The following is a 72,089-nucleotide window of genomic DNA, read 5'->3' as shown; positions in this document are numbered from 1 at the left end:
CCGGTTGATGTAGATTACATCTTGATAACTCATACACACTGAAAGCTTATTCAAGATTTTACAGACTCTATTAATTAAATCTCACACCACTAATTAAAACATTGAGTTGTCTATTTTATAGAGAATCTATAAAACCATGTAAACCATGTAACATCCCGCCTTTTTCCGTTTACTTATTTAAAGTTCGTTATATGTTTATAACATCTCCCGTTGATACGCGTTTTAAATTATCTCGTTTAGGTAATTCACGCACCCGAATGAAAGTTGAGGGACCAAACTCACCAAAGGATCAAACCTTTGACTAGGTCAAAGGGTCAAACCCCTCCCATCCATTCATTATCATCTCTCATTTTACTACTTCCTCCATTTTCTCTCAACACCCAATTTCAAAGAATCATCATCCAAATCCGAGCTAGCGGGTGTTTTGCAAAACAAATTATATTTTTGGAATCCTTGCAACTTCCTCTTCGATTCCATACCGATTTCATTACATTTGGGTAACTTTCTAAAATCACTAGATTTTTGTGTTCTTGATGTTTTTAACTTATAAAGTTGTTAATTAGTGTCTATGGCTCAAGTCTAACATGAATATATGATTTATATGCTCGATCTCGTTGTTTTAGTGTAACTAGCATGAACATGAAAAGTGTGTGCTTGATTTTGAGTTTTGGATGATTTAATGTTGTTGTTATGATAAAGTGCAAGTATTAAATGTGTTCCTAGTATCACTAGCTTCAAGTTGATGTGTAGGTTGCTTTAGAAAACTTCATGAACTTGATTATTGATTTTGGTGAATTTAGGCTAGGGTTTGATGAACTTGAAATGGACTTTTGATGCTTTGAATGACATGAGATGTTATTAGTAAGTGTTAGGTTGTATTGTATGCTTGATTACCTACGAAATGGCGTATTGTATGTAGGTAGTAAGTTTTCGAATCATTGATTTGCATTTATGTGTAACATCCCGCCTCTTTCCGTCTACTTTTCCGTTTAACTATTTGAGTTTCGTTATATGTTTATAACATCTCCCGTTAATACGCGTTTCGATTTATATTGATTAGGTAATTTAACGCACCCGATAGGAAGTAGAGGGACTTGTTTCGCCAACATGCCAAAATGGTGACTAGCCATTTGACTAGTCAACCCCCTTATCCTCCCCATTTTCATTTTCTTTCTTCTTTTCTTTTCATACTTCTCCATTTTTCTCAAATTCTCCAAAAAGCAAATCATCATCTAAAATCATTCAAGAAGGATTCATTCCAAACCGTTTACATATTTGAACTCCTCGTGATCTCCTCTTCGATTCCATACCAACCTCATCAAATTTGGGTAACTTTCTAAAATCACTAATCTTTGTGTTCTTGAGATTTTTAAGTTATAAGTTTGTTAATTAGTGTCTATGGCTCAAGTTTAGTTTGTTTATGTGATTTGTATGCGTGATTTCGATATTTTGAAGTAACTAGTTCATATGGAAAGTTAACATGTTTAATCTTGAATATTAAGTGTTCATATGATGTTAGATGCTAAGACTTCATGTTTTAATCTTGTTCCTAGTGTTACTAGCTTCATTATGATGTAAAGATTGACCAAGGAAACCCCTTAAACTTGATTATGAAATTTGGTGATTTTTGGTTGGGGTTTCATGAACTAAGAATGAATCTTTGATGCATTAAATGACATGAATGTTAATTGTAAGTGTTAGGTTGTGTTGTATGCTTAATTACCTACGAAACGGCATATCGTTCATGTAATTTGGTTACCGAATCATTTAATTTCAATATTGACTTGAATGCATTGATTATGGAACATTAAATGCGATTTTAGGTTGTTATAAGTGCAAGTTTGATTGATGATATGTGTTTAGTTGCTTTCCTCGTCAAATTACCTTTCCAACGATGTATGATAGGCGTTATAAGTGTTTGCGGGTCAAGAATTGTGTTAGAAAAGGTTTTGGTTCGTGCACACTTTGAAAAACTGGCCAGGATTCTCTGCCCAGGAAGTGGCGCGGCGCGCCCCCTTTCTGCGCGGCGCGCAGAATAACCTGGACAGATTCTGTCCAACTTGGTCAATTTTCGAATAATGTTTGCTATGCTACGCACCTCCGATTAACATGTAACTTGGCCAACATGCTCATATATGACTTCTAAGCTTAGAAAAATAGTTTGGGACCCGACCCGAACGTGTTGACTTTCGTTGACTTTGACCGACCAAAGTTTGACTTTTAATCAAACTTAACCAAATATTTGTGCAATCGTTCTAACATGTTTTTATACTTGTACTTTGCATGAAACATGACAATTTGATTCACATGCTATTATGATCGAGTCTTAACGAGCCATAGGACTAATTGAACATCTTTGACCTATCGTGGTTACCGTTATTAATACAACCTAATTGTTTAGGTCAAGACTAGCATTGTTCTTTGCACACGTTACTTGTCGAAGTACTTTTTGGTTCGTGCATACAAGGTGAGATCATAGTCCCACTTTTACTCTTTTAAACTTACTTTTGGGATGAGAAAACATAAACGATTCTTTTGAACTAAGTGAACACAAGAACGGGAAAACAAACATTCTACATACGAGTTTAGAACGAAAATCCTCAATCCGATTATCATTAGTTACATCAGATGGTGTAAGCGAGAACTTATGTTATATGGCCATATGGGTTTGACAAACCCTCATTCAAACGGTTCGCTACCGTTTACGAATGAAATATATTTTCGGGAACAGTGTTGTTCTAGCACTAATTGATGGGGTATTCAACGGACGGAACGTTAAGCTTTGATAATTGGGTGCTCGTGAATATTAACTTTTAGAATGTACTATGGCTTTATTGATGTTGCAAATCTTGTGGTTCAACTTACTATTACTCATTTACTTGTTTAAACCTATGATTTCACCAACGTTTTCGTTGACAGATTCTCTATGTTTTTCTCAGGTCCTTGAACTTAGGTGATACATGCTTCCGCTCATACTATTTGATACTTGCATTGGATGTCGAGTATACTTGCATACGTGGAGCGTCTTTTGACTACTTTTAATCGTGTCGCATGTGTTTCATACAAACTTTAAACATTGTTATGTACTTGTTATGGAAACTACTTTTGTAAACTTTGAAACACCCTTATTTATGAAATGAATGCGACATATTTTTCGGTCAAACTTTGTTATAAAGACTTACGACCATGTAATGGGACCATACGTAGATGACGCCGTCATTTGACGATTTGTCGGGGTCGCTACAAGTGGTATCAGAGCCTTGGTTGTAGGGATTTAGAGTTCATTGGTGTCAACCCCGAGTCATAGGGTACATTGGTGAGTCTAGACTACAACCGGCATATAGACTTGACGTAGGAATTACTTGACTATTTGTGCATTATACTCGAACTCTCTTACTCATACCTACTCTTATCCTATCTAAATCTTGCGTTGTATAATTTAATTGACACGCCACCTTGACTATATGATGTAATGTCGAATGCACATATGAATTAGGGTAATATAATTCCCGGAAATTATATTACGGTGACTCATATGAACATACCGACATTATGACATAAAGAATTTAAGGCGGGTCAAGGATAATTTTTCTCTCTATCTTTATCCCATATCACGGTTAGTATCATTTAGAATACTAACCAACGGTATTATTTTGTTTTGAAGGAACAATGGCTCCTCGTCGTGTACGCCGCAATGAAACTCCCGAACAAGCTCTCGAACGGATGATAGCTACCGCCGTAGATGCGGCCATGGCCGGTCACTCTTCCAACAACAATAACAATAACAACAACCACAACAACAACAACAACAACAATGGGGCCGGTAACTCAAACGAGGGATGCTCCTACAAAGCTTTCATGGGGTACAAACCTCACACTTATGATGGAACCGGTGGACCGGTTGTGCTTACTCGTTGGTTTGAACAAACCGAGGCCGTCTTTAGCATAAGCGGTTGTCGGGATCAAGACAAGGTCAAATACTCCACCCACACGTTCTCCGGTGTTGCTCTCACTTGGTGGAACACCTATGTTCAATCGGTGGGTACCGATGAAGCTCATGCCCTCTCTTGGGCCGATTTGAAGGAAAAGATGGTTGTCGAATACTTTCCGCGCGAAGAAACCCGAAAGCTCGAGGAAGAACTAAGAGCTTTGAAGGCGGTCGGAAACGATCTTAAGGCTTATAATCAACGCTTCGCCGAACTATCCTTGATGTGTCCTAATCTTGTTAACCCCGAATCTCAAAGGATTGAGCTCTACATGCTCGGTCTTCCAAAAAGCATCAAACAAGGGGTGATGTCATCCAAACCCACTACTCATCAAGCCGCTATGAACATGGCTCGCCAATTAATTGAAACGGTTGACGAAATCGTAGTACCGGCTCCTAAGGCCGAGGACAAGTCGGGTGGCAACAAAAGGAAATGGGAAGCCACTCCATCAACTAACTACAACAACAACACCTTCACCAAAAAGCCCTTCAACAACGACGGCAAGAAGGGTTATGTCGGAAACTTACCTTTGTGCGACAAGTGCCACAAACATCATTACGGCGAATGTAACAAACTAATTTGTCACCGTTGCCAAGGAGTTGGTCATAGGGCCAACAATTGCACAAGCACCGCCCCCGTCGCTCGAAAGGGGCCCAATCCTCCAAAAACGGTCACTTGTTACGAATGTGGCCAAACGGGCCATTATAAGAACGAATGCCCGAAAAAGAAAGCCAACCCCAACAACCGAGGCCGAGCCTTTAACATCAACACCGAGGAAGCCCGAGATGACAATGAACTAGTCACGGGTACGTTTCTTCTCAACAACTCTTATGTTACTTGCTTATTCGATTCGGGTGCCGACAAATGTTTTGTGTCCAAGACTTTAGCTCCTACCCTTTGCACTCCACCACACCCTTTAGATACTACTTATTCCATCGAAGTGGCCGACGGAAAACTCTTAAGTGCCGACACATATTACCGGGGGTGTACTTTGAACATTTTGGGTAAGGAATTTGAAATCGACTTAATACCCATGGAACTAGGAAGCTTTGATGTAATAATCGGTATGAATTGGTTAGTCAAAACGAAAACTCACATTCTTTGTGATCTTAACGCAATCCGAATTCCTATCGAGAATGGTGAACCTTTGATCGTCTATGGCGATAAGACTTGCACCAGACTCAACCTCGTTTCGTGCCTTAAAGTTAGAAAACTGCTCCGTAAGGGTTGTTTTGCGATCCTTGCTCACGTTAAGAAAGTCGAGTCCGATGAGAAGCACATCGATGATGTGCCAATTGTTAGTGACTATTCCGATGTATTTCCCGACGAATTGCCGGGTCTTCCGCCTCATCGACCGGTCGAATTCCAAATCGATCTTATTCCGGGAGCCGCACCCGTAGCACGTGCACCATATAGACTCGCCCCATCCGAAATGCAAGAATTGCAAAGTCAAATCCAAGAACTACTTGATCGTGGTTTTATCCAACCTAGCCATTCACCTTGGGGCGCTCCGATTTTGTTTGTTAAAAAGAAAGACGGATCCCTACGAATGTGCATTGATTATCGTGAACTAAATAAACTGACGGTTAAGAACCGATATCCTCTTCCTCGCATCGATGACCTCTTTGATCAACTACAAGGGTCTTGTGTATATTCGAAAATCGATCTCCGCTCGGGTTATCATCAATTGAGGGTTAAGGGGGAAGATGTCTCCAAAACCGCTTTCCGAACTCGTTATGGTAGTTATGAATTCCTTGTCATGCCATTTGGTCTCACTAACGCACCGGCGGTGTTCATGGATCTTATGAACCGCGTGTGCAAACCGTATCTCGATAAATTCGTTATTGTGTTCATTGATGACATATTGATCTATTCTAAAAATGAAGAAGAGCACGAACAACATCTCCGACTTGTGCTTGAACTTTTAAGACAAGAACAACTCTATGCCAAATTCTCCAAGTGTGAATTTTGGTTAAAGGAAGTTCAATTTCTTGGTCATGTTGTAAGTGACCAAGGTATTAAAGTCGATCCAACGAAAATCGAAGCCATTAGCAAATGGGAGACTCCTACTACTCCTACTCACATTCGTCAATTTTTGGGTCTCGCCGGGTACTATCGTAGATTCATCGAAAATTTCTCTTTGGTTGCACGTCCTCTAACCGCATTGACTCACAAGGGAAAGAAATTCATTTGGGCGACCGAACATGAATCCGCATTCCAAATCTTGAAAACGAAGCTAACCACCGCTCCTATCTTGTCACTTCCCGAAGGCAATGATGACTTTGTTGTATATTGTGATGCCTCGAAACATGGTTTTGGGTGTGTATTGATGCAACGAACGAAAGTCATTGCTTATGCTTCTCGACAACTCAAAATTCATGAACGAAACTATACGACACATGATCTCGAACTCGGAGCCGTTGTCTTTGCACTTAAAATGTGGAGACACTATCTTTATGGGACCAAGAGTACTATCTTTACCGACCACAAAAGCCTCCAACACATTTTCGATCAAAAGCAACTAAACATGAGACAACGAAGGTGGATTGAAACCTTAAACGATTACGATTGCGAGCTTCGTTACCATCCCGGGAAGGCAAATGTAGTAGCCGATGCTTTAAGTCGAAAAGAAAGAGCGGTGCCTCTTCGTGTCCGAGCCTTAAACATCACCATCCACACAAACCTTAATAGCCAAATTCGGGTAGCCCAAGATGAGGCTCTCAAGGATGAAAACCTTTCGCACGAGCTCTTGAACATTCTCGTCTCTCGATTCGAAATTAGGGAGACCGGACTCCGATATTACGCCGGAAGGATTTGGGTGCCTAGTTATGGGGACCTACGAAGCCTTATTTTAGATGAAGCCCATAAGTCACGATACTCGATTCACCCCGGTGCCAATAAGATGTACCACGACCTTAAACAACTATATTGGTGGCCGAACATCAAGAGGGACGTAGCTACTTATGTTTCCAAGTGTTTGACATGTTCCAAAGTCAAAGCCGAACACCAAAGACCGTCCGGACTACTTCAACAACCCGAGATCCCGCAATGGAAGTGGGAAAGGATAACGATGGATTTTATCACCAAGCTACCAAAAACGACGGGCGGTTATGATACCATTTGGGTTATTGTTGACCGTCTCACCAAATCCGCACACTTCCTTGCCATGAAAGAAACGGACAAAATGGAGAAACTTGCACAACTTTACATTAAGGAGATCGTAGCCCGACACGGTATACCTTTATCGATTATCTCCGACCGAGATGGCCGTTTCGTTTCTAGATTTTGGCGTACATTGCAAGAAGCGTTGGGAACGCGTTTAGACATGAGCACCGCATATCATCCTCAAACCGATGGACAAAGCGAACGTACAATTCAAACCTTAGAAGACATGTTACGAGCTTGCGTGGTTGATTTCGGAAAAGCTTGGGACAAGCACTTACCTCTCGCCGAGTTCTCTTACAACAATAGTTATCACGCGAGTATTAAAGCCGCACCTTTTGAAGCGCTATATGGCCGCAAATGTCGTTCACCTCTTTGTTGGGCCGAGGTAGGTGACGTGCAAATCACCGGACCCGAACTCATTCACGAAACCACCGAGAAAATCGTTCAAATCCGAGATAGGCTTAGGACGGCCCGAAGTCGTCAAAAGAGCTATACCGACAAACGACGCAACGATCTTGAATTTCAAGTCGGTGACCGAGTAATGTTAAAAGTCGCGCCTTGGAAAGGTGTAATCCGTTTTGGGAAACGCGGGAAGCTAAATCCGCGGTATATTGGTCCTTTCGAAATCTTGGAGCGTATTGGGACCGTTGCTTATCGTTTAGATCTTCCGCCTCAATTGAACTCCGTTCATCCTACTTTCCATGTATCCAACTTGAAAAAGTGTCTTGCCGAACCCGATATCGTCATTCCTCTCGAGGAGCTTACCATTGATGACAAACTTCATTTCGTGGAGGAACCGGTTGAAATTGTGGACACCTCCGTCAAGACATTGAAACAAAGCCGAATCCCGATTGTTAAAGTCCGTTGGAACGCCAAAAGGGGACCCGAGTTTACTTGGGAAAGACAAGATCAAATGCAAAGGAAGTATCCTCATCTATTCGTGAATTCGGAAACGCAAGATCTCGAGGAAGAAACAACGACTACTACGCCTACTTAAATTTCGGGACGAAATTTCTTTTAAGGTGTAGGTAATGTAACATCCCGCCTCTTTCCGTCTACTTTTCCGTTTAACTATTTGAGTTCCGTTATATGTTTATAACATCTCCCGTTAATACGCGTTTCGATTTATATTGATTAGGTAATTTAACGCACCCGATAGGAAGTAGAGGGACTTGTTTCGCCAACATGCCAAAATGGTGACTAGCCATTTGACTAGTCAACCCCCTTATCCTCCCCATTTTCATTTTCTTTCTTCTTTTCTTTTCATACTTCTCCATTTTTCTCAAATTCTCCAAAAAGCAAATCATCATCTAAAATCATTCAAGAAGGATTCATTCCAAACCGTTTACATATTTGAACTCCTCGTGATCTCCTCTTCGATTCCATACCAACCTCATCAAATTTGGGTAACTTTCTAAAATCACTAATCTTTGTGTTCTTGAGATTTTTAAGTTATAAGTTTGTTAATTAGTGTCTATGGCTCAAGTTTAGTTTGTTTATGTGATTTGTATGCGTGATTTCGATATTTTGAAGTAACTAGTTCATATGGAAAGTTAACATGTTTAATCTTGAATATTAAGTGTTCATATGATGTTAGATGCTAAGACTTCATGTTTTAATCTTGTTCCTAGTGTTACTAGCTTCATTATGATGTAAAGATTGACCAAGGAAACCCCTTAAACTTGATTATGAAATTTGGTGATTTTTGGTTGGGGTTTCATGAACTAAGAATGAATCTTTGATGCATTAAATGACATGAATGTTAATTGTAAGTGTTAGGTTGTGTTGTATGCTTAATTACCTACGAAACGGCATATCGTTCATGTAATTTGGTTACCGAATCATTTAATTTCAATATTGACTTGAATGCATTGATTATGGAACATTAAATGCGATTTTAGGTTGTTATAAGTGCAAGTTTGATTGATGATATGTGTTTAGTTGCTTTCCTCGTCAAATTACCTTTCCAACGATGTATGATAGGCGTTATAAGTGTTTGCGGGTCAAGAATTGTGTTAGAAAAGGTTTTGGTTCGTGCACACTTTGAAAAACTGGCCAGGATTCTCTGCCCAGGAAGTGGCGCGGCGCGCCCCCTTTCTGCGCGGCGCGCAGAATAACCTGGACAGATTCTGTCCAACTTGGTCAATTTTCGAATAATGTTTGCTATGCTACGCACCTCCGATTAACATGTAACTTGGCCAACATGCTCATATATGACTTCTAAGCTTAGAAAAATAGTTTGGGACCCGACCCGAACGTGTTGACTTTCGTTGACTTTGACCGACCAAAGTTTGACTTTTAATCAAACTTAACCAAATATTTGTGCAATCGTTCTAACATGTTTTTATACTTGTACTTTGCATGAAACATGACAATTTGATTCACATGCTATTATGATCGAGTCTTAACGAGCCATAGGACTAATTGAACATCTTTGACCTATCGTGGTTACCGTTATTAATACAACCTAATTGTTTAGGTCAAGACTAGCATTGTTCTTTGCACACGTTACTTGTCGAAGTACTTTTTGGTTCGTGCATACAAGGTGAGATCATAGTCCCACTTTTACTCTTTTAAACTTACTTTTGGGATGAGAAAACATAAACGATTCTTTTGAACTAAGTGAACACAAGAACGGGAAAACAAACATTCTACATACGAGTTTAGAACGAAAATCCTCAATCCGATTATCATTAGTTACATCAGATGGTGTAAGCGAGAACTTATGTTATATGGCCATATGGGTTTGACAAACCCTCATTCAAACGGTTCGCTACCGTTTACGAATGAAATATATTTTCGGGAACAGTGTTGTTCTAGCACTAATTGATGGGGTATTCAACGGACGGAACGTTAAGCTTTGATAATTGGGTGCTCGTGAATATTAACTTTTAGAATGTACTATGGCTTTATTGATGTTGCAAATCTTGTGGTTCAACTTACTATTACTCATTTACTTGTTTAAACCTATGATTTCACCAACGTTTTCGTTGACAGATTCTCTATGTTTTTCTCAGGTCCTTGAACTTAGGTGATACATGCTTCCGCTCATACTATTTGATACTTGCATTGGATGTCGAGTATACTTGCATACGTGGAGCGTCTTTTGACTACTTTTAATCGTGTCGCATGTGTTTCATACAAACTTTAAACATTGTTATGTACTTGTTATGGAAACTACTTTTGTAAACTTTGAAACACCCTTATTTATGAAATGAATGCGACATATTTTTCGGTCAAACTTTGTTATAAAGACTTACGACCATGTAATGGGACCATACGTAGATGACGCCGTCATTTGACGATTTGTCGGGGTCGCTACATTATGAACTTGAATGTCATTAATGTTGAGCATTCAATGTGATTTTGGTTGTTGTAAGTGGTAGATTGATTGATGAAATGTGCTTGGTTGTTTTCATTGTCAAAATACCTTTTCGATGATATAAAATACATGTTATAAGTGTTTGCGGATCATAAATTGTGTTTGGTTGCGTTTTGGTTCGTGCACTTGTGTGTTTTCAGCATAACAGACCTGTGTACCAATCTGGACGCCGTCTAGATTATTAGACGCCGTCCAGGCCTTCAATATTGGATGCCGTCCAGCCATTTTGGACGCCGTCCAGTTTGCCTATCAGGGGACTGTCCAACTTGGTCATTTTATGAAAAATGTTTGCCATGCTATTGACATCCGATTCACATGTAACTTATTCTAACATGCTCATATATGATTAAAAACCTCATAAAAATAGTTCGGGACCCGACCCGAACGTGTTGACTTTTTCATTGACTTTGACCCGACCAAAGTTTACTTTTAATCAAACTTAACCAAATGCTTGTGCAATCGTTCTAACATACTTTTATACTTGTACCTTGCATGAAACATGACAATTCGATTCACATGCTATATTAATCGAGTCTTAACAAGCCATAGGACTAATTGAACACTTTGACCGACCGTGTTTACCGATATTGATACAAACCTATTTGTTTAGGTCAAGACTAGCACTCGTTCTTGCACACGTTTACTTGTTGAAGTACCTTTTACATACGTGCACTCGAGGTGAGATCATAGTCCCACTTTTACTCTTTTGAACTTACATTTGGGATGAGAAAACATAAACATTTCTTTTTACTAAGTGAACACAAGTACAGGAAAACAAACATTCTACATACGAGTTTGAACAAAAATCCTCAATTCGATTATCATTAGTAACACTTGCCAGGTGTAAGCGAGAACTTATGTTATATGTCCATATGGGTTTGACAAACCCTCATTCAAACGGTTCGCTACCATTTACGAATAGAATATATTTTCGAGAAATTGTGTATGTTCTAACACTATTGTGATGGGGTTCTATAGAAGGAATGTTAAGCATTGATAATTGGGTGCTCGTGAATCAAACTTTTGGAATGTATTACTATTATATCAATGTTACAAATCTTGTGGTTCACTTGTACTTACTTACTTAAACCTATGATTTCACCAACGTTTTTGTTGACAGATTTCTATGTTTTTCTCAGGTCCTTGAACGTTTTGTGATACATGCTTCTGCTCATTACTTTTGATACTTGCTTGGATGTCGAGTATACATGCATACATGGAGCGTCTTTTGGCTACTTTCAAATTGTATCGCATAAGTTTCAATTGTACTTTAACCTTTGTTATGTAACTAGTTGTCGAACTACTTTGTAAACCTTGAAACATCTTTACTTTTGAAATGAATGCGACATACTTTTGGTCAAACGTTGTCTTAAAGACTTATGACCACGTAACGGGACCTAAGTAGATGGCGCCGTCAATGACGATTTTGTCAGGTCGCTACAGATGGTATCAGAGCGTTGGTTGTAGGGATTTAGAGTTCATTGGTGTCAACCCCGAGTCATAGGGTACATTAGTGAGTCTAGACTACAACCGGCATATAGACTTGAAGTAGGAATTACTTGACTACTTGTGCATTTATACTCGAACATTTCTACTCATATCTACTCTTATTTCATCTTAATCTCATGTTGTTTAATTTGATTGACACGCCACCTTGACTTAGTGAAATAATGTCGAATGCACATATGAATTAGGGTAATATAATTTCCGGGATTATATTACGGTGATTCATATGAACGTTCCGACATTATGGCATAAACAATTTAAGGCGAGTCAAGGAAAATTTTTCTCTCTATCCTAATTCCATATCATGATTAGTATTATTGAAAATACTAATCAACGGTATTCTTGTGTTTTGAAGGAACAATGCCTCCTCGTCGCGTGCCACGCCATGAGACTCCCGAACAAGCTCTACAACGAATGATAGCCACCGCCGTGGATGCGGCCATGGCCGGTCACTCCTCCAACAACAACAATAACAACAACCACAACAACAACAATCAAGAAGCCGGTAACTCAAGCGAAGGGTGCTCCTACAAAGCCTTCATGGGGTGCAAACCTCACACTTTCGATGGAACCGGAGGACCGGTTGTGCTCACCTGATGGTTTGAGAAAACGGAAGCCATTTTTAGCATAAGCGGTTGTCGGGACCAAGATAAGGTCAAATACTCTACTCACACTTTCGCCGGTGTCGCCCTCACATGGTGGAACACCTATGTACAATCGGTGGGTACCGATGAAGCTCACGCCCTCTCTTGAGCAGACTTAAGGGAAAAGATGATCGTCGAATATTTCCCTCGTGAAGAAACCCGAAGGCTCGAACAAGAGCTAAGAACTTTGAAGGCGGTCGGAAACGATCTCAAGGCTTATAATCAACGATTTTACGAACTAGCCTTGATGTGCCCAAACCTTGTGAACCCCGAAGCTTTAAGGGTTGAACTTTACATGGATGGTCTCCCAAAGAGCATCAAACACGGGGTAATGTCATCCAAACCCACTAATCATCAAGAAGCTTTGAACATGGCCCGCAAGTTGATAGAAACAGTGGACGAAATTATAGTGCCGGCACCTAAAGCCGAGGATAATTCGGGTAACAAAAAAAAAAAATGGGAAGCCCCCCAATCAAGCAACAACAACTTTTCCAAGAAGCCTTACACCTCTGACGACAAGAAAGGTTATGCCGGAAACCTACCTCTTTGCAACAAATGCAACAAGCACCACTTTGGTGAATGTGGCAAGCTAATTTGCCATCGGTGCCAAGGAGTTGGTCATAAGGCCAACGAATGTAAAAGTGTCACCCCCATCGCTCGAAAGGGGCCCAATGCACCAAAAACGGGCACTTGTTACGAATGTGGCCAAACGGGCCATTATAGAAATGCATGCCCGAAGAAGAAAGATAACCCCAATACACGCGGCCAATTAGTCACGGGTACGTTTCTTCTCAACAACACTTATGTTACTTGTTTATTTGATTCGGGTGCCGATAAATGCTTTGTATCCAAGACTTTGATTCATTCTTTTAGCACTCCACCACTCCCACTAGATACCACTTATACCATTGAAGTGGCCAACGGGAAACTATTGAGTGCCGATACATTTTACCGGGGGTGTACGTTAAATATTTTGGGTAATGAGTTTGAAATTGACTTGATACCCATGGAACTAGGAAGCTTCGATGTAATAATCGATATGAATTGGTTAGCCAAAACGAAATCTCACATCCTTTGTGATCTTAACGCAATTCGAATTCCTATCGAGAATGGTGAACCCTTGATTGTTTATGGCGATAAGAGTTGCACCGGACTCAACCTTGTTTCGTGCCTTAAAGTTAGAAAACTACTCCGTAAGGGTTGTTTTGCAATCCTTACCCATGTTAAGAAAGTCGAGTCCGATGAGAAGCATATCGATGATGTGCCAATTGTTAGTGACTTTTCCGATGTATTTCCTGACGAATTTCCGGGTTTTCCACCTCATCGACCGGTAGAATTCCAAATCGATCTTATTCTGGGAGCCGCACCCGTAGCACGTGCACCATATAGACTTGCTCCATCCGAAATGCAAAAATTGCAACGTCAAATCCAAGAACTACTTGACCGTGATTTTATCCAACCTAGCCATTCACCATGGGGCGCTCCGATTTTGTTTGTTAAAAAGAAAGACGGATCCCTACGAATGTGCATTGATTATCGTGAGCTAAACAAATTGACGGTTAAGAACCGATATCCTCTTCCTCTCATCGATGACCTCTTTGATCAACTACAAGGGTCTTGTGTATATTCAAAAATCGATCTCCGCTCGGGTTATCATCAATTAAGGGTTAAGGGGAAAGATGTCTCCAAAACTGCTTTCCGGACTCGTTATGGTAGTTATGAATTCCTTTTCATGCCATTTGGTCTCACTAACGCACCGGCGGTGTTCATGGACCTTATGAACCACGTGTGCAAACCGTATCTCGATAAATTCATCATTGTGTTCATCGATGACATCTTGGTCTATTCTAAAATCGAAGAAGAGCACGAACAACATCTCCGACTTGTGCTTGAACTCTTGAGACAAGAACGACTCTATGCCAAATTCTCCAAGTGTGAATTTTGGTTGAAGGAAGTTCAATTTCTTAGTCATGTTGTAAGTGATCAAGGTATTAAAGTCGATCCATCAAAAATCGAAGCCATTAGTAAATGGGAGACTCCTACTACTCCTACTCACATCCGTCAATTTTTGGGTCTCACCGGATAGTATCGTAGATTCATCAAGGATTTCTCTTTGGTTGCTCGTCCTTTAACCGCGTTGCCTCACAAGGGAAAGAAATTCGTTTGGGCAACCGAACAAGAATCCGCATTTCAAATCTTGAAGACAAAGCTAACCACTGCTTCTATATTGTCACTTCTCGAAGGCAATGATGATTTTTTTGTATATTGCGATGCCTCGAAACATGGTTTTGGGTGTGTATTGATGCAACAAAAGAAAGTCATTGTTTATGCCTCTCGACAATTGAAAATCCATGAACGGAACCATACGACCCATGATCTCGAATTCGGAGCCGTTGTCTTCGCACTTAAAATATGGAGACATTATCTTTATGGAACCGAAAGTGCCATCTTCACCGATCACAAAAGCCTTCAACACATCTTCGATCAAAAACAAATAAACATGAGACAACGACGGTGGATTGAAACTTTAAACGATTATGATTGTGAGCTTCGTTACCATCCCGGGAAGTCAAACGTAGTAGCCGATGCCTTGAGTCGAAAAGAAAGAGCGGTGCCTCTTCGTGTCCGAGCTTTAAACATCACCATTCACACCAACCTCAATAGTCAAAATTCGTGTAGCCCAAGACGAGGCTCTTAAGGATGAAAACATCTCTCTCGAACACTTGAACGTCCTCACCTCTCGATTCGAAGTTAAAAAAACCGGACTCCGATATTTCGCCGGAAGAATTTGGGTACCTAGTTATGGGGACCTACGGAGCCTTATTTTAGACGAAGCCCATAAGTCAAGATATTCGATTCACCCGGGTGCCAATAAGATGTACCACGACCTCAAAGAACAATATTGGTGGCCGAACATTAAAAGGGACGTTGCTACTTATGTTGGAAAATGCCTAACTTGCTCCAAAGTCAAAGCCGAACATCAAAGACCGTCCGGACTACTTCAACAACCCGAAATCCCGCAATGGAAGTGGGAAAGGATAACGATGGATTTTATCACCAAAATACCAAATACGGTTGGCGGTTATGATACTATTTGGGTTATTGTTGACCGTCTCACCAAATCCGCGCACTTCCTAGCCATGAAGGAAACCGACAACATGGAGAAACTCGCACAACTTTACATTAAAGAAATCGTAGCCCGACACGGTATACCCTTATCGATTATCTCCGACCGAGATGGCCGTTTTGTTTCTAGATTTTGGCGTACTTTACAAGAAGCGTTGAGAACACGTTTAGACATGAGCATCGCATACCATCCGCAAACCGACGGACAAAGCGAACGCACAATTCAAACCTTGGAAGACATGCTACGAGCTTGCATTGTCGACTTTGGAAAAGCTTGGGATAAGCACTTGCCTCTCGCCGAATTCTCCTACAATAATAGTTATCACGCGAGTATTAACGCCGCACCATTCGAAGCGTTATATGGTCGAAAATGTCGTTCACCTCTTTGTTGGTCTGAAGCAGGCGACACACAAATCTCCGGACCCGAACTCATTCATGAAACAACTGAGAAAATCGTTCAAATCCGAGATAGGCTTAGGACGGCCCGAAGTCGTCAAAAGAGCTATACCGACAAACGACGCAACAACCTCGAATTTCAAGTCGGTGATCGCGTAATATTAAAAGTCGCACCTTGGAAAGGTGTAATCCGTTTTGGGAAACGCGGGAAGTTAAATCCGCGGTATATTGGTCCTTTCGAAATCTTGGACCGTGTTGGAACCGTTGCTTATCGTTTAGATCTTCCGCCTCAATTGAGCTCCGTTCATCCTACTTTCCATGTATCTAACTTGAAAAAGTGCCTTGTCGAACTCGATATCGTCATCCCTCTTGAAGAGTTTACTATTGATGACAAACTTCATTTTGTGGAAGAACCGGTTGAAATTGTGGATACCTCCGTCAAGACGCTAAAACAAAGCCGAATTCCAATTGTTAAGGTCCGTTGAAATGCCAAAAGGGGACCCGAGTTTACTTGGGAGAGACAAGATCAAATGCAAAGGAAGTATCCTCATCTATTCGCTAATTCGGAAACGCAAGATCTCGAGGAAGAAACAACGACTACTACGCCTACTTAAATTTCGGGACGAAATTTCTTTTAAGGAGTAGGTAATGTAACATCCCGCCTTTTTCCATTTACTTTTCCGTTTACTTATTTAAAGTCCGTTATATGTTTATAACATCTCCCGTTGATACGCGTTTTAAATTATCTCGTTTAGGTAATTCACGCACCCGAATGAAAGTTGAGGGACCAAACTCGCCAAAGGATCAAACCTTTGACTTCCAATTTCAAAGAATCATCATCCAAATCCGAGCTAGCGGGTGTTTTGCAAAACAAATTATATTTTTGGAATCCTTGCAACTTCCTCTTCGATTCCATACCGATTTCATTACATTTGGGTAACTTTCTAAAATCACTAGATTTTTGTGTTCTTGATGTTTTTAACTTATAAAGTTGTTAATTAGTGTCTATGGCTCAAGTATAACATGAATATATGATTTATATGCTCGATCTCGTTGTTTTAGTGTAACTAGCATGAACATGAAAAGTGTGTGCTTGATTTTGAGTTTTGGATGATTTAATGTTGTTGTTATGATAAAGTGCAAGTATTAAATGTGTTCCTAGTATCACTAGCTTCAAGTTGATGTGTAGGTTGCTTTAGAAAACTTCATGAACTTGATTATTGATTTTGGTGAATTTGGGCTAGGGTTTGATGAACTTGAAATGGACTTTTGATGCTTTGAATGACATGAGATGTTATTAGTAAGTGTTAGGTTGTATTGTATGCTTGATTACCTACGAAATGGCGTATTGTATGTAGGTAGTAAGTTTCTGAATCATTGATTTGCATTTATGAGCTTGAACGTCATTAATGTTGAGCATTCAATGTGATTTTGGTTGTTGTAAGTGGTAGATTGATTGATGAAATGTGCTTGGTTGTTTTCATTTTCAAAATACCTTTCCGATGATATAAAATACATGTTATAAGTGTTTGCGGATCATAAATTGTGTTTGGTTGCGTTTTGGTTCGTGCAATTGTGTGTTTTCAGCATAGCAGACCTGTGTACCAATCTGGACGCCGCCCAGATTATTGGACGCCGTCCAGGCCTTCAATACTGGACGCCGTCCAGCCATTTTGGACGCCGTCCAGTTTGCCTATCAGGGGACTGTCCAACTTGGTCATTTTATGAAAAATGTTTGTCATGCTATGGACCTCCGATTCACATGTAACTTGTTCTAATATACTCATATATGATTAAAAACCTCAGAAAAATAGTTCGGGACCCGACCCGAACGTGTTGACTTTTTTGTTGACTTTGGCCCGACCAAAGTTTACTTTTAATCAAACTTAACCAAATGCGTGTGCAATCGTTATAACATGCTTTTATACTTGTACCTTGCATGAAACATGACAATTCGATTCACATGCTATATTAATCGAGTCTTAACGAGCCATAGGACTAATTGAACACTTTGACCAACCGTGTTTACCGATATTGATACAAACCTATTTGTTTAGGTCAAGACTAGCACTCGTTCTTGCACACGTTTACTTGTTGAAGTACCTTTTACATACGTGCACTCAAGGTGAGATCATAGTCCCACTTTTACTCTTTTGAACTTACATTTGGGATGAGAAAACATAAACGTTTCTTTTTACTAATTGAACACAAGTACAGGAAAACAAACATTCTACATACGAGTTTGAACAAAAATCCTCAATTCGATTATCATTAGTTACACTTGCCGGGTGTAAGCGAGAACTTATGTTATATGGCCATATGGGTTTGACAAACCCTCATTCAAACGGTTCGCTACCGTTTACGAATGAAATATATTTTTGAGAAACAGTGTATGTTCTAACACTATTGTGATGGAGTTCTATGGAAGGAATGTTAAGCATTGATAATTGGGTGCTCGTGAATCAAACTTTTGGAATGTATTACTATTATATCAATGTTACAAATTTTGTGGTTCACTTGTACTTACTTACTTAAACCTATGATTTCACCAACGTTTTCGTTGACAGATTTCTATGTTTTTCTCAGGTCCTTGAACGTTTTGTGATACATGCTTCCGCTCATTACTTTTGATACTTGCTTGGATGTCTAGTATATATGCATACATGGAGTGTCTTTTGGCTACTTTCAAATTGTGTCGCATATGTTTCAATTGTACTTTAAACTTTGTTATGTAACTAGTTGTCGAACTACTTTGTAAACCTTGAAACATCTTTACTTTTGAAATGAATGCGACATACTTTTGGTCAAACGTTGTTTTAAAGACTTATGACCACGTAACGGGACCTAAGTAGACGGCGCCGTCAATGACGATATTGTCGGGTCGCTACAAACCCTCTATTGACTGATAGTTAATAATCACGTTTGTGCTTTGGCCGACATGGTTGGTAGAAAGCACATGGCTCTCTTTCTTGTACTGAAGCTCATTTTAGAACACCCTATAAAGTATGGACATTCTGTTTGAATACACAAATAGAATGTTGGGTTTCAAAGACGTTGACAAAGTACATCCACGAACTGCGTGTGATATACTTCTGCATTCCATTTGTCTTATAAGGTCACTAGTCAATCGCTGAATTGTGTCCTTCTTTCTTCAACTTAGTATTCGATGTCAGTTGAATGAGCACGCTTGATGTAGACAACACGGGGAACAAAAAATGCCTTTGAAAGATAGACATAATCTGTCTAGGTGTTTGTTGTCGCTGTTCTTCTGATGGTTCTTCTGTGATCTTCTGCTGATTGTTCAGATAGAACCTAAATGCAAGTATCTTGTGCTGATAGTGCAATCAGCACAACTAAACACTTAGACTTAGCACTAAATGGCGTTTCTATACTTGGAACACTTTTAGTACACCTTGCTGGTCGCACGTAAACACAATTAGTGTTACATACCATGTTTTGTCATAATTAAATCCTTAATTACATGATTTTAGTGTTACATACCATGTTTTGTCATAATTAAATCCTTAATTACATGATTGACTCACAATAAACTACTATTAAATAATGCAACATATAAATGTAAACATCGCTTACTACACTGCACGCTATCGGATCCATAGCCATGACTACAATTGTGGCAACTGTAAAAGGCTGATTAACCACCTACCAACAGTAACCTCGGCTACCATATTGGCCTGGCCAATCTACATTACCAAGTGGGACCCATCCCAAAAATAATATGTCACCACTTTCTTGAATGCAAGTCAATGACGTACGATCCATTTACTCACTCATGTACTCACCTTGCTAAATGTCCACCAATGAAGACACAAAAGCAAGCAACTTCCTTAGTAACCTACAATCATAACCATAAAATAACAATTACTCACTAATCATCCACTAACCTCTTTGTTTTACTTTCAAATTAGATGTGTTTTGTTACACTTCTAACACAAACTTTCATTCTACAATTTGCATTCCTTAAAATTTTTAACATACCTTTTAAAAAATCTTCACTAACAAGATGTTCATCAATTTACTACAAGTGACCAAGACACATTTACATACCTTTTAAGCCACACTTACCAATTTCTATTTTACAAGATGTTCTAGACATCCATTTTCAAATTTTACATCAAAACATATAGCCTACAAGTTTATATAACTTGTTTATCACAAGATCACAGACTTTATATCATCCTTGGACACATCATTTCACCAAAGTACCATTTAACTCAAACCCACAATTGATACTTGAATTGCACTAAATTTAGGGTTTATAAACACCAAGAACCCTAGATTTCATCCCAAATCAAGAATCAAAAACACAAAATTCAGATTTAAGGTTTGCTAGAGAAGGATGGAAACCCTAGCTTGTAGGAACCACAAACACATAAAATGGGTCAAGGTTGTACTCTTTCTTCACAAGTTCTTGCACCTTCTCTCACTAGACTCTCACACTAGAGTGAGAGAGTTCTATGGAAGCTTCAAGGGTGAAATGGGTTTTCTAACCATGTTTTAGGCTTAAAACACGCTGCTAACAAATTTACACCTTCAGTCCTACTATTAACAAAAAACTGTCAAAACAATTCACTAGACATAGATGCGGCGCATATGCACGATGCGGTGCATCTGGTTAATTCCAGTTCATTTAATATTCACAACATCATCTGGGCTCGAGTTACGGTCGTCTAGACTTTTGAATCCCCTAAATTCAAGTTCGTGTGAGTGAGATATGGTCAAAACAGTGCAGGGGCTTAAACATACTTCCAACTTTTCACGTTACAATTAGATAACGAAATTTGGGATGTTACACAGCTTGAAACAAACGACATTAACGAACGATATGAATATCAATACCCGGGCACTTGAAAAAATATATACCCGTCCGCAAAAAAAATAGCATATAAAATTGATAAAAATGAAACACAAATAAAAATTATACCTATATATCTAAAAGATATACAACAAATGAATAGGAAACTCTAGGAGTTTCACACATCCACCACAAAAGTTTAACTTTTACAAATTGGCCACACTTTTTACCACCCTTATCTTTATAGTTTTCACAAACTTACCAAACACTTCTCACTTCTTATAATTTAACCACAAAACTTCTCATCCATTATAAATCCACCACATATTCTTTTTCAATTTACTAACTCCTCATTATTATTATTATTATTATTATTATTATTATTATTATTATTATTATTATTATTATTATTATTATTATTATTATTATTATTATTATTATTATTACTCACTATACTAAAACAACTACCAAAGTGAACAGTAAACCACAAGTGATTCGTCAGGTTATACCTCACGCTTAAACAGTTGTACCCACAAGGGGTACTATTGTCCTACAATAACTTCTTTTTTTTTTGTCACCAACAATAAAGAAGCAACTTTCATAAAAAGAATAACCATATATATTAACTAACTTTTTTTTTGTTTGACCTCAACGATAAAAGAAGCAACTTTCATAAAAGGAACAACACTTCAATGTTACCAAAAGATGTCGGATTTTTTTTTTTTTTTACAAAATAGATCAACCAATTTTTTTAAAAAAACTAGAACGCTAAAAGAAGCAGCTTTCACAAAAGGAACAACCCTTCAACGTTAGATGTCGAATTTTGTTTTTTTTTACAAAATAGATCAACACTTTTTTTTCAAACTCGCATTCAAAATGGAGCCTCCGGCGCAAAACGAGGGCTCCACAACTAGTTTAATCTAAAAGTAAAAGAAGAGATAATATGTAAATAAAAAAACTGTGTTTACAGAAAAACAGAAAACACTTGTATGAACAAACATAAAATGCAAACGGCATTTAGTAAACTTTACCGGATCAGAATGCTTCATTTGAATAAAAAATATCTTAACATGGCAGGACATCGTAACTAATCAATATAAATATACTGGTGGCGATCGGATAGTAGAAAAGAAATTTGTGTAGTGGTAAATGAATACAACAACAATACTCAATCCCACAATAGTGAAGTATGTGGGAGGTAAGATGTAGATGTAGACAATCCTTTCATAATCTTAGAATAAAGAGATTTCATTTCTCTATTTAGAGTGAAACATCCTAAGAGTAGAGAAAGTCCTTATTCTCAATGTTTATGGATAGGGAGATTGCTTCCGAATGAACTTTCGGTAAATATGTAGGTAAAAAAAGTGTGAGACGCCATGAAAATGGTATAATCAAATTTCCATGGATCTTAAATCTGTCAGAAATTCAATTTAAGCTCTAAGCAGCAGACAAATAGTTAATAAATCAATGTTTGCTGTTAACTCGATTAATAGAGCCGTAGTAAATGATTAATAGTATTAAATTGATTTAAGTGGATACATAGTTGGTGAATGTGGACCAAATAATTTGGTTGAGGTTGTAGTCAAACCTTTGATCAAGTTTTCAAGAAAAAAGGAAATACAATTGGAGAAACCATTTCACTTATAATCATCATTTATATAATATAAATATAAAAATATTTTTTTTTTGAAAGATCACTTGTCGACATCACCCAGAGGGGTATTAACTACATTTGCGATCATTTTCCACGCATACACGCGCATTCGAACGGAAATTTGAACTGTATTACTGGGATCCGAACCTTAAACCATCTCGAGGGTTACACGGGTCAGACTTGGATCCTGAATATGGGTCAGTAAAACCTCCTTTGAGACTTCTTAGGAGACTTGAATCGAACCACTGACCTCTACCCTCCTAATAGGTAAGCCTATTAATAGGTTTGCTCCTAATATATATATATATATATATATATATATATATATATATATATATATATATATATATATATATATATATATATATATATATATATATATATATATATATAATACAAGTTGTAATATATTACACAGAGTATGGGATTACTTAAAATGTGCTCTAATTCTTTTTACATTAAATTAATTTTTAACAATTCAAAATAAAAAGTAAATATGAAAAAAAAACTTCGTATTCATTAATATTATTATTGAGATCTAAATTTTAATGTAATAATAATGATGTTTTTCTAAAAAGGGGATCACCGGATAAATATATTGATCTCAACAAAATGATTCAAATAAGAATTGAGTTATAGGACAGACCTTATAACCTCTCAAACAGCCACACTTTAAATACAAATAGAAAAGGTATACAAGAGCTAAACAGCTCTAACAAAGCCAAAACATAATCAAGAACTTTTCTAATCTGATTTGAGTCTAAGAGTAATCGCAATAGACTTCCAACAAAGTAGAATAAATAACCTAATACACTAGCTTTGGAGACCGTCTTCCCTTATTTAACAACCTTCTATTTCGCTTTTGTCAAGCGAAATAAACTAAAGCAGCAAAAAGCACTATGATGATAACAATTCTAGTCACATTCCTCGAAGCAAAAGGAGAAAACGGAAACATAAAATCCTTACAATTATAACTAGAAATCGAAAACTCGAAATTTTAAGACCAAAGACCATACTTGGGAAGTAAAACTACAGGGAAAAAACAAATGTTCAAGTGAATCCAGAGTCGTATCACAAAGTGCACAAGAAATGGTGTCACCGTGGCTAATTTCCCAAGCTTGAAGTCTATATTGCATCTTCAGTCTCTCCCTCGTAAGGATCCAGAACATAAACGCATGTCTAGGGATACAATGAGAATGCCGGACAACAGAAAACCATGGAACTTGAGTAGAATGAGGGCTAAGGGATTCCCATAATTACATTATCGAGTAATCAAATTTATTTCCATCTAAATCTTTCAATTTCACAACATCATTGCCATTCAATAACACTGGAGGGGTTAAATTTAATAACACCGTAAACCTGTCGACCAAATCAGCAGGCTAACGCCGTGACCCATCTTGAATAAATTTCGCTACAGAGTTAGACATACTTAGACTCGCATGCAAAACACCTCGATGCCTAACAATAAAAATTAGAGGGCTTGCTTTGTTCCATTCATCGAACCATGCAGAAGTTCGAGTACCATCTCCTAGCTCACGCACAAATTTGCCACGGAAAACATCTCTCATGTTAAAAAGTTTACGCCTTTCCCAACTAGCATTTGTGAGAATGAGAATATCTCAAAGATTACGATCCCTCAAGTGATATGAGTGAATCCACCTCACCCAAATAGAATTTTTGTTTGCTAGAATTCTCCATATATGTGTGACGACCCGGAAATTTCCGACCAAATTTAAACTTAATTTTTATATAAGTTCGACACGATAAGCGAAGTCTGTAAAGTTGAGTCTCAACAATTTCTGAATTATTCTTATGGATTCAGCTAACCTTTGACTACTCCCGACGATTCACGAACAATTAATTATAAATAAATGTGTGTGTATATATATATATATATATATATATATATATATATATATATATATATATATAATAATTTGAAATTTATAAAATATAATTTAAACATTAGAATTAACTATGTAAAATAATATACAAAAATAGTTAAGTATAATTTAAAATGAACCTGTATATAAATATATATGATTTCTATGACTGATTATTATTATATGTATATTGTAATATATATATATATATATATATATATATATATATATATATATATATATATATATAAAACTAATAAATATTAAAGATTTAATAAATTATATAATTAGTAGATATTATATAATGGATGGTAATATATTAAATTTAATTATAAGTTTGAATATAAATGCTATATTAATATTATTATCATTACCAATATTGTATTAAGTAGTATTATTATTATTATTAATAAGATTGTTATTATTATTAGTATATATATAGTAATGTATAAATAATAAATATAAAAAACAAAAAAATATATATTATATAATTATTAAATATTACATAATTAATAAGTTATAATATTAAATGTAATTACAAGTTAAAATATAATTATTATATTAATAATGTTAGTATTATTATTACTATTATTAGAAAAAAATACAATTTATTATCATTAATAATATATTTATCATCTTTATGATTTTTAGTATCATTATTAATTATTATTATATAATTATTGATATTATTATTATTATTATTATTATTATTATTATTAATATATTTAATAATTATTAATATTAATTTAATTACATAAACTATAAAAAAAAGAGCTAGTACGATTCTGTTTCCTTTCACGATCATACTGTGTTAGATTGTTCTTCTGCTTTTAAATTAGTACAAATCACGAATCCAATCACCGGATCAATCCAAAATCAATTACAAATCAATATCAAACTTTATTTATTTTTTATTATTTGATTTTGTCGTGATTAAATTTCTTTCGATTTCAATTGTACTATAAACGATCAACTCTAGTTGTAAAGGATACCCAAAGACGTTACATTATCACTTATCAATTTCAAACACCCTTAGCAGCTCCCATTTACTCGAATTTTAACCAAAAAAAAATAATTGAAGAACACAGGTATTACTCTGTATAAACTTTATTTTTTTAAAAACCTTGAATTCCAATATAATTGAAAAATGTATAAATTCAATGTCGTTAGGAATCATGTATGTAAACTATCTGTAAAGTTTGAACCTTCAATTTTCTATATTGATTTTGGAATTTTTGAGTCAAACTTGAAATTCAAAAAGTCAAATAATCTGTTTTTCATTAAATTCGAGTTAACGGTGATATTTTAGGATAAATTAATGATTCAAATAGTTTCTAGGAGGCATTTACAACTTATTTTATGTTGTAACTGTTAGCTAAAACGGTTTAGATTTTAAAAACGTGAATCGAGTTCATCATGTTCAAAACGGGCTGCTGCAACTTTATTATTATTATTTTTTTTTCTTTTCTGTTATATGAATTAATCCAGATACAACATGATCGTTTATACTTCAATTAAAGGTCCTAAAGCCAATTAAATGTTTTATTGATTGTGGAAGTTATCTAGGATCGAATTCGTGAAGAAGAAGAAACTGGAAGATAAGATAAAAGAAATTAAATCGATTATAATAATAGAAAAACAAATTTTCTTCAATCGTTAAGGATGTTAGCGTGTGGGTGAGAGGTCTTGGGTTCGAGCCCGGCTTTGGGCAAATTTTTTTAAAAAGGGCTTATAAGGTAGTCTTCAATTTTTTTTAATTATTATTATTATTTTCATTATTATTAATGTTATTATTAAGTATTAATATTATTACTATTATTGTTAGTATAATTATTATTATAGTTTTGGGAGTATTATAAATTTTGGTATTATTATTATTATAATTACTAGTATTATAATTATTATTTGTATTATAATTATTATTATAAGTATTATAATTGTTATTATTATTACTATCATAATTATAAGTATTATATCTATTATTATTATTATTATTATTATTATTATTATTATTATTATTATTATTATTATTATTATTATTATTATTATTATTATTATTATTATTATTATTATTATTATTATTATGATTATAAGTATTACTTATGATATTATTATTAATTTTATAACTTTAATATTATTATCATTATGATGAATGGGTTTATTATTATCATGAAAATAAAACAAATTATTATTATTTTCGTAAATATTAGTATTAGCATCTTTTTATAAATAATAGAATTGTTAATATTAACATAAGTATTATTATTTATATTATCACGAATATTATTATGTAATTACTAAAATCAGTATCATAACTATCATTAACGATAAAAATTAATATTTTTACAAGTATTATTATTAATATCACTATTATTATCATTAATAGAGTTATTATTAACATTATTACCTTTATTAGTAATATAAAGTATTAATATTATTATTATTTTTGTCATTACTAATATTATGATAGTATTATTATAATTACTACTTTTAACAAACAAATGATGTATATATATACATATATATATAAGAATATAATTATTACATATAACATAATAAAATTTAATATTTTTAATTAAAATGAATATAAGTTATGAATATAAAAGTATTAATACTAATAATAACATATATATATATATATATATATTTGTTCGATTACCAGTATATGTTTTAATATATATATGAATAATTTAGGTTCGTGAATCCGAGACCAACCTTGCACTTGTTCAATGCCATCATATGCTTAATTACTACGAAATACAATATTGTGAGTTTCATTTGCTCCCTTTTTAAATGCTTTTGCAATATATATTTTTGGGACTGAGAATACATGCAATGCTTTTATAAATGTTTGACGAAATAGACACAGATATTCAAAAATTACATTCTATGGTTGGATTATCGAAATCGAATATGCCCCTTTTTAGCTTGGTAGCCTAAGAATTAGGGAAATGGCCCCAAATTGACGCGAATCCTAAAGATAGATCTATGGACCTTGACATGTCCCATTCGGGTTACGAATGCTTTAGTACTGCGATTATCATGTCCGATGAGAGTCCCGGAATGATGGGGATATTCTATATGCATCCTGTTAGTTCGGTTGTCAAGCGTTCACCATATGAATGATTTTTATCTCTATGCCGTGCGAAATGCCTGATATTGTAGCGACCCGACAAAATCGTCATTGACGGCGCTGTCTACTTAGGTCCCATTGCGTGGTCATAAGTCTTTAAAATAAGGTTTGACCAAAGATATGTCGCATTCATTTCAAATGTAAGGATTGTTTCAAAGTTTACAAGAATTGTTCAACTAAAAGTTATGTTACAAGTTATAAGTACAAATGGAACCTATGCGACACAGTTTTAAATAAAGTCAAAAGACGCTCCATGTATGCATGTATACTCGACATCCAACGCAAGTATCAAAGTAATGAGTGGAAGCATGTATCACATATCGTTCAAAGGCCTGAGAAAAACATAGAAATCTGTCAACGAAAACGTTGGTGAAATCATAGGTTTAAGTAAGTAAGTGAGTAAATAAGTAAATTGAACTACAAGATTTGCAACATTGAAATAATAGTTAACCATTCCAAAATTTGTTTCACGAGCACCCAATTATCAATGCTTAACATTCCTTCTATAGAACCCCATCACAATAGTGTTAGAACATACACTGTTTCTCAAAAATACATTCCATCCGATTTGACGGTGGAGAACCGTCCGAATGAGGGTTTGTCAAACCCATATGGATCCATACAACATAAGTTCTCGCTTACACCTGGCAAGTGTAACTAATGATAATTGAATTGAGGATTTTGTTCTAAACTCGTATGTAGAATGTTTGTTTTCCTGTACTTGTGTTCACTTAGTTAAAAAGAAGCGTTTATATTTTCTCATCCCAAATGTAAGTTCAAAAGAGTAAAAGTGGGACTATGATCTCACCTCGAGTACAAGAGTAAAAAGATACTTCAACAGGTAACGTGCAAAGAACAAATGCTAGTCTTGACCTAAACAAGTAAGTTGTATCAATAACGGTAAACACGGTTGGTCAAAGTTGTTCAATTAGTCCTATGGCTCGTTACAACTCGATTATGTAGCATGTGAATCAAATTGTCAAGTTTCATGCAAGATATAAGTATAGAAGCAATTTAGAAAGATTGCATAAGTATTCGGTTAAGTTTGGCTAAAAGTCAAACTTGGTCGGGTCAAAGTCAACGAAAAAGTCAACATGTTCGGGTGGGGTCTCGAACTATTTTTCTGAGGTTTTTAATCATATATGAGCATGTTAGAATAAGTTACATGTGAATCGGAGGTGCGTAGCATAGCAAACATTTTTCGTAAAATGGAAAACCAAAACAGTCACTGGCAGTGCATCTGGACGGCGTCCAACATTGAAGTCCTGGACGGCGTCCAATAATCTGGATGGCGTCCAGATCTGTAGGCAGACCCTGTTTTGCTGTAACAAACAAATGCACGAACCAAAACTCAAACAATCCCAATTTATGACCCGCAAACAACCAAAACATGTATCTTATATCATCGGGAAGGTATTTTGACGAGGAAAATAACTAAGCATATTTCATCAATCAATCTACCACTTACAACAATCAAAACTGCATTTAATGTTCATCATTTATCACATTCAAGTTCATAAATCTCATTTCATATTTCAGTGATCCAAGTTACAAATATGCTATGCCGTTTCGAAGATAATTAAACATGCAATACAACTAAACACTTACTAACAACATCTCATATCATTTAAGGCATCAAAAGTTCATTTCAAGTTCATCAAAGCCTAACCCAAAGTTTACAAAATCAATAATCAAGTTTATGAAGTTTTCTAAAGCAACCTACACATCAAATTGAAGCTAGTGATACTAGTAACACAATTAAAACCTGAACTTTAATAATTTAACAACATTAACTCATCCAAAATCAAAGATTAAGCACACCCATTTCAATTGTTCATACTAGTTACTCAAAACAACAAATCGAGCAAGTAAATCATATATTCATGCTAGACACGAGCCATAGGCACTAACTAACACCATTTCAAGTCAAAAACATGAATTTATAGAAATCTAGCGTTTTTAGAAACCTTACCCCAAGTAGTGAAATTGGTACCAAATCGAAGAGGATGAAGAGAGGATCACGAAAATGTAATTTGTTTTGATGTTTGCTTCCTAGATCGAATTTAGATGATGATTTTGTGTTGAGAAGATTAGAGATAAAAGTGGAAGTATGAAGATGGTGGTGGTGGTGAATGAATGGTGGGGAGGATACCTTGACTAGTTGACCTAGTCAAGAGTTTAGTCTCTTGGCAAGTTTAGTCCCTCAAGTTTGTTGTCGGGCGCAGGAATTAACCGAACGAATTATTTTGAATTACACGAGAGTACGGGAGACGTTATAATCCGATAACGAAAATATTAAGAATGCTAGCTAACGAAGGATACGAATCTAGATATGAAGGATATTATTAAAATAAAAAGACGGGCGTTAAAATAATTTAACGGAAAAATGCGGGATGTTACATTACCCACACCTTAAAAGAAATTTTGTCCCGAAATTTAATGGGAAGTAATAGTCGATGTCTCTTACTCGGGACCTTGTGTTGTCTAATCTACAAAAAAGTGAAGATACGTCCTTGGGCATTTCCACGATTCTGGATAGTCAGGGTTTACATTGTATTAAGGCTTGGTTTTACGATCCACAATTTCAACCGGTCTTCCTATGAAGAGGAGTTTGTCATCAATAGTAAGTTTATCTAGAATGGTAGCACGTTCCTGTTCCGCAGGACACGTTTCTAAGTTTGTTACATGGAACGTAGGGTAAACGGAAACTTAATTGAGTCGGAAGTTCTAAACGGTAGGAAGCGGTTCCAATACGCCCCAAGATTTCAAAAGAATCAATATTGCGAATATAACTTTCCTCGATTTTTCGAAATGGATTACACCTTTCCAAGGTACGGTTTTTCAATATTACACGGTTACTGACTTGGATTTCGGAAGGTTTACGCCTAACATCGGCATAGTCCTTTTGGCGAAAATGGGCCTTCTTGAGCGCTTCTCAGACTGGAACTATCTCAACGGTTATTTCTTGAATGATTTCAGATCTGATAATTTGCTTGTCACCTACTCCGGTCCAATGAAATAGGAGAACGACATTTGCGGTCATATAAGGTTTCGAAAAGTGCGGTGTTAATATACGAGTGGTAACTACCGTTGTAAGAGCAATCAACTAAGGACAACAATACAAGCTTGTAACACGTCTTTCCAAGATTTGATTCGCGCGTTTGGTTGGTCCGTCGGGTTGTGGATGATACGCGGTACTCACATCTAAACGTGTTCCTAGATGTGTAACGAGTATTTCGATCCAGGATAATTGATAAATGTATACCGGGTTGGAATAGAATCCTTTAAGATATGTTTGAACAAATTAGTTAGGGCTCGAAAGCATTTTTTGGTACAAGTTTCTTATCGGCTACCGAAAACATTATTCAGGGATATTTGCCCTCGTGGCGAGCACTAGTAATACGTGAAGAGTCTCTCTCTCAATTGAGAAATTATATAAAAGATTTCCTTATACGGAAGTACGAGCGAAAAGATAGAAGTGAATTGAGAACTTAGAATAGGACGAGTTTTATACCTTGAGGTAGCCATATCGCGCATCTAGTAGTCAAATGTTGAGACTTGGTGGGAGACGAGACAACACACATAGTCTTATAGTTTGGGGTTGAGTGGTGGATGGCTAATTATCAGAAGCATAAGGACGATAAGTCAAGGAAGAAAGAGGTATCCTTGGATTGTGTGTTATCTTGGGTCCCAGTAATATCAAACGGTAAAAGTGAAAAGCAGAGTTATGTAATGTGGTACATGATGACGAGGAGATTGATGGGGTTCAAAATTAAGTATTCAAATTCTTCGTGCAACTAACGAATCTCAGTTTCCTTGATTTCGAGTCGAGAGAGCATGCCTTTCAGGCGTTCAAGTAGAAATATTTCCATATCTGGGTTCCATCTTGTGCTACCCGAATTTAGCTAGTAAGGTTGGTGCAAAAAATCACGTTCAAGGCTCGGACACGGAGAGGTTCAAATTTTTCCCTTAGTGAGTTAACGATGTTAAAGGTCGTGCAACACGAGAAAAAGTCGGAAATGAATCTGTGGTAATGACTGGCGAGTTCTAAGATTTTACGAATACAAGTTAGAGTCGTGAGGGTTTCCCGATTACGTGGGGCTTCGATTTTTTTGTGTGCAAGGTTTACTTCAATACCTGGAACACTAACAACGTGGTTTAGGAAATTAACTTCGTTTAGCCAAATTTACACTTGGAGAATCTGGCGTAGAGTTGCTCTTTTCTCAAGAGTTCGAGTGTATGACGGAGATGTTGTTCGCTTTTCTTCCTTATTGTTGAATAGATTTAGACATCATCTATAAACACAATAACAGATTTGTCTAGATACATTTGCATACGCAGTTCAGGAGGTCTATGGATACAGACGGAGCCTTGGATAAACTGAACGGTTACTAAAAGAAGTTCATAACTATCGCAACGAGTTCGGAAAGCGGTTTTGGAGACATCTTCTCCCTTAACCCTCATTTGATGATAACCGGAATAGAGGTTGACTTGGAATACACACATGGTCCTTGCAATTGACCAAGAGGTCATCGGTATGGGGAAGAGGATATCGCTTCTCGACCGAAAATTACTTAGTTCACAATAATCTATACAAAATTGTAGGGAAACATTTCTTCTTAACGAATAGATTTCGAGCTCCTTAATTCTATAGACATCAAGTCAGTTTCTAACTTCTTACTCAAAAGTTTAACGTACATCTTTCGATAAAATTTGTCAGTACGCAATAAGTTCCCTTTGACCACCTCAATGGCATAAGTAGTATCTAGGAGTAGTGGTGGAGTGCAGGGAGCACGAGTCAAAGCCTTGGTTATAAAATGTCTAACGGTAACCGAATCGAATAAACATGAAATATAAGGGTTGTTGTGAAGAAACGTACTCGTGACTAGTTGTCATTTCGGGCATCCTAGGTGTTGATGTTGAAAGTTCAACGGCGTGCGTTGATTTTAGCTTTATTCTTTGGGCATGCATTTCTAAAATGACCCGGTTGACAACATTTATAACAAACACCCGTTTTCGGTACATTGGACCCCTTTTGAGCGACGGGGGCGGTACTTCCACAAACATGGGCTACATGGCCACTTCTTTGACACTTGATGCAAAATGGCTTGCCACATTTACCATAATGATGTCTGTGGCACTTGTTGCAAAAAGGTTGAGTTTCGGCATATCTTTTCCTGTCACCGGGGGTGAAAGGCTTCTTGGTGGAGTCGTTGTGGTTGTGGTTGCTTGATGGAGAGGCTTCCCATTTTCTTTTATTGTTGCTCGGTTGGGCCTCGGCCGTTGGTGCCGGCGCTTCAATTTCGTCCACCGTTTTTATAAATCGGTGGGCTATCATCACAGCCTCTTGTAGGTCGGCGGGTCTTGATGGCATTACCCCGTGTGGAATGCTCTTAGGGAGGCCATCCATGTAAAACTCAACTCCTTGGGGCCCGGGAGCCCGGAGGTTTAGACAAATTGAGGTTAGTGATACTAATAACACAATTAAAACATGAACTTTAACAATTTAACAACATTAACTCATCTAAAATCAAAGATTAAGCACACCCATTTCAATTGTTCATACTAGTTACTCAAAACAACAAATCGAGCAAGTAAATCATATATTCATGCTAGACACGAGCCATAGACACTAACTAACACCATTTCAAGTCAAAAACACGAAATTAGGGAAATCTAGTGTTTATAGAAACTTTACCCCAAGTAGTGAAATTGGTACCAAATCGAAGAGGATGAGGAGAGGATCACGAACATGTAATTTGTTTTGATGTTTACTTCCTAGATCGAATTTAGATTATGATTTTGTGTTGAGAAGATTAGAGAGAAAAGTGGAAGTATGAAGATGGTGGTGGTGGTGAATGAATGGTGGGGAGGATACCTTGACTAGTTGACTTAGTCAAGAGTTTAGTCTCTTGGTAAGTTTAGTCCCTCAAGTTTGTTGTCGGGTGCGAGAATTAACCGAACGAATTATTTTGAATTACACGATAGTACGGGAGACGTTATAATCCGATAACGAAAATATTAAGAATGTTAGCTAACGGAGGATACGAATCTAGATACGAAGGATATTATTAAAATAAAAAGACGGGCGTTAAAATAATTTAACGGAAAAATGCGGGATGTTACAGATATGAGATTATGTTTATGAGAAATGGAAATGAAAATCTTGTGGTCTATTAAATTATGGAAATGATTGATTACGATAAACTAATGAACTCACCAACCTTTTGGTTGACACTTTAAAGCATATTTATTCTCAGGTATGAAAGAAATCCTTCGCTGTGCATTTGTTCATTTTAGAGATATTACTTGGAGTCATTCATGACATATTTCAAAAGGCGTTGCATTCAAGTCGTTGAGTTCAATAAAGATTATTATGACAGATTAGGTCAATTATTGTTGGATATATTATGAAATGGTACGCATGCCATCAACTTTCGATGTAATGAAAGTTTGTCTTTTAAAAACGAATGCAATGTTTGAAAAATGTATCATATAGAGGTCAAGTACCTCGCGATGTAACCAAATGTAATGTATTCGTCCAGATAGATTAGGACAGGTTATTAAAGTTGGTATCAGAGCGGTGGTCTTAGCGAACCAGGTCTTCCATTAGTGTGTCTAACTGATAGTTGTTTAGATGCATTAGTGAGTCTGGACTTCGACCGTGTCTGCATGTCAAAAGTTTTACTTATCATTTCGTGTCGAAAATTACCTGCTTATCATTCTTAGGGAATCATTTTCTTATCATTCTTAGTCTAGACACATCTTACTGCATTGATTGCATGAATAGTGTATAGACAAAATTCATATATAGCGTATTTGCTAATTCGTATCTTAGCGTATCTGTTACTGTAAACTTTGCCTGACACAATCCGTAAATTCCTCCGTAATCTACGAAATCTTCTGATCTATATATATATATATATATATATATATATATATATATATATATATATATATATATATATATATATATATATATATATAGATATAGATATTCTATGTAATTAGAATACCATCCAATAGCCGAAAATCATTTCACATCGAAAAATCCTTTATTCAATCGTACGAAATGGAACTCTCCACTATTTTAAGTCCCCCGGATTACGATATGGAGTTTCACTCGAGCTCCGAAGACAGTGTAACCAGAATGGATCAACCGATCAGTCATTATCAATTCCGAATGAATTGGGGATGGATTCGTAGTCGACTTAATTAATGGAAATGCGAAGAAGGCGATCCTTTCCACCAACCGAATTCACCTCTTGGCGACGAACCAGTTCGATAGACTATATTCACTCTCATTTCCAGGATATCTCACAATGATTATATGATATCCAAAATTCTCAACCTTATTCATCCGCTCGTTCAGACCGACAATCACTCCGAAATAATGGGAGAAGTCAACAAGCTTCGCGCTCGAGTAATCAATTTGGAAAATATGGTGCAAAACATTCTACATCATTTATCTTCGTTCAGCAACATCACCGACACCAACTATACCACCAGCATCAATACCAGTACCACCAACAACAACATCCGCATCACACGCCTCAACATCGCAATCTATACCTCAAGCATAATCATCGTTATACATGACGTTATACATCATTTATCTTCGTTCGACATGGCAATTATGTAATCTCTAGTGTTTTAAAGATTATATATTCTTGTTCTAACGATAAATTAAATGAGATTAATATCATATTAACTCATTAAATCCATGATTACATCTGAAGAAAATATATATGTATATATGTTTTCATAAAGATTGTAATTAAAAATTCTTTTGTACAAACCGTTAATGGTGAAAATATTTTAACGGGTAAGTAATACCCGAGGAATATTTAGATTTCACATTAATAAGTTACACTGTACATTCTTCGAATCTGATTCAACAGTCATTTACTATCCTACTTACATCCACAGATATACGTATTCGTTCACCGCAGAATAACCAGTTTCATTTAATTTCATATTTAGATTTTGACCTATCAGAATCCAACAAGTGGCATAATGAAGAAAAGATTGGACAAAATAAAATTTGTTAGAAACAAACAAATTAACTATGAGAAATTTTGTTAAGAATCCACGCTAACTATTCCTAGCTAACTGTTCTCAGCTAACTTTTCCTAATTCCCTGTTACATTTTACTTATCTCAATTTAATTATCACAATTTAATTATCGCAATTTTAATTCTCGCAATTTTATTTATCGTCATTTAATTTCTGTTATTTATTTTACGCACTTTATCGGGACACATATACAATGTTTTGACATATCATATCGACGTCATCTATATATATTATTTGGAATAACTGTAAGTCACTCTATCTGCTGTAATGTTCGAGTTCGCATATAAAGGGTCGAGGTTGATTCTCAAATAATATATATACCTTGAGTTGTGATCGAGTCTGAGACATGTATACAATGGGTCACGATATGTATTAATTAATTCGAATATTATATATTAAACTATATATGAATTATTGAATTACTAACTGTGGACTACTAACTGTGGACTACCAACATTGGACAATTAAAATGAATTAAAATATCGATTATAACATATGAAACTAAACATTTCTTCAAGTTGCCACTTGATTTCATCTTTAACCTCATTTGTATCTTGACGATTACAATCTGCATTCAAACCTTTCATGATTCTTGAAAACACCTCAATCGAGAGGATGAACCAACCGCACTCCATCTACGGAAGAAAAGATTGATGCATATAGTTATGCACCTGAAAACACTCGAAACCTGAGTAAACATTTAACACGTATCTGTGCTAGCTCCTTGGCGTTGTTATTACCGAAAATAACTTTGCAATCCCTTTCCAAAGTAGCCAATTTTGTCACAGCTCTAGCAAGTCAACTTCGACTTTTCAGTCGGATTAGCCTTATTATAACCTTGTTATATAAGTTGCCTTTCATCATCATTACCGGGGAACCATTTATATTCCACCACATTAGCATTAAACTTACCTGCAAATTCATTACTCATTGGCTTAAGTCTCTCCGAAAAACCATTATATTTGTTCATTAAAACTCTATCATATACTCATCCGCATCTTGTAACAAGAATTGCCATACTAATTACCGGGAATCAACAAATCTGTATTTTGAATCTTGCAACATTTCTACATCAACAGTTATAGATATACATATAACATTTATCTCTTAGAGTTATGATCTTCCATTCTAAAATTATGAAAAGCACCCAGTTCACGAATCAATACTCCAAATTCTGAAAAAGCTGAATGAAGCAGTAGAAACTGTAGACAACCGTAAACGATCTTAACCGTCAAAAGTTTTATGATAAAGAATAGGGGCTGAAGAAGCTCAAAAGATGAGAAAATTTGGTACTGAAAAACGGATTGAGCAAACTATCAAGGAGGCTGTGGAAAAATCACAAGGACGAAATCTACCTTCAAAGAATCCAAATGATTCAGTACCTACTGAAGTCATTAATGAATACCTTACTCCTGACTCTAAACCCCTACGGACAACATTCTTCATCATCCTCTGATATTAGAAATTCTAAGATATCATCGTATCTTTCATTATAAATATCCTCCATATTTCTGAAGATATTTCCATAATTATTCTTATCTGAAATCATTTACCTCTTCGCACTATCTGTATTACATCATAAAAGAAACTATTTTAGTTTCTAAATTATGAAATTTTCGAGTTTATAAATATGAATGTTTTTGAAGTGGTGTTGGGAGCTGAAGCATGAGTTAGTATAATATAATGACACTTGATCAACGTGATTATATTACAGTAATTCATGCTGAGTTTCTAAATGGAACGTGATGATTCACAGATCATAACGTCATCATATGCCATGTTACACGACTCTTGTATCCTACTTAACCTCTAAAAATATCAAGAACATATTTTCTTGATAATTCGGTCTTTTCCAGGATATTTTGGTAATTTGACAACTTTATATCGTGCCATTACAAATTTCTTCTTAGAACATTAACTATGTTCATTCTGAAATTCATATTTGCGAATTCTGAACCATTACAAGCGGTGCTAAATCGCAAGAAGAGGAAACGAAAGAATGACGCTCCGAAATAGAATTTGGATTATAAATCACAGCTAATAGGAGAAAGCATTAACTGGGGATGATAATGATTATAGAAGACAGAAGCAAGAACTTTGAAATATAAAGGAAGAAATAAAGCCCAACAACAACCCAGAAATTACAAACCGTATATATCGATGCATATCGCAATATAAAGACACGGGAGGACTAAAAACACTATAAAACCCAGAGTATAGTAGAAGTAAATAGATTCTTCCTGTGGTAGGTGAAAAAGAAGAATGACAGATATGAAAGTTAGAAGTACATCGAGAAGCAGAACTGGATGAAGCATATTGATTAATGCTTTAAAGTATGAATTGAGGAGAAAGAATAGAAGGTGTGAGTTGAAAGGAAACGAAAGGGGGTGGATTTATAGAAAAATATCCAACAGAGCAATCAAAACAGATGATCGCATTTAAAGCGAATTCTAATTTCCTTGATTATCGAAGAATCAAATCTTATTACTAAGATTTTCTCCAAATCTCTTGAACTTGGAAATTAATCTTATCTACGTCAAACGATATGACGAATCTACACCTACTTATTTCACTCTTTGGTGATAACTTGATGTGCGAGCGGAGAGGTACGAAATACTATTAATTTTATTACGAAATAATATTAAGTACGATACAATTTTACACAAGTTATTTATTTATTTATAGAATGGGATATACCCAAACCTTGCTACAACACTTATAGGCAGTGTACCTAATCGTAGAGTAGTGTAGTTTTTAGTAAGTCCGGTTCGTTCCACAGGAAGCTAGCTGAGTTTAACGCTATATTTATTTTAAACTATATTTGTATAAATATATATATATATATATATATATATATATATATATATATATATATATATATATATATATATATATAAGTAATATTATTATTATTATTATAAAAGGGGGATTTTACCGTTTAATGACCGGTTTGTCAATTTTAAAACTTAAATCACAATTAAAACCTAATGTAATATATTAAATATAAAAATGACTTAATTTAAAGCGTAAAGTAAATGATGATAAATAAAAGTGCGATAAATAATAGTGCAGTAATTTAAAGTACGATAAATAAAATGATGATAAATAAAATGACGGTAAATAAAAGTACGATGAGATATAAATTAAAGGAATTATGCTTATTTAAACTTCCGTAATCATGATGTTTGACTTGTTAATTTTAATTTATTACCATGGGTTAATTGTCCTTTATCCTGGATTATTCGATATGTCCATCTGATTTTGTCCATAATAGTCCATCGGTCATAATTATAAAGTGCGAAAGTTTTCGTCAAATTACCCTTATATCCGAGGTCAAATATTCCAACTAATTGGGGACTTAAACTGTAACAAGGTCTTAATACTTTGTATAATGAATACACCAGGTTATCGACTGTGTAATCCAAAGTTTTACTACTTTGTTAACAATTGCACCAATTACCCTTGAATGTAATCCACCCCTGTTTTAATGAGTCCAGTGACTATTAATTCATCCCCGTATCCGGTCAAATGAATAATTATTAGTATTTATAGATATCCCGCCCACCGTACCCAGTCAAGCGTATGTGGTTATATATAAACACATCAAATTATAAATCTCTATATTAAATCAACGAGATATCATTTAATTAATATAAAGCCCATTAATAGCCCATAGTCCAAATTCCACAAGTGTCGGTCTTCTGTCCAAACCCCAATTATGGTCCAAAGCCCAATAACCCCATCTTAGTATTTAGTCCAACATCACGATTACTACGGCTTAAATAAACATAATAATAATTTAGCTACGAGACATTAATTTAAAAAGGTTGAACATAACTTACAATGAGTATTAATCGCGTAGTGTTACACTGACAGAGTTTCGACTTACAAACTTAAAACATTCGCTACCATAACCTTATTATTATTAAACTTAAATTAAAATTAAAATTAAAATTATATATATATATATATATATATATATATATATATATATATATATATATATATATATATATATATTTATGTAGATAGAAAGAAAGAAAAAAGGGTAAAGGATTCGGCTGAATGCGCGAGCTTTTATAGGCCAAATTATGACAGGGCTGCTCCGCGATCGCGATGGTTTTGAGGCTTCTGGATTCGCGATCGCGGAGCTCTTGTTTCCAGCTCATCCAAGTGAATTAAACGTGGGCTGCCTTGATTAAACTAATATATAATATATATATAATTAATTATATATAATATTATATTCTTGTACATAGTTGACTTTTTAGCTCCGTTGAGTCACACGTTGATAGTTGGTTCATGTCTTGGTTCCGGATTTTCGAACGCCTTTTCGTACGATTTAATATCTTGTACTTTGCATCTTGCGGCTTGTACTCTTGTAATTTTTAGATGTTTCTTATCAATAAATTGAACCATTTGGATTGTATCTTGTACATTTGAGCTTTTTGGTCATTTACGTCTTCAAATCGTCGAATCTTTCTTTTGTCTTCACCTTTTATTATTTAAACGTATATCACTTGAAAATAGAACAAGTGCAACTAAAAGCTTGTCTTTCTTGAAGGATAATGCTATGAAATATGTGTTCGCTTTTAGCATTATCAAATATTCTCACACTTGAGCGTTGCTTATCCTCAAGCAATATAGATCTTGAACATAACTATACTAGAATCACTTCTTTATTCTTCACACTTTGTACATCAGTGATTTTGATACTGCGGTATGAACAATGATAGTAATGTTGTGGTTTACAGTCCCACATGACTATAAAAATTTAGATCCTTTAGGAAATTGGATCTTTATGAAAACATTTGATCTTTTGAAAATTCATTCTAGCTTTTACTCTAGATAAGTTTTCCGGAATAACCCTTCACCGGTGTTGCAAAATATATTTGTGGGTTTTGTGCGTTTTAGATTTGAAAATTTTAGCTTAAAACTTATGGTTTTGTGTCACCCACTTGCTCACCTTGTATCAGAAAGCACACATCCAGTTTACTTGTTCTGTATATTACCTTTTGGTAAACTACCGTCCGCTTGTAAAGGAAAGCGATGAACAAGAAACTATTAAGGTAATGTCTAATGACATGCTTTTGATTATGGTCCACAATGTGTCGGATGCAATTACTATCCTTTGTAGGAGCAATAGTAAAGATCACCCTATAATTTTTCGGTCTGGCACAAGGTCCTATCTTCGACCATGCTATGCAACCACCGTTTTTACGGTTGACACCCGATTTGGTTCAGGTGACCTAATAAATTCCAGGTGAATTCCTAGGATTTTACGTTCAATGATAATGAACGCATTGAAAATAGGGTTTCAGAAAACAAATCGGTTTGTAATTTGATCAAAATATTTTCTCGTTCAAGCTCGAGTTTAGATATCATCGAATTCCATGAGTTTGAATTCTCAATTTTTAAGGTCAATCTCAAGGATTGAGTAATATCAGGTTTAAAGGCTGATTTTTGATCTTTTAAGGAGATTATCCTTTTCTAGGGGTCTGATTCATTATTCCTATCAAGCGAATTTGCATGGCACCCTCCCCATTTTACGAGACAGATCCTCTCATGGTTAGGATAAGTCTGACCACATGGCGACCCTGTTTGATACTGAGGTCCGTGGATTTTCTGTTGATTTTAGTGATGACTTTTCTATATTTTTTGGCAACCTACAGCTGGTCTGGACGACAACTTCCTGACCTAAATCAGAAATCGCATGTCTTTTTCGGAAGACTTTACTTCCTTTTAATGATGGAATTGATTCATCGTGTAGATCCATCTTTCTTTCGAATATATTACAGTAAATCGGGTAAAACTAATTAGTATAGTCCAAAACAAAAGTACCTGCAATAAGCTTGTACAGATATGTGATATATGTTTTAAAGAACTTGGTAAATTTTTTCCACACTTAGCTTTTATTTATATTTTTTTTTGCCTTTTTGTTCTCCTCTATTCCATTTTAAATGAATTCTAGCGTTTTGGGTTGTTTCTCATTTATGTCCTTTTCGAGGTAACAATAATTTCGGTATTAACACCTAGTTTTATTGTCCATATATATGTATAAACATGATTTTGAATTTATTTAGTTAAAAATTTCAAATTTTCACAAAATTTGGCAATTAAACTAAGTGTATCAATTAAATGTTTAAACCGAAAGAATTTAATCCCTTTCCACACTTAAAATCTTGCAATGCCCCCATTTGCAAGAAATCAGTAACAATTTAAATTATTGAGGGTGATTAGCGTAGAAAAATGATTAAAATTTTACCAAAGTTTCCAAATATATTGTTGTATATTTTGAATGATAAATGGTGCACTTCATTTGTTCATTCCATCTATTGTTACATCACATTTGTTTTTCATCTTGTCGTCAAAATTAGTAGCTTTTGCTGAACTTAATGCCAGTCTTTGAGAATGCGCTGTTTTACCCTGTTTTGTACATAAGATAAACTACAAACATACATATATACATATTTTTGAAGTTTAGTATATTACCCCCACATTAAAAAATTATAAAAAAAAATAAAGTTAGAAAACTATAAAAATTATTACAGTATCACAATAAGTATTAAAGAGTAATAACATTATAGATTACAAACTTCAAAATAGGAATAAAATAAAACTACGGTTGATGAGGATAGTTCCAGTAAGGATCCCATTCATAGCCATAAGTGTTGTAGAATGCCTGAGCTGGGTTATATGTAGGGAACGGTGGTCGGTTCTGTAAAGTCCATGGAGGAAATATGGCCATTTGAGTAGGAATATAGTTTGTATTTATGTATGCAAATGACTTATGATTTGGCTTTGATGATACTGCCAATCTTGAAATGCTCGTTGTCTAGCCATTTCATACTCATGTTGGACCATAAAAATTTGCATTTATGTCATCTGATTTCCTCCACCTTCATTACCTTGATTCTGATTACGTTCTTCCTATGGATGCCTCCCTTGATATGGCAGTGTAATGTTATTTCTTTTCAATAAAACCTTTGCACCAACATATACTCGTATATGAATCTGATCATGAGGAATGGGTTCTTGTACTAATTCCCTTCCCCGAGTACTATCCACACCGAGATACTCAGCAATTAAAGTCACAAAAATACCACCCCTATAATACTATTGTTTCGCATTCCCTTTATCATTTCCGACAAATAATAACCCACACAATAAGGAATATTTACAAAGCTCCGTGGGTCTCTAATACACATTAGATAAAATAAATCATTTTCATTCACTTTATCTTTATTTTTACCCCTTTGTGTAATAGAGTTGGAAATGAATCTATGGATTACCCTGAGCTCAGCTCTATCTATATCAGTATAAGAATAGTGACCCCCACGAAAACGATTATGGCTAGTCATTCTACTCCACAACTCATTCATATCATATCAAAATCCTGATCAACCCTTCTACCATTACTTATCAACTGTCTACAATCATCAGTTAATAGTTCTTCAGGCGTATAAATACACAAAGCTTCAGCCATATCTAATAATGACATACGGTGCATTATACCTCCTAATAAGAATCTAATAAAACTTTTATCTGTTAAACTAGTTACTTCATCATTTAGTTCAATAGTACTTAATAACTCAACGCACCATTCCTTATACACAAGTCTACGTATAGTGAATAGACTAACCCAATCATTGAAATTAGAATTACCATACCTTTGTGTAAGTAATCCTCTGATTGGCTCGGCCAATCCCACTGTTTCTGAGGGTGCCCAATCTATTACCCTGGGCACTTCAACATTCTTAGGTTGCAGAATGTTTAAGTTCCTCTGGAATTTTGGATACTCTGTCCAAAACCTGTCAAAAACTAAGTTCGGGTGTAGATTTGCTTCAACTGCTTGTGACAATGGGATAAAAGGGTGCGGTTGATTTTGTTTGTATTGTTCCCTGAAATCTTGATCCTTGTCATCTTCATTATAAGTATTAAAGTTTTGTGGCGCGGATGAAGATTCACCTCGTTCATTCTGCGAAACACATTAAACAAAAATTTTGTGCATCCAAAAATGCATTAGTGTTAGCAAAATAACAATTTAAAACAATTACAATAACATGTTTAATCCATATTAAACTTTTACTCATTTTCATATTTTTATCAATTCTACAATTTTTCAAATAAGCATATATGAAAATGCATACAAAGTTCATAAGCATTTTACTCAAATAACATGTCAAAATAATCATTATTAGTATTTAAACAAGTTTCAAATGACATTCATATCAAAATAACCTCGTTCATGAATTTTTGACTTAAAAAGTCAACAAATTGGCTCAAAAATCATGTTTGTAATCAAAGTTTGGATCAATTAACACCTTAAACATGTTACACTACTTAATTAAGCATCAATTAATAACAAAAATCGGCAATAACTCGTTTATATCAAAAAGCCCCAAATTTGTTCAAGAACACAAACCCTAGATTTCTAAATTTTTTGAAATTTATGACTTCTAATCATGTTCAATAGCATCAATCTAGAATATACAAGCATAATACATAAACAATTTAACTATAATCAAGCTAGAAATCATCAAATTCAAATTAGGTAAAAATTCTATCAATAACACTACAAATTCGAAATTAAATGGTGTTTGGATGTAGAAATTACCATTCTCCTTGTAAGGGTTCTAGGTAGGAATCTGCTCATCGTTATATAGCAACAAATTTGATGATTAAAGGTAAAAAATCGCGTTTTTGGGAGTATTTTTCGTGGGTTTTTCGGTAGAAAAAAAAATTGGGAATGAATAAATTGGTCTGCTGTCGACCAGTTTATCTGGTTTAGAATTTGGTCACTCCGCGATCGCGATGGATTTTTTTTTATATAAAACCTTTATTAATAAAACAATTAATGGATTAATTTTTAAAATTTTGTTCCTTTCTTTGGGTAGAGGTCGTTTCGGTACGTTCACCTAGTTCGTCCCTCTACAAAATTTTAAAATTTGTCATTTCAAAGCGATTGTTTTAAAAGCAAAGATTTTTGAATTTTTTTTAATGTTTTTGGCATACTTTAGATCAATAAAATTAGAAGTAATGATAACAAAATTTCTCGTCCCACCCTCGGGTAAAGCAATTTCGGTTTCACGACCTAGTCTTCAACTCACGATGAATTTTAGAAATCAAATTTTTAACTTAATGAAGTAAAGTAAATTTTTGTTTTTAAATTCACACCAAACTTAAATTTAAAATGCATAAAATTTCATATAAATATTATTGGTATTTATATACATTAGTTTACAAACTTACATTTAAAAATAATATAGTTATATATTAATTTTAAAAACAAGGTAAAAATAAAAATAACAATCTTTTTGGTCTTTTATCCCACTTTAATCAATCAAATATTATCAAAAATATATGTCCCTCTTTTGGGTAAAGTAATTTCGGCTATATTACCTAGTTTTACTCCTGACGAATTTTTGAAATATTTTGAGTTGATTGATTAAAGATATTTATACCTTATGAATAAACGGTAAATTTAGCAGTGATGAATTAAATTTTTGTGTGATATCAATAATTTCGGTTTATTATACCTAATTTTATTGAATATCAATTTAATACTTTATAGCGAACGATTCAGCTAAAACGACCCGTCCATATTACTATAAATGCAGTACGTTATTCATTGGTCCCATAGCGAGGGATTTGACCTCTATATGATACGTTTTAGAAAATATTGCATTTGTTTCATAAAAAGCACACCATTATTATACATAATGCATGTTTTAAACAATTGGGCGATTATTTAAGGAATAATCCCCACAATACATCGGTTTTCAAATACTACACACGTGACATAACATTCAAATATAATACATGACAAAGGTTTTATTGAATGCAACACTTTATTTAAATAAAAGTATGAGACTCCATGCACAGCTTGCTCAGATAATGCAACAGCGGAAGACTTTCTTAAGGACCTGAGAATATACATGAGTAAACAGTCAATACAAAGGTTGGTGAGATATATAGGTTTATCATCGATATAAATATAGAACACAAGATTTTATAGTTATAAATATATGTACACTCGCAAGTGTATAAAAGTATTCTATAAGTTGTTGAGCGCTTAGGTAACCATACTTAACCATTAATGTGGCATATTCTCTTTATTATGAAATCTCCCTGCACTGTACCAAGTGTAGTAAAAACGAAGTACTATGCAACCGTTTACGATACTAGAGCGACTAGCCCGATTGGGGTTATCAAACCCGATAGATCTATCAATAGGATTCGCGTATACATGTTCTTACAACATGTAAATATTAGTTACCAAACTATTAGGGAAGATATGCAAAGTGGTACAACTCAACGTAGAATATATTTTAAGTACTTGTGTCTATGGCGTAAAACATAAAATGCATGTATTCTCATCCCAAAATATTTGTAGAGTTTAAAAATGGGACTATATACTCACAGTAGTAAAAGTATATTAATAATAAGTTTTCAACTTATTAAAAATATGACCGGCGTCCTTGGATTCACGAACCTATAACAATAATAACGATTCAAATAATAATACGACATATGAATAAAATAAAGCAAGTTCATAGAATACTTATATAATAATTTTTAACATTTTATGTTAGTAGTCCATTGTTAGTAGTCCTTTGTTAGTAGTCCAAAATAGTCCGAAAAGTCCAACAGTCCAATAATCGGTGTGTGTGTGTGTGTGTGTATATATATATATATATATATATATATATATATATATATATATATATATATATATATATATATATATATATATATATATATATATATATATTGTCTTAGAATTAACTAAGACGTATTGTATACTTATTGTGTTAGGACGTACCAAGAATATTATTATATATATATATATACAATCACATAATTAACCAAGATTATAATATTTTGTTATACTACTGATAACATGTCCAAATATATATAGGATATAGGAAAAGTTAACAAGGATATGGTTAATATAGTTTTTATAATATAAATTTCGTCCATACAACGTTAATTTTAGCAGATTTTGTTTTGCTCGCCAAATATTCATTACAACTCCGTTTAAAGTGAATCAAATTTCTATGGATTCATTAAGAAGTAAATTTTACAAAACCAATTTTAAAAGTTCATCCCAAGTAGTAATTTTTAGAGCTTTACCCTCTTTTTGTGTCGGTGGACAGATTTGGAAAAATCCCGGCAACCACCCAATATATGATTTTTGATAAAATACTTCCACTTTGTCTAAAATCATGAAAAAAATACTGGAAGTATTATTTACATATATTAACATATTTCCAAAGTCTTAGCCTCGAACTCAAAGTCTAAGATAGGTTTTTAATTCCCAACCCAAAACAGCCCGCTTTTTACCGAATGGAGATTAAAGGATATATGTTAAGTTTCAAGGTGTTCTTCATACAAGTTATAAGTTCTTATATTAACTTAATATAACATCATAATACATATAAATAAGTGTTATTATAATTAAGTTAGAAAGATTAGATTAGTTTTTCAAACAAGCTTGGTGTTCACCAAAACAAGTTCTAGTTATTACAAGTTTTATAAGTATAATAAGATAGTAACTATACAAGGAATTGAACAAGGATTTTGAGAAGTATTTTACCTTGATTATGAAGAGGAAAGTTTCTAAGATTAAAGTATGATATGAGAGCATTCAAGTGTGTGTTTTTAGTTTAAGAAAATGTGGAGTAAAAATGAGTTAAAATGGTCCTTATTTATAAGCTTATAATTTTTGCTTTTAGTGAAAATATCTAAGATAAGTTAAATTGTATTAAGTCATGCATGACATATTAAATTGATTAGGTCATGGATGACATATTACACAAATAATTAAAGATTTCTATTGGTATATACCAATAGTAAATACTTCTAGAAGCTGTGTATAATACGGGTAAAAATACCGTATGAATGCGAGTAGAATTCTTTGAGGAAATTGAACGGAAATACGAGTATAGCTATCCTTTATATGTATTGGTATATTATAAAGTGTATTCAATACTTATAAGGATGTATTTACACTCGTAATACATTATATGTAAATACATTTTAACATAAGTTAATTACGTCGTTTAAATAGTAATATATATTGTTTGAAAACTCTTTAAATTAGTAGTATGAAAATATATATATAATACTTTGTTAATATACTTAATGAGATATTTAATTATCATATTTTCAAGTTAAATATATATAAATCCATATATATATACACAATAATTAAACAATTAAACAATTAAATCAAGTTATGACGTTCGTGAATCGTCGGAATAAAAGGGTGACCAAAAGCTTGTGTAAAACTCTTTTTGGAGGTTTAAGATTTATTAAAATTCATTGCTTATCAAGTCAGAATTATATAAAGATTAAGTTTAAATTTGGTCGGAAATTTCTGGGTCATCACATCAGCGTTTATTATCAAAAGGTTAAAAGCAATAAAATAAAATAAAAACTGTACATACTTACCTGTGAGATAGAATTCTCAGAGACTTGCTCTAGTCAACTCATAAGAGAGTCGTTCGATTTGGTTTTCCATTGCTACATAAGCGTAACCTCGATTTTTCAATAATTTTTCTTCTAAACATATGAATGGTCCTTCTCTGCATAGAGTAACGAATTCAGAATTGGAATGTGTTTGATTGTTCGAACATTTACCTTCGTGTGACCATTTTCCGCATTTATGAAATCTTTCAAGGTGTCGTGCTCTTCTTTTTATTGCGGATTTCAATTTTCCTTTACCAAAATGTGTCTTATTGTGATTCTTTCTGAGTTCTTTCCTTACTTCGTCCATTTTGCCTCTTATGAATGATACCAGTTCACTCGAGAATGTGTTATTATTACGTTCAGTAATCATAGCATGTAGTAGCAAACCATGGTTCAGATCAAAGGAATTCTTCATCTCGTAAAACCTAAAAGAAATAAAAAATTCAGAATGAGGGGAGAAGACTAGTTCTTTAGGGTCTGTTAGGGAAAGACCATTCGGATTCCATTTTCGAGAACTACACAAAAATAGAAAATCTAACTCTAGGCAGCATTATATTATCCATAGAACATTTGAATCTCCCCACGCTTAGTTAGCTGTGGTGTTGAACTTGTGATTAACTTCATTGTTAACTTCAATTGGAACATCAACAACTTTCATATCTCTGACTTTTGCTTCAAGCCATTTGTTGATTTCCTCTGTAACATTCACAAATTTAATTAACATCGCCTTTTCTTTAGGCGACAAATTGGATACTAATCTGTTACATAACTTAAAGTTCCTCTTAATCCTAGCATCTTGAATCCATTTATAAAGTTTCTTCGTGTAGAGACCCGTCCTGATCCATCTGGACGAATACATTACATTTGGTTACATCGCGAGGTACTTGACCTCTATATGATACATTTTACAAACATTGCATTCGTTTTTATAAGACAAACTTTTTTTACATCGAAAGTTGACGGCATGCATACCATTTCATAATATATCCAACTATAATTGACTTAATAATAATCTTGATGAATTCAACGACTCGAATGCAACGTCTTTTGAAATATGTCATGAATAACTCCAAGTAATATCTCTAATATGAGTAAATGCACGGCGGAAGATTTCTTTCATACCTGAGAATAAACATGCTTTCAAGTGTCAACCAAAAGGTTAGTAAGTTCATTAGTTTATCATAATCATTCATTTTTATCATTTTAATAGAACACAAGATTTTCATTTCCATTTCTCATAAATATACGTCCCATGCATAGAGACAAAAATTATTCATATGGATTGAACACCTGGTAACCGACATTAACAAGATGCATATAAGAATATCCCCTATCATTCCGAGAAATCCTTCGGGCATGATAAAAAAGAATTCGAAGTACTAAAGCATCCGGTACTTTGGATGGGGTTCATTAGGCCCAATAGATCTATCTTTTGAATTCGCGTCAATTAGTAGATCGGTTTACTAATTCTTAGGTTACCAAGCAAAAGGGGCATATTCGGCTTCGATCATTCAACCATATAATGTAGTTTCGATTATTTGTGTCTATTTCGTAAAACATTTATAAAAATTTCGCATGTATTCTCAGCCCAAAAATATAAAGGGTAAAAAGGTAAATGAAACTCACCATACTGTATTTTGTAGTAAAAATACATATGACGTCATTGAACAAGTGTAGGGTTGACCTTGGATTCGCGAACCTATATTATTCATATATTTATTAAAATATATACTTGTAATCGAACATGTTTAGATATTATTATTAATTGTTATTTCAGTAATTTGTATGTTTCATTGGTAACTATATTAACTATATTTATTTTATATACTTTAGATAAATAATTAGTATTTATTATGAAAATATTAATGTTGTTATGCGATATCTTTTAAATATATTCTTATATAGCTATTTGTTTGGTAAAATAATATCAATAATAATAAATAAAAATTTGTATCATTTTATGATAATAATAATAATAATACTAAAAGTAATTAGATTTAGTAATGATACTACTATTAATAGTTTTGATAATAATACTAGTGATAAAAAAAATGTTAGTAATAATAATAATTTTAATGAAAAGATAATAATGATAAGATAAAATGTTAGTTTTCATAAAAATAATATTTTAAATAATAATGGTACTTTTAATAAAAATGATGATTCTAATAGAAATTTTAATAGTCATATTAATAATAATACTATATATTTTAATAATAATAATAATGATAAAAATATTAATTATACTAATAATCTTATTTCTAATATTGGTAATAATAGTAATTACTTAATAACAATCAATAATAATAATAATAATAATAATAATAATAATAATAATAATAATAATAATAATAATAATAATAATAATAATAATAATACAAAAAAAAATAATAATAATGAAATAATAATAATAATAAGAGTTCTTGTAATAACTACCTCAAAGGAGTAGCCCTTAAAAAATGCCCAAGTCCGGGTTTGAACCCGCGACGTCCCGCTAACCCGATAACGCCTTTAACCATTACGCTATGTGTTTCAATTCTGAACTAACACCCAACTTAAATTGTTTTTAACCCTTACTTCTGCTCGATCCCAAGCTCGAACCTAAGATCTCTCAAGTAACCATTTTCCTCCCAACTACTAAACCGCTTGTTACTTATTGAAATAACTTTGGTCGTTTTAACCATATAACCCTATACGAAGTAGTTTGTCTTTCTTCTTAAATTTAAACCCACATCATCATCTTCATTAACATGTATTACCTTTTTGACCATTATTATTATTATTATCGAATAACATTAATATTATTCATCATCTACAATCACCAACAACATTATCATTGTTAACTTCAAGTCACCTCTCCTACTCGATCATAGCTCAACAGCAAATGATAAACCAGGTCATGATCAACATCACGGCCCAATAACTTAAATTGTCTAAGCCCCATTAGTAGCCTAAGTCCATGATTGATTAAAGGGTTTTAGTTTCATCATATACTCGTACTATTTGTCTGCCACTATCTCCAAATGTTTGTTTATTTATCATGGGTCATATTTATCAAGTATATTAATCATCATAATATTTGTTATACTTATATCATCCTTCTCATAAGCCTCATCATAAATTTATTATTATCATCTTATTTATTATCTTCACCGAATCATTATCATACTCATCATCATTATTATTTGTGAATCATCCTCATTATGTAACCTACACAACATCTTTCTCGTATAATTATATCTTGTTCAATATCAACTGTATCCTCACTAGCATCATCATTCGTTTTTATATTCAGCTTAATCGAAAACCAACTAGTCCTTGGCCCAACAATATAAATAGGAAAGGCCCAAATTCATTTATTTATCCCAACATGAATGAATCAGTGTTTGTCTCGGTCCAAATAAGCAACACATAGGTTATTTAAATAAATAAATGATCGCTCGATGTATTTTGGGAGTGAGGCTCGTTGGTAATAGACAAATAAAGGAAAGTATTATCTCTTTATTTAAGTGGGAGAGGTAGGGTTAAATGCTTTTTAAATGTCGGTCACCAAAAGAAAAAGGAGCTACACTATAGCGATACAAATTATTGTCAATAATAATTAAAAGAATTTAAGTGGTGGTGTCCTACCAAGATGATAGCTGTGTTGGTCGTCAGACAAAAATATGAAGACATCGAGCAGAAATAAATATAGCATAGCAGCGGTTTCTATGTGGTGGTGTTTCATCGTATATGCATGTAGTGACCCAAACTTTTCCATGTTTATATATATTAATTGAGATTGATATTTACATGATTAAATGTTTCCAACATGTTAAGCAATCAAACTTGTTAAGACTTGATTAATTGAAATATGTTTCATATAGACAATTGACCACCCAAGTTGACCGGCGATTCACGAACGTTAAAACTTGTAAAAACGACATGACGATATATATATGGATATACATATGGTTAACATGAGATTATGATAAGTAAGTATCTCCATAAGTATATTAACAATGAGTTATATACATATAAACAAGACTACTAACTTAAGGATTTCGAAACGAGACATATATGTAACGATTATCGTTGTAACGACATTTAAATGTATATATATCATATTAAGATATATTAATATATCATAATATCATGATAATATAATAATTAACATCTCATTAGATATAATAAACAATGGGTTAACAACATTAATTGAGATCGTTAACTTAAAGGTTTCAAAACAACACTTACATGTAACGACTAACGATGACTTAATGACTCAGTTAAAATATATATACATGTAGTGTATTTAGATGTATTAAAATACTTTTGGAAGACTTCAAGACATATATCAAAACACTCATACTTAACAAAAATGGTTACAGTTACTTTCCCATTCTTTTCTTTCATCAAGAATTCTAGTCGTATTCTTACCCGTATTATACACAGCTTCAAAACGTACTTACTATGGGTATATACCAATAGGAACTAGCATGGGATTCCACTCTTGATTATGTCATGTATGACTAATCAATTTTAACTTCTACCATGAGCTAGTCAACTAACTAGAACTCCTTTTAACCCCACTCACCACTCACCAATTACCACTCATCATTCACTCCATTTCACTTCCAATTCTCTTTCTAATTCTCTCTCAACACACACACACTATTATGAACGTATTTTTCCAGTAGTTAATCATCATCTTCATCAAAAATCACTTCAAGAATCAAGCTATAATCATCATAGGAAGAACACTTCAAGAACACTTCAAAAATCCCTTCAAGTTTACTAATTTACTTCCAAGCTTTCTAATCCATTCCAAGTAATCATCTAAGATCAAGAAACCTTTGTTATATACAGTAGGTTATCTTTCTTATTCAAGGTAATATTCATATTCAAACTTTGATTCAATTTCTATAACTATAAACTATCTTAATTCGAGTAAAAATCTTACTTGAACTTGTTTTTGTGTCATGATCCTACTTCAAGAACTTTCAAGCCATCCAAGATCCTTTGAAGCTAGATCATTTCTTGTCACTTCCAGTAGGTTTACCTACTAAACTTGAGGTAGTAATGATGTTCATAACATCATTCGATTCATATATATAAAACTATCTTATTCGAAGGTTTAAACTCGTAATCACTAGAACATAGTTTAGTTAATTCTAAACTTGTTCGCAAACAAAAGTTAATCCTTCTAACTTGACTTTTAAAATTAACTAAACACATGTTCTATATCTATATGATATGCTAACTTAATGATTTAAAACCTAGAAACAAGAAAAACACCGTAAAACCGGATTTACGCCGTCGTAGTAACACCGCGGGCTGTTTTGGGTTAGTTAATTAAAAACTATGAAAAACTTTGATTTAAAAGTTGTTATTCTGATAAAATTATTTTTATTATGAACATGAAACTATATCCAAAAATTATGGTTAAACTCAAAGTGGAAGTATGTTTTCTAAAATGGTCATCTAGACGTCGTTCTTTCGACTGAAATGACTACCTTTACAAAAATGACTTGTAACTTATTTTTCCGACTATAAACCTATACTTTTTCTGTTTAGATTCATAAAATAGTGTTCAATATGAAACCATAGCAATTTGATTCACTCAAAACGGATTTAAAATGAAGAAGTTATGGGTAAAACAAGATTGGATAATTTTTTTCATTTTAGCTACGTGAAAATTGGTAACAAATCTATTCCAACCATAACTTAATCAACTTGTATTGTATATTATGTAATCTTGAGATACCATGGACACGTATACAATGTTTCGACCTATCATGTCGACACATCTATATATATTTCGGAACAACCATAGACACTCTATTTGTGAATGTTGGAGTTAGCTATACAGGGTTGAGGTTGATTCCAAAATATATATAGTTTGAGTTGTGATCAATACTGAGATACGTATACACTGGGTCGTGGATTGATTCAAGATAATATTTATCGATTTATTTCTGTACATCTAACTGTGGACAACTAGTTGTAGGTTACTAACGAGGACAGCTGACTTAATAAACTTAAAACATCAAAATATATTAAAAGTGTTGTAAATATATTTTGAACATACTTTAATATATATGTATATATTGTTATAGGTTCGTGAATCAACAGTGGCCAAGTCTTACTTCTCGACGAAGTAAAAATCTGTGAAAGTGAGTTATAGTCCCACTTTTAAAATCTAATATTTTTGGGATGAGAATACATGCAGGTTTTATAAATGATTTACAAAATAGACACAAGTATGTGAAACTACATTCTATGGTTGAATTATCTAAATCGAATATGCCCCTTTTTATTAAGTCTGGTAATCTAAGAATTAGGGTACAGACACCCTAATTGACACGAATCCTAAAGATAGATCTATTGGGCCTAACAAACCCCATCCAAAGTACCGGATGCTTTAGTACTTCGAAATTTATATCATATCCGAAGGGTGTCCCGGAATGATGGGGATATTCTTATATATGCATCTTGTTAATGTCGGTTACCAGGTGTTCACCATATGAATGATTTTTATCTCTATGTATGGGATGTGTATTGAAATATGAAATCTTGTGGTCTATTGTTACGATTTGATATATATAGGTTAAACCTATAACTCACCAACATTTTTGTTGACGTTTAAAGCATGTTTATTCTCAGGTGAATATTAAGAGCTTCCGCTGTTGCATACTAAAATAAGGACAAGATTTGGAGTCCATGTTTGTATGATATTGTGTAAAAACTGCATTCAAGAAACTTATTTTGATGTAACATATTTGTATTGTAAACCATTATGTAATGGTCGTGTGTAAACAGGATATTTTAGATTATCATTATTTGATAATCTACGTAAAGCTTTTTAAACCTTTATTTATGAAATAAAGGCTATGGTTTGTTTTAAAAATGAATGCAGTCTTTGAAAAACGTCTCATATAGAGGTCAAAACCTCGCAACGAAATCAATTAATATGGAACGTTTTTAATCAATAAGAACGGGACATTTCAGTTGGTATCCGAGCGTTGGTCTTAGAGAACCAGAATTTTGCATTAGTGTATCTTATCGAGTTTGTTAGGATGCATTAGTGAGTCTGGACTTCGACCGTGTTTACTTGAAAAATGATTGCTTAACAAATTTTGTTGGAAACTATATATTTTTAACATGTGAATATTATGTGATATATTAATCTCTTAACGCGTTTGATATTATGTGATAGATGTCTACCTCTAGAACAAGTCCCATTGACTCACCTAATAATAATGAAGAGTCAAATGTAAATTGAAATGATTCGTGGACTGATTCACAAGTTCTCGAAGAGGAACCGGAAGAAGAGTCGGAACCGGAAGAAGAATCGGAACCGGAAGAAGAATCGGAACCGGATGAAGAAATAGAACCGGTGGGGGAAATAATAAAACAGTTAAGTAAAAGAAAATCCTCAACCAACCGACCAAGGTTAATTATGGTCAATGGTGTTTCCGCCAAGGAAGCAAAATATTGGGAGGATTACCAATTCTCCAATGAATCGGATTCCGACGAGAATTCCGATGATGTTATAGAAATTACCCAAACTGAATTTAAAAAGGCAAAAGAAAATAATAAGGGAAAGGGCATAAAAATAGAGAAATCTAATTCCAACCCCGATGAACTTTATATGTATCGTCAACCCCCGAAGTCCTTAAGTTGTAACAATGACCCGGGAACCTCTAAACCACCAGGTTTTTCTAAACCAATGTGGAAAACGACGGCTCGTATTAGGGGAACATCATATATCCCTAGAAACTTGTCAAAACGAACCAAAACCGAAGAAGAAGAAGAAACAAGCGAGTCGGAATAAGATAGTTGTATTCGTGTGGTGTAATATATGTAATATAGTGTGCTTAAGCTTTATGATATATGTAAAAATTGCTTGTATTAATAAGTATTTTTTTTATGAATCTAACTCTTGTCTATTTTACAGTATAAAAACACAAAATGGATAGACAACCCAATATTTTAAGAGACCTACCCGGAGACATGATTGATGAAATCTTGTCTAGAGTAAGTCAGAATTCTTCGGCACAACTATTTAAGGCGAGATCAGTTTGTAAGACATTCGAAGAACGTTCTAAGAATGCCTTGGTTTATAAAAGGATTTCGTTCGAAAGTGGGGGATATCACATTGGGAAATCCATAAGTTACGATGTGTTTACTTTGACGCATATATTGCGGGGAACCCAAATGCTATTTTACGCAATGGGTTAAGAAATTATTTTGACTCAATATATCCGAATATTGGACTTCGTGATTTAGAAAAAACGGCTAACATGCAACATAAAGAAGCATGTTATGCTTACGGATTAGTAATGTTCGCTTCTCACCAAAGTGAGAACAAGAACATCGGGCTACAACTGTTAAACAAAACGTTCCCACAAGTGACGGAGTCGGTAATTGGGGTAAGAAATGAGGTTTTTAGATTGTTACGGGACTGTTGGACATTACGTAACCCTCGTCCCTTTGACGACGTTACAACACGTTGTCTTATCAACGGCCATAACGGTTATGTTCCACAAGACCAAGGATGGGAAGTAATCCTAGTAAAACCAGAATGCATGACTTGTTTCTGGACGTATGAATTACGTTTCTTTATTGCCTTTGCTGAACGACTTGTGTACTAGCTAGAATTATCTTCACAACTATCTTGTATCAAAGTTATTGTGTGCTATATTTCATGCTTTATGTAAAATAAGCGGTATTGTAAGTTTGTAAAATATTGTATAAAAGTTTGAACGCGAAATATTATTATAATCAGTTTTTCATATAGAATTGTAGTAGTTGAATTGTATATTAGCTACTAAGTATGAACTTAACGGGTAGGTACTACCCGAATTTAAACTTATAAAACGCTAATATGAAGAAAAAGCTTTTATAATTGAGTTCATATTATGCTATGAAATACTATTAACTACTCTTAATATTCTGTATGATTAACTTGTTCCATTTGACTATTTTGAAGGAAATGGCACCGACTACTCGACACACCGTGAATATGAATGAAGAGGAATTCCGTACTTTTCTAGCTTCAAACATAGCCGCGGTACAGGCTGCGCTACATACCAATAATAACCTTGGATCTAGCAGTATAGGAAATCGTGTAGGATGCACCTACAAAGAATTCACTGCCCGCAAACCTTTGGAATTTGATGGAACCGAAGGACCGATTGGATTGAAACGGTGGACCGAGAAGGTCGAATCGTTGTTTGCCATAAGTAAGTGTACTGAAGAGGACAAAGTGAAGTACGCTACGCATACCTTCACAGGTTCTGCGTTAACATGGTGGAATACCTATCTAGAGCAAGTGGGACAAGACGATGCGTACGCACTACCGTGGTCAGCATTCAAGCACTTGATGAACGAGAAGTACCGTCCCAGAACCGACGTCAATAAGCTCAAGACAGAACTTAGAGGGTTACGAACCCAAGGATTTGATATTACCACGTACGAAAGACGATTCACAGAATTGTGCCTATTGTGTCCGGGAGCATTCGAAGATGAGGAAGAGAAGATCGACGTGTTTGTGAAAGGATTACCGGAAAGAATCCAAGAAGATATAAGTTCACACGAGCCCGCCTCCATACAACAGGCATGTAGAATGGCTCACAAACTAGTGAACCAGATTGAAGAAAGAATTAAAGAACAGACTGCTGAAGAGGCCAATGTGAAGCAAGTCAAAAGAAAGTGGGAGGAAAACGGTGATAAGAATCACCAATACAACAATAACAGCAATTACAACAATAATCGCAACAATTATCCCAACAATCGCAACATCAATCGCAACTACAACAAACGGCCCAACAACAACAACAACAACAACAACAACAGCAACTACAACAATCATCCCAACAACATTAATAACCGCAACAACAACAACAATCAGAAGCAGCTATGCCAAAGGTGTGAAAAGTATCACTCGGGGTTCTGCACCAAATTTTGCAACAAGTGTAAAAGAAATGGTCATAGCGCGGCGAAGTGTGAGGTCTACGGACCAGGGGTTAATAGAACGAAAGGAACAAATGGTGTCGGAACGAGTAATGGCGGAGCAAGTAGTGTCGGAGCAAGTTATGCCAATGTAGTTTGTTATAAATGTGGAAAACCGGGCCACATTATTAGAAATTGCCCGAACCAGGAGAACACGAATGGACAAGGCCGCAGAAGAGTTTTCAATATTAATGCGGCAGAGGCACAGGAAGACCCGGAGCTTGTTACGGGTACGTTTCTTATTGACAATAAATCTGCTTACGTTTTATTTGATTCGGGTGCGGATAGAAGCTATATGAGTAGAGATTTTTGTGCTAAATTAAGTTGTCCATTGACGCCTTTGGATAGTAAATTTTTACTCGAATTAGCAAATGGTAAATTAATTTCAGCAGATAATATATGTCGGAATCGAGAAATTAAACTGGTTAGCGAAACATTTAAGATTGACTTGATACCAGTAGAGTTAGGGAGTTTTGATGTGATAATTGGTATGGACTGGTTGAAAGAAGTGAAAGCAGAGATCGTTTGTTACAAAAATGCAATTCTCATTATACGAGAAAAAGGAAAACCCTTAATGGTGTACGGAGAAAAGGGCAACACGAAGCTACATCTTATTATTAATTTGAAGGCACAAAAACTAATAAGAAAAGGTTGCTATGCTGTTCTAGCACACGTCGAGAAAGTACAAACTGAAGAAAAGAGCATCAAGGATGTTCCCGTCGCAAAAGAATTTCCCGATGTATTTCCGAAAGAATTACCGGGATTACCCCCACATCGATCCGTTGAATTTCAAATAGATCTTGTACCAGGAGCTGCACCAATAGCTCGTGCTCCTTACAGACTCGCACCCAGCGAGATGAAAGAATTGCAAAGCCAATTACAAAGACTGCTTTCAGAACAAACTTACCATCAAGAACCGCTACCCACTACCGAGAATCGACGACTTATTTGATCAACTACAAGGCTCGTCTGTTTATTCAAAGATTGACTTACGTTCCGGGTATCATCAAATGCGGGTGAAAGAAGATGATATTCCAAAGACTGCTTTCAGAACACGTTACGGTCATTACGAGTTTATGGTCATGCCATTTGGTTTAACTAATGCACCAGCTGTGTTCATGGACCTTATGAACCGAGTGTGTGGACCATACCTTGACAAGTTTGTCATTGTTTTCATTGATGACATACTTATTTACTCAAAGAATGACCAAGAACACGGTGAACATTTGAGAAAGGTGTTAGAAGTATTGAGGAAGGAAGAATTGTACGCTAAATTTTCAAAGTGTGCATTTTGGTTGGAAGAAGTTCAATTCCTCGGTCACATAGTGAACAAAAAAGGTATTAAGGTGGATCCAGCAAAGATAGAAACTGCTGAAAAGTGGGAAACCCCGAAAACTCCGAAACACATACGCCAGTTTTTAGGACTAGCTGGTTACTACAGAAGGTTCATCCAAGACTTTTCCAGAATAGCAAAACCCTTGACTGCATTAACGCATAAAGGAAAGAAATTTGAATGGAATGATGAACAAGAGAAAGCATTTCAGTTATTGAAGAAAAAGCTAACTACTGCACCTATATTGTCATTGCCTGAAGGGAATGATGATTTTGTGATTTATTGTGACGCATCAAAGCAAGGTCTCAGTTGTGTATTAATGCAACGAACGAAGGTGATTGCTTATGCGTCTAGATAATTGAAGATTCACGAACAAAATTATACGACGCATGATTTGGAATTAGGCGCGGTTGTTTTTGCATTAAAGACTTGGAGGCACTACTTATATGGGGTCAAAAGTATTATATATACCGACCACAAAGTCTTCAATACATATTTAATCAGAAACAACTGAATATGAGGCAGCGTAGGTGGATTGAATTGTTGAATGATTACGACTTTGAGATTCGTTACCACCCGGGGAAGGCAAATGTGGTAGCCGATGCCTTGAGCAGGAAGGACAGAGAACCCATTCGAGTAAAATCTATGAATATAATGATTCATAATAACCTTACTACTCAAATAAAGGAGGCGCAACAAGGAGTTTTAAAAGAAGGAAATTTAAAGGATGAAATACCCAAAGGATCGGAGCAGCATCTTAATATTCGGGAAGACGGAACCCGGTATAGGGCTGAAAGGATTTGGGTACCAAAATTTGGAGATATGAGAGAAATGGTACTTAGAGAAGCTCATAAAACCAGATACTCAATACATCCTGCAACGGGGAAGATGTACAAGGATCTCAAGAAACATTTTTGGTGGCCGGGTATGAAAGCCGATGTTGCTAAATACGTAGGAGAATGTTTAACGTGTTCTAAGGTCAAAGCTGAGCATCAGAAACCATCTGGTCTACTTCAACAACCCGAAATCCCAGAATGGAAATGGGAAAACATTACCATGGATTTCATCACTAAATTGCCAAGGACTGCAAGTGGTTTTGATACTATTTGGGTAATAGTTGATCGTCTCACCAAATCAGCACACTTCTTGCCAATAAGAGAAGATGACAAGATGGAGAAGTTAGCACGACTGTATTTGAAGGAAGTCATCTCCAGACATGGAATACCAATCTCTATTATCTCTGATAGGGATGGCAGATTTATTTCAAGATTATGGCAGACATTACAGCAAGCATTAGGAACTCGTCTAGACATGAGTACTGCCTATCATCCACAAACTGATGGGCAGAGCAAAAGGACGATACAAACGCTTGAAGACATGCTACGAGCATGTGTTATTGATTTCGGAAACAGTTGGGATCGACATCTACCGTTAGCAGAATTTTCCTACAACAACAGCTACCATTCAAGCATTGAGATGGCACCGTTTGAAGCACTTTATGGTAGAAAGTGCAGGTCTCTGATTTGTTGGAGTGAAGTGGGGGATAGACAGATTACGGGTCCAGAGATTATACAAGAAACTACTTAGAAGATCATCCAAATTCAACAACGGTTGAAAACCGCCCAAAGTCGACAAAAGAGCTACGCTGACATTAAAAGAAAAGATATAGAATTTGAAATTGGAGAGATGGTCATGCTTAAAGTTACACCTTGGAAAGGCGTTGTTCGATTTGGTAAACGAGGGAAATTAAATCCAAGGTATATTGGACCATTCAAGATTATTGATCGTGTCGGACCAGTAGCTTACCGACTTGAGTTACTTCAACAACTCGCGGCTGTACATAACACTTTCCACATCTCGAATTTGAAGAAATGTTTTGCTAAAGAAGATCTCACTATTCCGTTAGATGAAATCCAAATCAACGAAAAACTCCAATTCATCGAAGAACCCGTCGAAATAATGGATCGTGAGGTTAAAAGACTTAAGCAAAACAAGATACCAATTGTTAAGGTTCGATGGAATGATCGTAGAGGACCCGAGTTCACCTGGGAGCGTGAAGATCAGATGAAGAAGAAATACCCGCATCTATTTCCAGAGGATTCGTCAACACCTTCAACAGCTTAAAATTTCAGGACGAAATTTATTTAACGGGTAGGTACTGTAGTGACCCGAACTTTTCCATGTTTATATATATTAATTGAGATTGATATTTACATGATTAAATGTTTCCAACATGTTAAGCAATCAAACTTGTTAAGACTTGATTAATTGAAATATGTTTCATATAGACAATTGACCACCCAAGTTGACCGGCGATTCACGAACGTTAAAACTTGTAAAAACGACATGACGATATATATATGGATATACATATGGTTAACATGAGATTATGATAAGTAAGTATCTCCATAAGTATATTAACAATGAGTTATATACATATAAACAAGACTACTAACTTAAGGATTTCGAAACGAGACATATATGTAACGATTATCGTTGTAACGACATTTAAATGTATATATATATCATATTTAGATATATTAATATATCATAATATCATGATAATATAATAATTAACATCTCATTAGATATAATAAACAATGGGTTAACAACATTAATTGAGATCGTTAACTTAAAGGTTTCAAAACAACACTTACATGTAACGACTAACGATGACTTAACGACTCAGTTAAAATGTATATACATGTAGTGTATTTAGATGTATTAAAATACTTTTTAAAGACTTCAAGACATATATCAAAACACTCATACTTAACGAAAATGGTTACAGTTACTTTCCCATTCTTTTCTTTCATCAAGAATTCTAGTCGTATTCTTACCCGTATTATACACAGCTTCAAAACGTACTTACTATGGGTATATACCAATAGGAACTAGCATGGGATTCCATTCTTGATTATGTCATGTATGACTAATCAATTTTAACTTCTACCATGAGCTAGTCAACTAACTAGAACTCCTTTTAACCCCACTCACCACTCACCAATTACCACTCATCATTCACTCCATTTCACTTCCAATTCTCTTTCTAATTCTCTCTCAACACACACACACTATTATGAATGTATTTTTCCAGTAGTTAATCATCATCTTCATCAAAAATCACTTCAAGAATCAAGCTATAATCATCATAGGAAGAACACTTCAAGAACACTTCAAAAATCCCTTCAAGTTTACTAATTTACTTCCAAGCTTTCTAATCCATTCCAAGTAATCATCTAAGATCAAGAAACCTTTGTTATATACAGTAGGTTATCTTTCTTATTCAAGGTAATATTCATATTCAAACTTTGATTCAATTTCTATAACTATAAACTATCTTAATTCGAGTAAAAATCTTACTTGAACTTGTTTTTGTGTCATGATCCTACTTCAAGAACTTTCAAGCCATCCAAGATCCTTTGAAGCTAGATCATTTCTTGTCACTTCCAGTAGGTTTACCTACTAAACTTGAGGTAGTAATGATGTTCATAACATCATTCGATTCATATATATAAAACTATCTTATTCGAAGGTTTAAACTCGTAATCACTAGAACATAGTTTAGTTAATTCTAAACTTGTTCGCAAACAAAAGTTAATCCTTCTAACTTGACTTTTAAAATTAACTAAACACATGTTTTATATCTATATGATATGCTAACTTAATGATTTAAAACCTGGAAACACGAAAAACACCGTAAAACCGGATTTACGCCGTCGTAGTAACACCGCGGGCTGTTTTGGGTTAGTTAATTAAAAACTATCATAAACTTTGATTTAAAAGTTGTTATTCTGATAAAATTATTTTTATTATGAACATGAAACTATATCCAAAAATTATGGTTAAACTCAAAGTGGAAGTATAATTTCTAAAATGGTCATCTAGACGTCGTTCTTTCGACTGAAATGACTACCTTTACAAAAATGACTTGTAACTTATTTTTCCGATTATAAACCTATACTTTTTCTGTTTAGATTCATAAAATAGAGTTCAATATGAAACCATAGCAATTTGATTCACTCAAAACGGATTTAAAATGAAGAAGTTATGGGTAAAACAAGATTGGATAATTTTTCTCATTTTAGCTACGTGAAAATTGGTAACAAATCTATTCCAACCATAACTTAATCAACTTGTATTGTATATTATGTAATCTTGAGATACCATAGATACGTATACAATGTTTCGACCTATCATGTCGACACATCTATATATATTTCGGAACAACCATAGACACTCTATATGTGAATGTTGGAGTTAGCTATACAGGGTTGAGGTTGATTCCAAAATATATATAGTTTGAGTTGTGATCAATACTGAGATATATATACACTGGGTCGTGGATTGATTCAAGATAATATTTATCGATTTATTTCTGTACATCTAACTGTGGACAACTAGTTGTAGGTTACTAACGAGGACAGCTGACTTAATAAACTTAAAACATCAAAATATATTAAAAGTGTTGTAAATATATTTTGAACATACTTTAATATATATGTATATATTGTTATAGGTTCGTGAATCAACAGTGGCTAAGTCTTACTTCTCGACGAAGTAAAAATCTATGAAAGTGAGTTATAGTCCCACTTTTAAAATCTAATATTTTTGGGATGAGAATACATGCAGGTTTTATAAATGATTTACAAAATAGACACAAGTATGTGAAACTACATTCTATGGTTGAATTATCGAAATCGAATATGCCCCTTTTTATTAAGTCTGGTAATCTAAGAATTAGGGAACAGACACCCTAATTGACGTGAATCCTAAAGATAGATCTATTGGGCCTAACAAACCCCATCCAAAGTACCGGATGCTTTAGTACTTCGAAATTTATATCATATCCGAAGGGTGTCCCGGAATGATGGGGATATTCTTATATATGCATCTTGTTAATGTCGGTTACCAGGTGTTCACCATATGAATGATTTTTATCTCTATGTATGGGATGTGTATTGAAATATGAAATCTTGTGGTCTGTTGTTACGATTTGATATATATAGGTTAAACCTATAACTCACCAACATTTTTGTTGACGTTTAAAGCATGTTTATTCTCAGGTGAATATTAAGAGCTTCCGCTGTTGCATACTAAAATAAGGACAAGATTTGGAGTCCATGTTTGTATGATATTGTGTAAAAACTGCATTCAAGAAACTGATTTCGATGTAACATATTTGTATTGTAAACCATTATGTAATGGTCGTGTGTAAACAGGATATTTTAGATTATCATTATTTGATAATCTACGTAAAGCTTTTTAAACCTTTATTTATGAAATAAAGGTTATGGTTTGTTTTAAAAATGAATGCAGTCTTTGAAAAACGTCTCATATAGAGGTCAAAACCTCGCAACGAAATCAATTAATATGGAACGTTTTTAATCAATAAGAACGGGACATTTCAATGCAAAAGTGATATAGGGTTAATCACGTCCTGTAATTGAATTTGAACAATCTAGCTCAAGTAGCAGTTTGTTTGGGATGGTTGTGTGGTTGTTTTGGTTATCGATGGGTTTCAATTGTGATTAAATTTTTGGTTGTTAACTGTAAAGTTGTTTTGTTGGGAGACAATAGGCACACTCAAGGGTCCACATAGAAAGGCGTTTGGTTTTGTGTCTCTTCAATTATAACCGAACAACTATTTCATATATAGTAGTAATTCTTTAATTGAAACAGAAATATTTATTAATTGCGGTTGTGGTTTTTAATCGAAGCAACTCAGTAGTTTTATAGTTTGTTTTGGGTTTGATCAGAGTACATACAAGAATAAATGGCAGCAGTAAGAATACAAACCATGATCGAGTATAGCAGCTGTAGTTGTGATCGAAGAGCAAAATTTTTTTATAGAAGCTGAGTAAAAGATGATTGAATAGTAACAGGAACCCTTCAGTTTTGGGTTGTGTTTTGTCGACAGAAGAAAACATGTAACATAACAAGGGTGTGTTGTGGGTGGGTTACTAACAAGAATATAGGAACACAACAGCAACTTTAGCTGCAATCGATAACTATCATGTTTTCTTTGATCAAAAGCAATAAAAGGTGGTGTGATGGGTTTCCTGGTGGAAAGGTGATAGGTTTATCGGATTGGGTGTTTAAGTAGGAAGAAACAACAACGGTAGTAGTCTTCGTTGAGTAGTTGAATAAACATGTTGATATAAGGTGGTGATCAAATGGGTTTTGTAGTGGGTTGTTGATGGTCGTGATGGGTGGTGGTTAAATGGGTGTTCGTGGGGTGTTGGGTGATTCGTTGGTAGTGGTGATAGAATGGAGGTGGCAGCTGAGATCAAATGGGTGGTCACCTACGTTGGTTCTTGGCTCAAGGTTGTGAAGACTTATGTGTTTAGGATAGTAACATATATAATACATATAACTCATATTGTGGACAAGAACAAAAGAAGGCACTGTATAAGGTGTCATGATTTAAAAAGGAGAACATATTTCATCCGTGATTGAATAGAATAGATAGATGGTTCATGATGTACGTACATATATATTATTATATAAGTTAGTGGATGACTTCAATTAATAACAAATCAATTAAATTGTGCCAAATTTAGAATAGTAAGCAGCCTAGATTTTGGATTCATCTACCGACAGTTTTTACGGATTGCTAAATCATGGTCCGTTGGTAATCAGTGGCGGAATAAAAAGTCTTCGGAAAAAATCCCATATTTTTAAATTAAATAGTTTTATTTATTTTGGTCATTATGGTATAGAATTTGATCATTAATTTATTAAATAAAAATTACATCAACTGTCCCTCTCAATTCTGGGTAAAATATAAAAAGTGTTAAAATTTAATAACTAGATCCTAAATACATTTTTAGTAAGTTTAAAATTTATAGAACTCATTTTTGGATCACCGTTTGTTTTAAAATCATATAAGTTCGAATTAAACTTCTCTAAATAATAATCGAAACGTCCAACGAATATTACAATCATTTAATATATATTTTTAATATACTTTATTTATATATAGTTATGTTTTAAATAATAATTATCATAATATCATGTTTTTATTTTTAATTCACAAGATTACTAAATCATATTATATATTTCAAATTATTATATATATATATATATATATATATATATATATATATATATATATATATATATATATATATAATATACATGCATCTATTTACAACTAGTCGTTCGTGAATCGTCGAATTTGGTCGAAGTTAAATGATTGTATGAAAACACTTCTAAATTTTTGAGACTCAACATTACAGACTTTGCTTATCGTGTCTAAATCATATAAAGTTTAAGTTTAAATTTGGTCGGAAATTCCCGGGTCGTCACACTTCGTTGAACTGTTAAAAATGGGTTCATCTAATTTTGTATCAACAATGTGGTTCTTTGTTATCAGGTCATCATTAGTTGTTGCTTCATCTTCCCCACACTTAGACGTTTTTATTGGTTCAACAGTTTTGGTTGGTGAAGATTGAAACTTTCGATTCACAAAGGTGACCGATTTATCACCATGCCTAAGTGTCATTCTACCTTCTCTTACATCAAAGAACGCCTCGGTGGTTGCGAAAAATGGGCGACCTAAAATTAGAGGAATATCAAGGTCTTCCTTCATATTAATAACTATGAAATTTTCAACAAAGGTCAAACTTCCCACTTTAACAAGTAAATTATTGGCTATTCCAACTGGGTGTTTAATGGTTTGATCAAATAATTGAACACCTATTCTGGTTGGTCTTAATTTACCCACACCTAATCTTTTGTATAAGGAAAGATGCATAACATTTGTACTTGCTCCTAAATTTGTGAGCCCATTATACATAGCACCATCATTAAGCAAGCAAGAAATGATAAATTCACCCGGGTCTCCTACTTTAGTAAGTAGAGTTGGTTTGTTAACCTTTTCCAGGTGATCTTTTCTTGGTTCTTTCACTTCTACTTGAACTTCTTGTACATATTTTTCTTCGTTTCTTGGAATGGGAGGTTTATATAGAAATTCTTCTTCATCACTCCAATTTGAAATCTCTCCATCTTCCACTTTTGGTTTTTCATATGTTGTTGAAAACATATTTATGTTTTCATTCTGAGGGTTTTCTTTGGTGGTGAAATTATGATTAACTTCATTGTCAACTTTCATCGGACCATGTATATAATGTTTAACTCTGTGACCATTAACTTTAAATTCAATCCCATTTGAATTCATTAACTCTATTGTTCCATAGCTTGAATCGTGAATTGAAATGAAGAACTCTGTCTCCTTCCTTAAATTCTTTTGAACTTCTGATTCTTTTATCATGTCATTTCTTCGTTCTTTCCATATAGATTAAGGAATTTTCGTATGCTTTATGTCTTAATTCTTCTAATTCATTTAGTTGACTTAATCGTAGACGTCCGGCTTCATGTAAATCAAGATTACATGTCTTCAAAGCCCAAAATGCTTTGTGCTCAATTTCTACTGGAAGGTGACATGCTTTTCCGTAAACAAGTTTAAAAGGTGTGGTTCCAATTTGAGTTTTGTAGGCTGTTCTAAAAGCCCATAGTGCATCCTCCAATTTCATGGACCATTCCTTAGGATTTGATCCTACGGTTTTCTCTAGAATACTTTTTAAAGCTCGGTTGGTATTTTCAACTTGTCCACTTGTTTGTGGATGATAAGCGGTTGAGATTTTATGAGTTACTCCATATCTTTTGAGAACTTTCTCAAGTTGATTATTACAAAAATGAGTGCCCCGATCACTTATTAAAGCTTTCGGTGTTCCGAACCTTGCAAAAAGACGTTTTAAGAAGTTGACTACAACTCGTGCATCGTTAGTTGGGAGAGCTTGTGCTTTCGCCCATTTAGATACATAATCAATGGCAACAAGAATGTAGTAATTATTATGAGATTTTGGAAATGAACCCATAAAGTCAATACTCCAAACGTCAAATACTTCACATACTTGAATGACATTTTGTGGCATTTCATCACGTTGACTTTTTTTTTCGGCCCTTTGACAAGCATCACAGGATTTACTGAGAAGGTGTTCACCTTTGAAAATTGTAGGCCAATAGAATCCAGCATCGTAGACTTTCCTTGCTGTAAGTTGAGGCCCATAATGCCCTCCTGTTGGTCCTTTGTGACAATGGTTTAAGATTTAACTACCTTCATCCACGAATATGCATCGGCGTATTATTCCATCGGGACAACTTTTAAACAAATGTGGATCTTCCCAGAAATAGTGTTTTATATCACTAAAGAATTTTTTTCGTTTTTGGTACGACAACCCTTTTTCAAGGAATCCACATACTAAGTAGTCTGCAAAGTCTGCAAACCATGGAATTTCATTATAATTGATCTTCAATAGATATTCATCTGAAAAGTTATCTTGTATAGCCGATTCATTTAGAACTTCTAATTCAGGGTTTTCAAGACGAGAAAGATGATCAGCGGCGAGATTTTCTGCTCCCTTTTTGACTCGGATTTCAATATCGAACTCTTGTAAGAGTAAGATCCAACGGATTAATCGTGGTTTAGCATCTTGTTTTGAAAATAGGTATCTAAGAGCATAATGGTCGGTATAGACCACCGTTTTTGCTAGAACGAGATATGAAAGAAATTTGTCAAAAGCAAAGACAATAGCAAGGAGTTCTTTTTCAGTGGTTGTGTAATTCGTTTGTGCTCCTTGTAACGTCTTACTAGCGTAATAGATAGGTTGAAATTGTTTTTCAATCCTTTGACCTAAAACGGCTCCCATTGTAAAATCACTTGCATCGCACATGAGTTCAAATGGTAAATTCCAATTTGGAGTTATCATGATCGACGCATTAATGAGTTTTTCTTTAAGAATATTAAAAGATTTGATGCATTCATCTGAAAAGATGAATGGAGCATCCTTTTCTAGGAGTTTATTCATAGGAGTGGCAATTTTAGAAAAATCTTTTATGAAATGTCGGTAAAAGCTGGCATGCCCTAGAAAACTCCTAACTCCTCTAACATTGGTGGGATGTAGATGTTTAGCAATTACATCTACTTTAGCTCTATCCACTTCAATTCCTTCCTTTGAAATTTTATGATCAAGAACGATGCCTTCTTTAAACATGAAATGGCATTTCTCCCAATTAAGAATTAGATTTGATTATTCGCATCTAATAAGCATTCGTTCAAGATTAACTAGACATGTTTCAAAAGTATCACCGAAGACAGAAAAGTCATCCATGAAAACTTCCATGCATTCTTCTATCATGTCGTGAAAAATCGCCATCATGCAACTTTGAAAGGTTGCAGGGGCGTTGCAAAGTCCAAATGGCATGCGTTTGTAAGCAAAAGTGCCATAAGGGCACGTGAACGTGGTTTTGTCTTGGTCCTCGGGTGCGATTGGAATTTGAAAGTATCCGGAGAAACCGTCAAGAAAACAATAGTAACTATTTCCGGCTAACCTTTCCAACATTTGATCAATGAAAGGTAAGGGAAAGTGATCTTTTCTGGTGGCGTCATTTAATTTTCTATAATCAATACAAACACGCTATCCTGTTACAGTCCCAGTAGGAATAAGCTCATCTTTTTTATTTTTGATGACAGTCATGCCACCCTTCTTAGGTACGCATTAAACTGGGCTTACCCATGGACTATCAGAGATTGGATAAATTAAACCTGCATCTAGCAGTTTAATAATTTATTTCTTAACAACATCTTGCATATTTGGATTTAGTCTTCGTTGGCGTTGCACATATGTTTTATGACCTTCTTTCATAAGGATTTTATGTGTGCAATACGAAGGACTTATGCCTTTAATGTCATGAATCTTCCATGCAATGTCTGGTTTATGAGCTTTTAGCATAGAAATGAGTTGAGATTTTTTATTTTTCGTAAGAGAAGACGAGATTATTACAGGTAATTCAGATTTACCATGTAAATAAGCGTATTCCAAATGGTTTGAAAGTGGCTTTAACTCTAATATCGGTGGTTCTTCTATCGATGATTTGTATCGATATCTGTCTTCCTCTTTCAGCATTTGAAGTTCTTCTATTGTTGGTTCGTATTCATTAGCCATAAGTGCGGCTAACATTTCAGCTTCATCAGTTGGTTCAGTTCCTTCTCCTAAAGAACATTCTCCTGTTCCTTGTAATTCTGGAAATTCTTGTAACAATTCTGCATGTGAATCAATAGTTTGAATATAATAACATGTATCATCTGCAGATTGCAGTTGTTGCATGGCTCTATCAACAGAAAAAGTAACACTCTCGTCCTCTATACTTAGGGTCAGTTTCTTACCGAACACGTCTATTATTGCTTTAGCCGTGTTTAAGAATGGTCTTCCTAATATGAGAGGAACTCGAGAATCTTCTTCCATGTCCAGAATAACAAAGTCTACTAGAAATACTAAAGTACCAACTTTAACTAGCATATTCTCCATTATTTCTCTTGGATATTTTACTGATCGATCGGCTAGTTGTATGCTTATTCTTGTTGGTTTCAATTCTCTAAGGTTTAGTTCAGTGTATAATGAATATGGCATTAAATTTATACTAGCACCTAAGTCTGCTAATGCTTCTATTGAACTAAGACTACCCAGAAAATATGAAATTGTGAAACTTCCTGGATCTGATAATTTTTCTGGTAGCTTATTCAACAGCACTGCAGAACAATTAGCATTCATTGTAACAGCCGAGAGTTCTTCCATTTTCTTTCTATTTGTGATTAGATCTTTCAGGAATTTGCATATCTTGGCATTCCTGAAATCACATCAATGAAAGGAAGATTGACATTTATTTGTTTAAACATATCCAAGAATTTGGATTGCTCGGCTTCAAGTCTTTCTTTTCTCATTTTACTCGGGTAAGGAAGCGGCGGTTGGTATGGTTTAACATAAGGTTTTGCCTTAACTGTGTTATTTTCATTAACCTTTTGAACTACCAATTCTATTTCCTTCTCTTGATCAGGCTGTGGTGCCTGTGTAGTGGGAATAACGTAATCAGAAATTACAGGTATTTCAGGTGGTTTGAGTGTAATACCACTTCTTATGGTAATGGCTTTAGCTGTTTTATTTCGGGGGTTAGCATTTTTATCGCTAGGTAGACTCCCCGATTTTCTTTCTCCAATTAACCTCGCAAGGTTGCTCACTTCTTGTTCCAGATTTTGAATAGAAGCTTGTTGATTTCTAAATGCTTGAGCATTTTGTTCATTAGTTTGTTTCTGAGATGTGAAAAATTGAGTTTGAGATTCAACTAGCTTCAACATCATATCTTCTAAATTTGGCTTTTTATCATCGGTTTGTGGTGGTTTATTTTGAAAAATAGGTCTTTGCTGGTTGTAAGTATTATTGGATACTTGTTGATTGCTAGGACCTTGTTGGTTGTTGTATGGAACATTTCGGTTATAATTCTGATTTTGATTGTAGTTTAGTCTTGGCGGTTGAGAATTATTCTGATAATTATTTCCAGGCCTTTGGTTCATGTATGAAACATTCTCTCTTTGTTCCATTGTTTGTTCAATACTGAGACAATCTTTTGTCAAATGTGGTCCTCCACACTGCTCACAACTAATTCGTATTGCGTGAATAT

The sequence above is a fragment of the Rutidosis leptorrhynchoides genome, chromosome 8 (assembly GCF_046630445.1).
Source record: "Rutidosis leptorrhynchoides isolate AG116_Rl617_1_P2 chromosome 8, CSIRO_AGI_Rlap_v1, whole genome shotgun sequence".
Taxonomy (NCBI): Eukaryota; Viridiplantae; Streptophyta; class Magnoliopsida; order Asterales; family Asteraceae; genus Rutidosis; species Rutidosis leptorrhynchoides.
This window is presented reverse-complemented; position numbering follows the sequence as displayed.